The following is a 54584-nucleotide window of genomic DNA, read 5'->3' on the forward strand; positions in this document are numbered from 1 at the left end:
CCTTCTGGGTCTGGGTTATTTCATGAGCAGACTATCCCCCAGGTTCGTCCATGTTGTAATGCGCGTCGGAACTTCCTGCAGAGAGCACAGCCATCCCGCCACTGGCTTGCTTGCTCCAAATGAAGGGCAGCTCACCACTTTATTATTGATTCAAGAATAGATTAACGAGACAATTTTAGAGGAAACAAAACAGGGTGGGAAGAGCTGCCCTATCTCCCCAAAATGCTCAGAGAATGTCTTTGGGAGAAACAAACGCCAGCCAGGCACACGAGGATCTTCCCACGCAGAGCAAGCAGCAGGGCAGAAGCCCTAAGGAGGGAGCTCTGTGTGTTCACTGGGCTGGGATGGAAAGCCCCGGGGAGGGCAGGTTTTGAACAGGGATAATGTGACACTTTCCCCCCCTCCCCTCAAGGAACTATGGACTTGAGCCCTCTCTGTGCCTCTGTTTCCTATCCATATCCAAGGACAGACCCCAGGGAGCTCAAAGGTTCCCAGAGCCCTCCCTCTACACTTCCCACTTCTGGGGACCAGGGTGTCCCTTGCCTCGTTTGCACTTGGGGGAGGGGGTTCTGGGACAACCTGGGCCTTTGGAGGGAGGGTTTCAGTGGTTCTGAGCTGAGAAAGTGGCTATAAATGCTCTAGTTTCCTCGCCCATCCGGCTGCAAATCCTACTGCTTCTCTCTAATGTTTCCTGGGCCCATGGAGGACGCTTTTGGCTCCTGCCAGACACAGTGAGCCCAGCCCCTGGTCTGAGGGGCTGGAAAGAGGGTGTCAGGCTGGGTAGCCGTCAGCCACTCTCCACTAAGTGCCTGGCTCAGGGCCTAATGTGCGCCTGGGGCCTTGCACACAACCTCTGTAGGGGAGGGGGATCTGGACAAGCTCTGAGACCAGGGGCCCTGGGTTCAAATCCCGGTTCTGGATGAAAACGTGCAAAGAGCCTGGAGCCTAAAGTGTACACTGTAGGAGCTTAATCAGTGCTCCTTTAGTTATTATTTCACTGGGCGCCCCTCCCCTGCTTAAGGGGTGACCTCCTGTTGCCCTATTTTGCTTCTGACACTGGGTTCCCTACTGAACCTTGGCTCCCCCCTCCATGTGACAAGGACAGACACCAGAGAGCTCATAGGTGCCTCCGTTCATTCGTTCATTCATTCATTCATCTGTTCAACAGGTCTGCTGAGTGTCTACTGTGTGCCAGGCCCTGTCCTAGCCCTCAGGGACCCAGCGGAGACCAAGGCAGACTCCAGCCCTTCCCTGGCACAGCTAACTGGCAGGGAGTGTGGGTAGGATTGGAAGAGAGTCAAATAAATGATTAAAAAAAAATGCCACCGGTAAAAAGTACAGCAAAGCTATCACAACAGAGAAAAGGGTGGTGATTTTTATCATTATTAATTTTATGGTCGCCCCCTGTCAGTGGGATTTCCATTTTATTTTATTGATTTATTTTTTCAGTATTGTCTACATCCAACATAGGGCTCAAACTCACAAACCCCCGATCAAGAGTCGCATGCTCTACCAGCTGAGCCAGCCAGACCCCCCAAGAGTGGTGGTTATTTAGATGGGGACATGTTGGGGCAAACATTTAAGATGAGACCTAAGAGGGCACCTGGGTGGCCCAGTGGCTCAGTGGGTTAAAGCCTCTGCCTTCAGCTCGGGTCATGATCCCAGGGTCCCGGGATCAAGCCCCACATCGGGCTCTCTGCTCAGCGGGGAGCCTGCTTCCCCCTCTCTCTCTGCCTGCCTCTCTGCCTACTTGTGATCTCATTCTGTCAAATAAATAAATAAAATCTTAAAAAAAAAAAAAGATGAGACCTAAGGAGGCAAGGGATGAGGTGAGGGACGGACCCGCTCAGAGACCTAGGGGAAGAGTATCTCCACCAGCCAGCAGACACAGCCTGTGCAAAGGTCCTGAGGCAGGAAGGACTTTTGGAGGAACAGGGAGGAGGGAGGAGGTTGGTGTGGGGAAAGGCAGAAGGAGGTGGGGTCTGGGAGGGCACTTTTGGATGAAGTACCAGGGTCACGGTCCAGGCTCTTGTATACACACCAAGACAGAACTACCATATGCGCCTTCCCCATGGCTGCCCTCTGCCCTCCAGCCCTCTATTCACGCCCATATCCCTGAGATTTCTGAATAGCAAGCATTTATGGAGTGCCTACGGGTGCCAGGCACTGTTCTAGGCAATGGAGATTCATCAGGGAACAAAACAGTGCTGTGGGGGAAACAATGTGCCATATTTGGTTGTGACAAATAAAATGAAGCAGACCAAAGCAGGGTAAGAGGACAGACAGGAATGGCACAGCTGTCACTGTGGAGGTGACATTTGCACTGAGACCCAAAGGGTGGAGGGTAGGTCATATTGGAGACAATATTCCAGATGGGGAGAACGGCAAGTGCAAAGGCCCAGAGGCAGAACTACACATTCGAAGCACCTTCAAGCCCTTGATAGCTACACCCCCAACATTTCAGAGTGGAGCCACTTCCTCTTCCTCCAGGAAGACCCCCCTGGATCCTCAGTACTTCCAGATGAGAGTGGCACCCAACAGGGCCGAAGAAGCAAAGGCGGGAGGGTCTGCGCCAGGCTCAGAGGGGCCCAAACACAGGGCAGGGGGTGACTGCAAGTCACGTGCCTTATGAGCCTTCCAAAAGCTGAGGGGTCCCTGAGCCCCTGGAAATTATTAAAAGCATGGGGTTCAAATTCCAGCTCCATTCCTTGACTATGTGAGCCAGCAAGCCATTTCTCTCCGGGTCCGTTTCCACCCCTGAAAACGGAATAGTACCCGCGCTTTAGAATCCTGTACCCGCACACAGTAGGCGCCGGATAACGGTAGTTCATCGTTGTCATTATGAATGCATGCACGGCATGGGGCATTTTCTGGACCGAAGGCCCAGGGGTGCTGTGCCCAGGAGTGCTCTGGAAAGGGCCACACCCTCTCTGGTCACCAGGTCTCCCAAATCCTTCAAGAGCTGCAGGAGGGTATGCGAACTTAGGGAAGGGTCCACAAGCGGAGCCCCACCCCACCCCGCCCTGTGAAGAGGCAGGGGTCAAAGTGTAAGGGGCAGGGCGGGGGCAGAGCTATGCCCCCCCCAGGCGCTCGCGCGCGCGTGTACACACACACACACACACACACACACACACACACACACACACACACACCCCTACCCACCCACAATGGGTTCTAGGCGGTTAGCTCTGCGGAGGGACCAGCTGGGCGGATTTAGCCGGCGCATCTGCCGCCTGAGCAGCTGCCGTTCTGGGGGGGTTGGAGGGGGATATGGGACTAGGGAAAAATCTGTCCGAGGAGAATCGCGTCTGCGCTGCCCAGCTGCCGCCTCAGGCTGGGGGGACACCCCGAATCAACCCGGACCCCGGGCCCCTCCCCTGCCGCGGCCACCCCCACGTGCCTCTGGGGGGAGCGGGTGTTGGGGGAGGCCCTGACGTCACACGCAGCCTCAGCCAATCGCAGCTGCCCTTTCTGAGCCCCCAGGGGATTCCCAGGCCTGAGTCCGGGCTAGGGGCGCGACCCGGCTGCGACGACCCCCTAACCTGGGCTTAGCAGAGGGCCCGCACGTTAGGGAAAACCAGGCTGGGACCCGCCAGAGGGGCTACGGGACGCAGGCGACCTCTCTGAGACGCTGCCCTTCGGCCCCGCTCCAGGGCGGCTCAGAGAGGGGCAGAAACCCGCTGGAGTCACACAGCAGGGCGCCGAGGCGGGGAGGGCTCAGAGGGGGCTCGCAGGCAGCCGGGCGGGATTTCCTTTCCCCGCAGGCACCAGGCCAGGCTCAGCCTCAGCCCATCCCGCGGCCCCCAAGGCCTCCTGGGCCCCTCCGGGTCTCCCCTGGCCCCCTCGGACCCGGGGCCGCAGCCCGGCCGCGCTGGGAAGGTGTCGGCGGACGCGGGCGCCCACAAAACCCGCACTGGATTCCGCCAGGGTCGGAACAGGAGGAGAGCGCCGCGCTGCTCAACCAGGCCGCTCAGGAGGGGAAACTGAGGCCTAGAGGGGCAGGCTTTGCTCAGACTAATACAATCAGGAGGGTGTTGCTGGCCCTGGTGACCTCGGGCGAGGCTCTTCCCCTCCCTGGGCCTCCCCAGCTCCCCCCGAGGGCAAACTGTGAACTTCCTGCCACCCTCCTCCAGGTCAGAGCTCAGACAGTCAGGAGCCCAGGGCTTGGGGGAAGGGAGCAGCCGGGCCTGACCTTGCCGTGGTCCAGGGCATGAAAGACCCATTCATGTCCTCCCAAGCCTGGGTGGCAGCTGAGGCAGCCTGTGGGGGTGGGGACTCCCTCAGGGCCTTTGTCCCAAGCAGGCCCCTCTGCCTAGTAGAACCTTCCCACCCCACCGCCCCGCACCCCATGTGCTTTGCCAGATCTATGTGGTCCTTCTATGGGCCCCAGGACACCTCCCCGTGGTCCTCACTCATCCCGGGGCCCCCATCTAGCTCAGCCTGTACCTGGACCTTGCATTCTCCAGCCCTAGTTCTTCTCTAGGCAGAGAGTCAGTTCGACTGTTTGACTCCTCAGCCCAAGACCTGGCATCCAGTGTGTGTCCAATACATGTTGAAGGCATAGATCGCCAAGGAGTCCAGTCTGGCCAAGGCCACGGGCAAGGGAGGGCTTGCCAGGGGGGTGGGCACAGCATGAGAACCGGTGTGGAGGTGAGAAGAGGGCTCAGAGCCTGGGCGCCCACCTGAGGGCCTGGACCCCCTCCCTGGTCAGGCAGGCGTCCGTCTTCCCAGCTGGGCAGCACACGGGGGTAAGGGCTGGTAGAGAGCAAGTGCGGGCTGATTTGCCTGGGACGGTGGTGCAGCCGGAAAGCCGGTCGGGGACAAACCACTGGCAGGAAGGCCCGGCTGCCTGCGGATGTCTGTGGTCTCGTGCCGGCCCTTGGCTGATGCCTGGGGCCTGGAAGAACTGGGTTGTCTCCACGGAAGCTGGGGAGGCTGCAGGTTGCCCAGGAGCCTGTGTATCCTTAGGAGGAGGGTTCAAAGTCTGACCCCCACTTTCTCGCGGCAAGTATGGCCAGTGGGAAGCTGCGTGCCCTGTCTGAGCCCCCCAGACTGCTGTATACATGCATGGGACATAGTGGGTAAGGCCTGCCTAAAAGGTGCTCAGTAACCAGCAGTAAGAGGGCTCATGCTTTCTTCCCCATCCCTCTGCGATCAAGGCAGGCTCCTCGACCTCTCTGTGCCTCAGTGTCCCAGCTGGGGGGGGGGGGCTTCCATGAGGAATGGATGAAAGGATTTATTGAGAAGACGCCCGGCATGCAGTTTGTGTGCAAGAAAGGTCGCCAGATAAATACATAATAGTAAAACATTTGTTAAGCACCTACTGTATACTGAAGATGCCAGAGGGACCGGGACAGCCCACAGTCCAGAGGGAATACATACACATCCACATCACACACACGCTGGGAGGTGCTTTGGAAAGAGAATGTTACTGAGGCTCTGAGACGTTGTCTTGCCTAAGGTGTCTTGTCCTAAGGTCACAGAGGGCCAGGGGGATACGGGGAGGTCTCCCAAACCTGAAGACCGGGTTGTCTTGGAGCCCCAAAGGGAGGTGACAGGAGTGCTCCCCACTGGCTCAGGGAGGCCTGCAGTCCTCTGGGAGCCCCCTTCTGGACTAGGCCATATGGGCACCGGACAGAGGACAGCCGGTGGGGATGATCTCTGCAGCCTTTTCCCCTAGGTTCAAATCCGACCATTTCTAACTGAGTGACCTTGGACAAGGCGCTTTCCTGTGCTCAATTTTCTCACGTGTCCATTGAGTGTTGTTAAACATAATGATCGTGGATTGAATCAATGACCTCATAGATGAAAGGGGCCATGTGGACCAAGGGGTTCATGACACCGCATCATCTCCATCACCCCTTGGGTCCGCTTGGGGATGGATCCTGGGGATGCGAGTCTGGTCAGCGTACACGAGACCAGAAAGTCGGGGGGGCGGCCCAATTAGGCCCCCACCTAGACAAAAGCAGGGTGCCTCCTCATGGGTCGCTCCGCCACCCCCACCTCCGCCTCCAGCGCCTCCTGCCGCCCACCCAGCTCCTCCTTCCGTTCCGCGCCGCCGTAGCTCCGGGCCGGGTTTTGCGTGGCTCCGGCCCGGCTTCGGTGGGGTTGCGGCGGGGGGGGCCGGTGCCCGAGGGGGGGCGGAGGTGGCGGAGCCGCGAGTCGCAGCGGCGGCCGCGGCGGGCGGAGGAGATGCGGCCGCGGCGCGCCCCGGGTCCGGCCGCCGCGCAGCGCCCCCCCCGGAGCCAACGCCAGCGCGCGGGGGGCCGGGGCTGAGCCCCCTCCCCCAGCGAGGCGCCGCGGGCCGGGGGCGGGGAGAGCGCGCGCCCCCAGCCCCCTCCCCGCGCGGGATGCCCGGCTGAGCCGGCCGGGCCGGGACAGGTGCGCGCACGGAGCGCCCCCCCCGCCCGCGCCCTCCCGCCCTCGCGCTCCCTCCCGCGCACTCGCGGTGCGGCGGCTCCGAGGTAAGCGCCCCGGGGCGTCTGCGGGAGGGGGCTGGGGGCGGCGCAGTCCCGGGGTGTCTGTCGGCACGCAGCTGGGGGGCTGAATCGTCCGCTGGGGCGGCCCGGTTGGGCGCTAGGATGGGGGCCTGAGGGCCCCGCCGCCGGGAGGGGGATGGATTTGGCCCGCGAGGGGGGTTGTGGGGGGCTGGTGGGGGGGGGACTGTCAGGGGCGGAGGGGGGGGGGGGGGCGGGATTGGGGGGGGGCACTGTGTGGAACGGTGTAGTGGGGGGTCCAGAAACAGCGCTTTGAAGGGGCTGGATTTGGGCCTGGGGCGCTGAATGAAGCACCATAATGGGGGAGTCTAATGGCACCGCAGCTGGGGGGGCCTGGATTGTTGCCTGGGGGCCTGTATGTGGAGCTATAATGGGGGTTCTGTCGGCACCGCAGCGGGTGGAGACTTTGTCCGGGGGGGCCGTGGGAGGCACAATAACGGGGCTCGCGGCTGCGCCGCTGGGGAGCTGGATTTGGGCCCAGGTGGGGGGTTCAGGGCCCGCAGGGGCCTGCTGGCCGGGGGTGGGGAGTGGTGCTGGGGGGCGGAGCCCTGAGAGCTAAGTCGAGGCGGACCCGGGACCTGTGCGGTGGTCCTGGCCCGGTGAGGCCCCTCCACCCCACTCCGCGGTCCAGCCGCCGCACCTTGGGCGCCCCTGAGCCCTCTCCTGTCGCACGCCCGGCCCAGAAAGAGTCCAGGGCCCGGGGCCGCGGGGGAGGGGCCGCGGTGGGGGGAGAGAGCCAGTCGCTCCGGATCCCTCAGTTGCAGTGGGGGCCTGGGGGTTCGGGGCCCCCCAAGTGCTGACAAAGGGACAAAGAAAGCGTCTTTCTCCGAGCGCGCCGGGAGAGGTGGGGGGCGCCCAGTGTGGCCCCCCTCCTGCGGGCGCTGATTGGTCCCTGGGGCGGGGGTCACGTGCCCCCCCCCCTCCGCCCTGCTCTCCGCCTGCGGGCGCCCTCAGAGTTTAGGGCACCTCCCAGAGGGGGGCGCTGCTGTAGGAACCACCCCCCAGCCCCTGCCCTGGACGTGTAGATGCTGGAGCTGGGAGTATTTGCAAGAGTCCTGGGGCTGGAGGCGGTTCCCAGACCCTCAGCCCCTGCTTGGCCCTCTCTGGCTGAGGTCTTTGGCATCGTACCCTCCCCGCCCCTTCGTGCCCCCCTCCCCACCGAGGTTGTCATCTTTCACCCGAAGACTGGAGAGGAATTGAGGCTTGGAGTTAGAGGAAGAAGCCTTCAAGCTTTGGGGAACTGCGTTTGGGCTTAAGGAGGAAAGTGGGAGTGTGGCCAAGGGCTGGACCGACAGAAGAGACCCTCCCCAACCCCCACTACCGCATTTACAAAATTGCATTTCTTCATGTTTCTCTGGGTTCCCTCAGCTTCTCAAGGAGTCCGCTGGCTGAAGCATCCCCTCCTTCATGGGGTTCCCCCACCCAGCTTCTTTCCCATATCCTAGTAGACGCTGTTGGTTTTCTTCAGGGGTGAACTTGGGGATGTGTCTGGGCAATTGTTCTAAACTCTGTTTAGAATGAGTACAGCGTGTGGGGAGCTGGCTGGGGCCCCCGGGTGGGGTAAGGGCCCTACTGGAGGGGGTCTTAAGCTCTCTGGGAAGTTGGCTGGGAGGTCACTGTGGCCCACAGGAGATCCCTTGAATACGGGTTAGGTGACTGCCTGGCAAAAGCTTCATTCAGGGCGCCCGGGCGGCTCAGTCGGTTAAGCACCTGCCTTTGGCTCAGGTCATGATCCTGGAGTCCAGGCATCGAGTCCCGCATTGGGCTCCCAGCTCCGTGGGGAGTCTGCTTCTCCCTCTGACCTTCTCCCCTCTCATGCTCTCTCTCACGCTCTCAAATAAATAAATAAAATCTTAAAAAAAAAAAAAGCTTCATTCAAATGCCACATGAACTGGCCTGTTCCCAAAAGTAGATGGGGAAATTGTGTCTCAAGAAATAGGCAGAGGGGCAAAGAGGGAAGCCAGGCCTCTCCTCTCCTGGGGTTGCTACACAGGGTTAAGGGAGAACGGACTTGCCACATCAGCTGAAACCCAGGAGCCCCCCCCCCCGCAAAGGTTTCCTGAGACTCCCACGCCCTGTCCACTCTGAGCTACGTGACAGTTTAGACCTGGAGTTTCCAGTGCCTCCAGCCCTCTCCAAAAGAAAAAGTTCAGTGTAGAGGAAAAAGCTGGGGCTAAGAGGAGGAGCACAGCTGTGTGACCTCAGACAGGTGTCTAGCCCTCTCTGGGCTGCCATCTCCCCAGGAGGTGCTCTTTGGGTTTCGGGCCTGAGTGAAGGGAGATGAGGCAAAGGGAGGGGACACAAGAATGCCCCGGACTTGTACCTCTCCACTCTGCCTCCAGTTCCTGCCTACCTTCTGTCGGGGCTGAGCCCCCGTGTGTCCTCAGGGTCCCCTTGCCTCCTCTGCTTTGAGGTGAGACGGTGTCTCCTCCAGTGGGGGTATGGCTTATGCGGGAGGGGCCCCTCCTCCTGTAGGTTTGGGGTCTGCATTTGTCCACCCGGCAAGGAAGGTGCTGGAGTCATCTGCAGGGGCTGCCCGGGGCTTGAGACAGTAGTTGCTGGGGTTACCTGGGGCTGGACCTAGATAGAAATCAAACTGTCCTTGGAAAGGTGACCCTGACGTCAGCCCACAGGACAGGTGAGCTGGGTCCCTGGAGGCTGAAGGACATGCCGGTCGCTCCCGTCTCCTGGGAAGGTGGTATCCCTAGCTGACCCTGGTGTGTGGCCTGTCCTGCCTTCCGGGCCCTTTGTCAGAAGATGATGGGGGTCCTGGGAGGCCTCAGCCAGGGTCAGGACAGAAAAACTGTCTGGAGGAGGGGGTGCTGGCATTGGACTTGAGGGATGGGAAGGATGATGCCAGAAGAGGGGGGACAGGGATTCGAGGTAGAGGGATGGCAAGAATAGCCAGGGCAGGGTGTGTTGAGGGGGCCCTGAGTGGCTGGACTATTTTAAAGGTGGGAGATAATAAGCAGTTAGGCCTGAGAACTGGATAGGGGCCAGGAATGTCAAGTTGAGCTTGGACTTTATCCCAAGGGCAGTTAGGAGCCACAGAAGGTTTTAGAGCAGGGGAGGGAATGGACAACATTTTAGACCTTGAGCAGCCCAAAGGAAGGATAGTTACCAGGAGACAGGCCCCTGGACACCCGGTGAGCTACTTGGAGTGGTAGTGAGTTACCTGTCCCAGGAGGCAGGCAAGTGAGGTCAATAACCATCTTTCCAGAATCCTGGAAAAATAATCCTGATGCTGGTCCGGGCCCAGGCGATCCTCTAAATTTCCAGGTACTGTGGGGTTTTTTGAACTATAATGTATAAGATACTGTGATTCCGAAACTCTAAGCCATTTGAGGGGCCGGGGATTCTCAGACTGATTCCTGCAAGACCCAGCAGTGACGAGGGCTGACCGTGAGTGTGGCCTTATTTAGCAGAAGTAGGGAAATTGAGGCTCCAGGCAGCCCCAGACTCAGGCCCCAGCCACCTGCCCCACATCCTGTGGGTGAATTACCCAGGAGCGGCTGCAGACCCCACCCCCCCAGACATGGCAGGTTTGGCCGGCCAGAGCCAGGGCTCAGCGTGTGGCCTGATAGGTCTGGACCTGAGCCACGTGATCTCATTATCACGGTTGTTCATCTGGCCTTTGGGGATGTCCATGTAAAGTGGCAGGCATTGGAATGTGCCACAGACGTAGCTTGGGAGGCCGGAGACCCCTCTTCCATTCCTCTGGGCAGGGATACAGTGACCCACCAGCCCCTCTCCATGACCCTTCACTGGTGGCTGCCCCAGGGCCTGCTGGGAGGGAGGCCCAGGCCAGTATGGACTACATTTCCCAGGATGCATGCTGGCCCCGGGCTGAGCCTGCCTTGCAAGAGCGGACCTAGGGGAGAACTTCCCAACTGCAGGAGCCCAGAAGAGGAATATGGGTTCCCAGGGGGGCCCTGGGGGAGATCTGGTCCGGGGCAGCTGAGGACATCAGTCACTCAACAAAAGCTCCTAGTGGCCCCCCATGTGCCATCCCCATGCTGGGTGATACTGAGATCCCAGAGAAAAGGCTTTAGTTCTGGTCCCTAGTTGGCCCTCAGGGTGCTTCCAGGCTGGAGAAGGGGAAACAAGCGGATGGTGGCCCCCTCTGCTGCATGGAGTCAGAGCCCATGTGCAAGGAGCAAATGGGACTGGGGAAAGTTGGTCTCCGCCCAGCGGATCAGAGAAGATGAACAGAGGAGGGGCATCGAAGCTGGGGCAATGATGGATGAGTAGGAGTTCGCAGTGGGGGTGGCTACATGTTTTGATAGTTTTAGAACCTTCTCCCTTTCCCGGAGGCCAAGGAGTCAGAGCCCCTGGGCAGTTGAGATAGCCTCGCTCAATTATTGCCCTTAGAGGTCACCCAGTTGGATCAGACTTACTTGAGTTTGAGTCCCTGTCTTTGCTCATTCACTCACATAGTCGTGCCCCACTTTGAGACTCAGTTTATCCATTTGTAAAGCACAGATGCCATTCTCTCTCCCATAGGTTTAAAGAAGAGGATACAGTTAACATGTTGGGCATAGTCCTGCTTTTTTCTTACTCTGGAAAAAGGAGTAACTTTGAGAAGCAGAAACTTCGTGGCTTCTGGACCTGATCTCATTTGGAGCTATGTGGTCTTTGCTCTCAGATGACAGATAACTTAATAAGTGTCTCTCTACTAGGTGCGAGATGCTGGGTACCCAGCAATGACCAAGGCAGACTGGGCCCTGCCTTTGTTGAACTCACAGCCAGGTGGGGACACAGATATCAACTAGAGAAATAAAGTAACTCAAGTATAATAAGGTTTCCGGGGTTGTGTAGCTGAGGAGGGTAGGGCTGTTTTAGCTGATGGTGTCAAAGAGCGTGTCTCTGAGGAGGTGGCATCTGAGCTGAGACCTGGGAAATGGGATGAAGCTAGTCATGCGGAGATCTGGAGGAAGAGCATTCTAGGAAAAGGGTATAGGCAGTGCAAAGGCCCTGGGGCAGTACCCTGCTGGGTGCATTGGGTGCTTTGGAGGCCTGCATGCCTGGAGCAGAGTGAGTGAGGGAGAGAGAGGAAAGGAGGGGCCGGTCTTGCAGGGCCTTGGGGGCCTGAGGGGAAGACCTGGGTTTTTACCCCCAGTGAGGCTTGAACCCCAGAGGGCTGTGGTGGGCCAAGGCAGCAGCACCTGACCCCGGGCTCACAGCCCTCTTATGGCTGCTGTAGGGAGGACAGCCTGCAGGCAGCAAGGGCCAGAGCTGGGAGACCAGGGCAGAGGCCTCCATGCTGGTCTGGATGAGCGATGATGGGGGCCAACCTAGCTGAGGCGGGAAAGGGGGAAAGAAGTTGGGGATGGAGTAGATTTGGGACTTGCTCACAGAATGATGTGGAGAGAAACAGGGCTCCTTTCTCTAAGGCATAGGGAGGACTGTGGTTATGAGTGTAGTGTCTAGACCATATGGCCTGGGTACAAGTTCCAGCTTGGCCATTTCCTAGCTGTGAAAATTTGGGCCTGTCACTCACCCACTCTGGGCCTATTTCTTCAACCATTAAATATTAAGAAGAACCCCTCCCATCTACCCCACTAGTCCTTTCGGTAAGGCCCATAGCACAGGGCTTGGAATGCAATAAATGCCCCCTGAGTGTTTGCTGTCATTTTCCCTTTGAAGGTCTGAGCCTCAGGCTCTGGGGAGAAATGAGGCACAGATTGGGGTAGCAAATTCCCTGAGGTCACCCAGAAAACAAGGTCCTCTGGCCCTCACTATCTTTTCTCCATTAATGCACAGTTCTCACGCCCCATCCCCCAGGGCCCACGTCACTCTGCCAGCATCTCTGCCATTCCTGAGCCCTGACTCACCAGGACTTGTGGTCCACTCTGACCCCAGGGCCGTCCCCCAGGACCTATATCCCGCCTTTGTCTTCTTTAAGTTCACTTGCAGGTCTTCCGTTCCCAGCAACACTTAGCACAGCCCTGCCTGCTTCCCGCCCAGCATCTCTTAGTGGTGTCCTCTTGCAGATCTGCCCTTCTGGTCCTGTCCCACTTGGGGATCCCTGTGGCTTCCCACACAGGGCCTCTGGGGGAGGGGTAGAGTGACTGGAGGAATCTGGGTGGAGGGATCAACCTGCCAGAGAGGAGGGCTCCCAGGATCCCAAGAAAGGAGGACCTGGGTCACCACCTTTTTGGACCCCAGGGGGAAGAACCAGATCTCTTTGTTCTCCTTAAAGTGGAATCCACTAGAACCAAGCCTTACTCCCCTCTGTCCCCCAAAACTGGGCCCCAAGAGCAGGGCCCAGCTCCTCTTCATTTCCTTCAACTTGGGGCTGAGGACAGGGTCTGTCTGCCCCCCAGGCCTAGGCAGAATTCCCCACTTGGGAATCCGTGGGTGTCCATCCCCCAGACCCAGGCCCACTCTGGATTCCCCAGGAGCCCCCAGCCCCCTTGGCGGCCCCCTCCCAGGCCCTCTAATTACCCGCTGGGTATAAATGACACTTTAATTTTCTCAGAATGGTCTCTGCATCATGGAGAAAGCAGCCCCCCCTTCCCCGTGCCTAATTACAAGTTGCTGCTTCCGACTTGCCTCCTGGCGGCCCAATTTCCAAACAGTGATTAAAATTAATTACCCAGGAGCCCCCCCCCCAACCTCCGTCTGGGCCTGGAGCCCTAGGGGCTGCTGTGGCCCCCACCTGAGGTCCTGTCTCTTCCACCTGTTCCCCACCCTGGCTGGCTCCCCCAGTGGCCTGGGGACAGGAGAGCCTCTCTCTGGCTCTCCACTTGCTTATCCACGAACATGCATTTCGGGCTGTGCAGCCTTGTGGACAGATGGCGCCTCGCGGGCACTCGCGAGAGGCAGTGGAACCCAGCGGCCCGGGTTCCGACTCAGCCGCACACTCCCATGCTGTGTGATCTAGGGCAGAACATGAACGTCTCTGGGCCTCTTTTTCCACAGCGATGCAGAGATGCTGGTGCTGGTCTCCACCGCGCTGGGCTGGGGTGGGCAGGAAATGAGTTCAGACATGTGAATCCTGGGGCCCTGCACAGGGGCTTCTTGACGTCTTAGCTTAAATCCCTGCTCTGCTGGGCCGGCGTGGGCTGCGCGGAGGGAGGGAGGCTCGGGAACTCTTGAGCACCGTGGAGGCGCCTTCGAAAGAGACGATCAGCGCGAACTGAGGGTTTGCAGGACGCCCAGCTCTGGCAGCCGACCCTCTTGCCGTCCTGGAGCACAGTAGGTCCCCAGAATGTCTGGCCCAAACACATCCTTGCGCTCTTTTGCAAGTAGGGGCTGTTCGGGTCTGGGGGGACACTCTCGGGCTGGGATTCTTGGAGCACCTACTGTGCACCCCGGAGGTAACTTTGTGGCCCCGATGGGCAGAGGGGGGCTGCTGCACCCCCCCACCCCACCCCGGGCTGGCCAGGGACGAGTTAACCAGTGTCTGGCGGCCTTTGCAGGGAGAGGGGGCCCCTCTCCCCAGCCCCTCCACGGCCCGGGCCCCAGGGACTCCCTCTGGCTGCTCTGCCAAGTTCCTAGACAGCCCCGAAGCCCGACGGGGCGGCCACAGGGGGCGACTGAGGCAGCTGGAGGAGGCAGCTGTAAGCAGAGCTGGTAACTAGACCTGGAAGGCGCAGGGGCCCGGCTGCCGGGCTGGGTTACTCGATCCCCCCGGGGACACCGGGCCCCGGAGCTGGAATCCTGGGGCCGGCAGGCGGACAGCAGCTCCTTCTATGGAACTGGAAACGCACTCCTGCCCCCCTCCAGGCTGCAGCAGATGGAGAAACAGGGGCTCCGAGCCTAACCCAGAGTCACTGAGTCCCCTGCAGCGTCCCAGAGGGACCCAGAGAGGGCAAGCTGCCGGCCCAAGGCCACCCAGCGAGGCCATCGTGTGTCAAGCAAACCCCTGCGTACGGGGTCCTGGTGTGGTGCCTTAATTTACAGAGGAGAAAATGGAGGTGCCTTATCTGGTCTGGAGAGAGGGCGCGAATCCCAGGAGTCCCCTCTCAAAATAGGGCCTGCACCTCCCTCTACCCACTGGGACCTTCCCGCTGCTCCTGGAACAGTTCCAGCCCCCAGGCCTTTATCCCTGCCGAGCACCCTTCCCCACACCTTCACCGCTGTTCCCCCCCCAACCCCCAGGCCGCAGCTGGACTGTCCCACCCCAAGGGGTCCCCCAACCCCAGACCTGAGCAGCCCCTTTGCCAACCCCTGCCATTCTTACCATCCTTTGGTAACATGTGTACCCCCTGTCTCCCCCGTGGAGTGGGGACCCCTCAAGGACAGGGCTTTGCCACTGTCTTGGTCACTGCTGCGTCCCTGTGCCTGGAACAGTGCACACAGCAGGCACACAATAATTGCTCATCTAAGGAGTGAATGCGTAGCTCACCTGTAGGGTAGAGGGAGCGCAAGCTGGACCCAGAGGCTCCCAGGTTGGTGGGGTTGGTGGCTGTGGGAGCCCTGGGACACTGAGGTTCAGCCAGGGCAGTCAAGGAGGACTTCTTGGAGTAGGGGACATCCACACACGGAGCTGATATAGACGGCGAGCAGGAGTTGGCTGGGGGGCTTCAAGGAGCAAAAGCAAGGTGACTATGTCTGGGTGATTGGGGGGGGTTCTGGGGAGCAGCTGGGCCTTGAGAAAGCTGAAGGTGTCCCCCTGGCAGAGGGGACAGTCTGAGCAAAGACCTGACTGGTAAATTCAGGGCATGCCTGGCAGGAGATGAGGGCAAGTGAAGGTTAAGGTCATTCCCAGGGTGGGGATCCTTAAATGTCAGCACACAGAAATGGGCTCTTTCTTCTGTGGGGTACTAGGGAGCCATCGCAGGGCTTTGACCGTGGTGTGGGCTGAGCTTGTGAAGATTTGCTTGGGGGGAGGGGGATCAGAGGGGAGGGTAGCATTGCCCTTCAAGCCCAAATTCTCAAAAGTCTGAGCAGGAAATGCCCAGGCCCCAGGAGGGACCAAAACTGCAGCCCCTAGGCTTTTAGCTTCTGGGAGCCTCTGGAAGCAAGAGGAATTTAAGGTTGATCGAAAGTAGAACTTCCTTGCTGAGGCAGAGAGGGTGGGCGAATCCTCCCTAGCTGCAGGCTTATTTCTGGAGCTGGGCTGTCACCAACAGCAGCCACTGGCCACGTGTGACAGTCGCACCATGTGTGGCTGGCCTGAGTCGACCTGTGCTCTAAATGCAAAACCTATACCAGATTCCAAAGATTAAATGCGGAAAACGGCACGTCAAGATGTCTCGTTAATCATTTTAACATTGATTACTGGGGGAAATAACGGTATTTTGGATCTATTGGGTTAAATAAAACACGTTATTAAAATGAATTTCCCCTTCTGAGTGTGGCCGCCCGGAAATGGAAGAGGACACGTGTGGTCACGGTTTTCTGTCGGATGGCGCTGGTCCACACCATGTCCTCCCATCGCATGGTCGGCTAGGATGGGTCCTAACCTGCTACTTACAGGTGGGACAGCCAAGGCCCACACAGGGGAGGGGACCGTCGGAGGGCAGAGCCCGGATTTGAACCTGGGCGGGCACTGCTGGAGCCAACAGTGTTGTCCATCCAGCCCGCATTCTGGGCCTTCGCTTCCCCAACCCACCAACAAGATTAGACCCGGGGTTGGCCAGCCTGGTGCCCACCGTGGGTTGAGGTCCTCGGAAACTGTGTGATGGCCAGAAAGCCATCAGGGATGGGGGTGGCAGGCAGCCGCTTCACAGGGGGATGGGTGTGTGAACTCTGACACACGGGCGTGTGCACACATGTGCCGGCGGCCCACCATGGCTGGGGCACATGCATGCATGGTGGTTGCAACTATGGGCACGTGTGACTGCGCAGAGGCTGTTACACGCGGTGGATGTCGGGGCCTGTGGATACGCGTGGGGGACCCACACACCATGGACGTGGGCCAAGGGGAACCAGGGAGGAGAGCAGATCCGGACTCGGCTCCTGATGCCGACACTTGGTTCATTCACTCACAACAAGCCATCACCGAGCACCAGGGCTGTACCAAAATGCCTCGCAGACCGCAGACCTCTGCCACAGGGCTCGCCGTCTGTGGGGGGCGGCGGATGGGCTCTGAACAGGCTGATTTGTGGGCGATAATTTTATTTGGGGGTACCCATGCACAAAGTTTATTGTGCACGCCGATCCCTGCGAGATCTTACTACCGGCAGGCTCTGGTTTGGTGGGTCTGGGGCGGGGCTTGGGGCTCTGCATTTCTTTTTCTTTATTTCTTTTTTAAGATTTTATTTATGCATTTGAGAGAGTGAGAGAGCACAAAGCAGGAGGAGAGGCGGAAGGAGAGGAAGAAGCAGACCCCTCGCCTAGCTGGCTGGACGTGGGTCTGGATCCCAGGACCTGGAGACCATGACCTGAGCCAAGGCCTCTGCTCAACCATCTGAGCACCCCCCCCCCCGTCCCCCGCCCCTGGGCGCCCCACGGGGTCTGCATTTCTAAGGGTTGCAAGTGAGGCGGATGCTTCTGGTCTGAGAACCACATTCAGAGGAGCAAAGGGTCTAAGTTGGACCCTTTGAGAGTGTGATACAGGGTGGGGAGGGGCCTAGGGGTGCATGGCATACAGGGGGGTCGGCCTGGAGGGGCTGTCTCTGAGGACGTGGCATGGCAGCAGGGGCCTGAAGGAAGGACAGATGCGGTTATCCTTCCCTGGGGACCCGGGGCAGGACCGCACCTGCCCTGTTGGAGGGCGCCCGTGTGGCTGGAGCAGGGCGAGGGGACGATGGGGAGGAGGGGAGGGTGGGGAGGGGGTTGTGACGGGTCGTGCAGGGTCTTGCGGGGCGGCAGGGAGGTGGGAGCCCTGGAGGGCTGTGGGCAGAGGAGAGCCGACCTGACGCAACTGCTCACGGGCGCCCTCTGCTGGCCACTGTGGGGAAGACAGACGGTGGGATTGGCGGCGGGGATGAAGGCAGGAGCCTGGGACCAGGGTGGAGGGGACTGTGCGGGTCCGAGCGGGAGACGATGGGGGCTGATCAGGAATGGACTGGACAGGAGTGAGAATTCTGGGTGAACTTAAAGTCAGAGCCCACGGGACTTGCTGGCGTTGGGCGCGAGGGCGAGGGAATGAGGCTGGGGGGTCAGGTGCTGGGGGGAGCTGGGGAGGACTCCCAGGTGGGACCTGAGCCATCGGCTGAGGCAGGGGTGACTGAGGAGGCACTGCTGGGGGTGGGAGCCTCAGCTGCGAGTCAGGCCTGACTTGCCTGGTCCATAAGTTCGCACCGATCCAGTGAAAACCCCGACAAGATTTATGTTTTGTCTGTTGTTTGGAACTTACCAGCTGGTCCTAAAATGTTCACTGAAGTCCCCGGCCCAACGGTAGCCCAACACCCTGGCTTGGCGAAGTGCCGGGTGGGAGAAGTCTTCCAGAAGGAAGCTGGAACGTATGTCAAGGCTACAGTAGCTAAGGGGTGGGGAAGCCGGTCCGGTCCGGGGGCTCCCTGAGGACCCGAGAGGGTCAAATAGGGTGGCTTTGAGGGTTTCCTGCCTCTGCCTCAGTCTTCTCATCTGTACAATGGGACCATGTGTTGCACGTTGGAGTGATGGTCGGGGTTCCTGCGGGGAGGTCCTGCCACAGCCTGAGGCTCCTGAATGGGGGCTGGCGCTCTGTGGCCTTATGACCGTCCCCCCCCGTGGGTCCCCAGGGCCGCAGGCAGGAGGCACGCCCCTTCCACGGGCAGGCAAACATGTGGGTGAAGGGATGCCCCCCCACTCCGCAGGGTGCACAGGCTGGCCACGGTGCTGGTGCTGGCCCTGGTGGGGGCTCTCGGTGGCCAGGTGCTCGGGCAGGTGGTGGGGCTTCATCTGGGTGGGCAGGCGCTGGGTGGCGGCTGGCAGAGGCGCCTTGAGTCTCATGAAGAGAAACATGGTCTTGAGGGGGTTGGGGGAGGGGCCGAGGCCTCCAGGAACTTCAGGTCAGGGGGCAAACCGAGGCCAGGTACAGTGAGTTGGCCCCAACGTGGCCCGGACTCCCCAGAAAGAGCACGTGGGGTTCCGTTCTGCAGCAGGTTTCAGCTCAGCTCCCCTCGTCCATGACGTCGATGTCTGAGCCTCAGTTTCCCCATCTGTATAAGGGACGTATAAACAGCACCCACCTCTTGGGTATGTGGTATGGGTTAAATGAGTTAATTTAAGTTTTTACTGTGCCTGGCACATAGTAAGTGCTTGGTGTTTGATACCTTTAGTATTTATTGAGCTCCTACTGTATGTAGGGCCCTGTGCTGGGTGTTGGGGACACAGTGGTGGCCAGGACCCTATCCTGCCCACTCAGGAGGCTTACAGTCCAGCGGGGAAGACAGACAGCCAGGCAGTTAGTAGGTAGGATGATCAGGGCACTAATGGAGGACACACAGGCACCTGGGAGCCTTGAGGAAGCCCAGCTGGGCTGATCTGGGAAGGCTTCTTAGAGGAGGTGTCCAAGAAGAATGAGTTTACCAGGTTACTGGGAGCAGGAGGAAGGTGGGCCAGGCTGGGGGAACAGCATGCGCAGATATCCAGAGGTGGTGATAGAATGGAGGAGAGGAGCTGGGACTACATTTTGAGGACAGTAGGGAGCCATAGAAGGGTTCAGAGCGGAGCTGGAGCTGGTTTTGCCCCCCAGGGGACACGGAATAAATGTCTGCGGAAATCTGTGGTTATCACACTGGGGTTCTCCTGGCATCAGGTGAGGGGGGCAGGGATGTTGCTCAACACCCCCCAGTACCCAGGACGGCCCCCCAGAGAATAGTCACCCTGAATGTCAACAGTGTCAAGGGGAAGACACCCTGGTTTAGAGCAGGAAAAGCAGGTGAGATTTGAGTTCTAGAAAGACTCCTTTGCTCCTTTGAAGAGGACACTGAAGGGGCAGGACTGAAGGCCAGGAGACTAGGTAGGAGGTGGGGGCTGGGCTACAGGGCACTGAGGGGACAGGGAGGGGACAGGGAGGTCAACACCCCATAATTTGGTTAGGGGACACCGGGGCTGTCCTTCAGTTGAGGAACAGATAGGAGAAACATGTCTTGGCAAGAACAGCCCAGTGTAGGTCAGCCCAGGGGTCCTTGGATGGATCTGTGGGGCAGGTGGACACAGGGCGCAAATGAACCCCTTCTTAGCCTCCAGCTGCTGCATCACAAAGTTAAGAAAAACAGGAGAAAACGTTAGCTGTGAGGTTGCATCCTGACCTGGGGCCTCAGTCTGCCCGTCCTTGAACTTTGGTATTAAGTTACTATTAGCCTGTCGGGGTTGAGGGTCAAGGGCAGCGGCTGGGTGATTATTGATCTTGTTGTGGTCATTAGGGTGTTGAGGTCGTTAGGGTGCCCAACGCCTAGGAGCAAACTCCTGGAGCCCGAGAGCTCTGGGTTTGACCCAGCTGCCGCATCCTCTCCGGTGGGAACGCAGACCCCAAATCAGACCCTCAGTTTTCACATCTGTAAAATGGGCTGACTGTTACACCACTCCTAGAGCTAGAGCCAGTGGGGGACTCTACAAAGTAATTCCTGGAAGACACGCAGCCCCCACTTCTGGAACTTACCATGGCAGCAGCAGCCACAGGGAGCATAATAATCAGCACTCACGGAGCACCTGTGCTGTGCCAGGTTCTGTGCTAACAACCCGCCCCAGGCTGTGAAATCAGGACTGCTCCTGTACCCATTTTACAGATGAGGAAACTGAGGCCAAGAGGCAGACCCTGTCCAGGGTCACACAGCATGTAAATGCTGGATCTGGGATTGGAACTCTTGCAGCCTGTCTCGGGAGCCCTGTGTGCCAGAGAATGGAAGTTTTGGAAGGTTCTTACGTTAAACATTAATGGGATCCAGGCTTAGAAAGGAAGGGACCCTGACACTTGCCATGACACGGAGGGACCCTGAGGACACTGGGCTCAGGGAGAGGAGTCAGACCCAGAAGGACCCATCCCGCAGGACCCCACTCCCAGGAGGGCCCCAGAGGAGTCCCATCCACACAGACAGAGAGGAGACGGTGGGAGCCAGGGGATGGGGATTCTGTGCTTCTTGAGGACAGAGTCTCAGTTTGGGGAGATGGAAAGTTCTGGAGACAGAGGGTGGGGAATGTTTGCATGATGTTATGAGTGTGCTCAGCTGAGCTGTGCGCTTAAAAATGGTTAAGATGGTAAATTTATGGTATATATATTTAACACAATATAAAAAGAAAATGTTTATTAAAGAAAAAAGGGCAGAGCACCTGAGAGGCTGTGCTGACCCAGGCAGGTGTTGTGAGGGAGGAGGCTGGGGGCGGGGCGGCTTGAGGGTGGAGTTGGCAGCAGTGGGCGGAAGGCCTCACGGGGCGTGGGGGGGGGCGGAGGCCTTGACTGCTATGTAGTGACTGGGACCCAGACCGGGGTCACTGGGAGCCATGGGAGGCTGCGGAGCAGGGGAGGAGTCAGGGAAGGAAGCTTTTAAGGAAGTAGAGGCCTGTCCCATGGACACGTGGGATCCGGGCATCGGCTGAGTCACAAATCCTGGAAGTTCAGGGTCATAAAAAGGAAGTTCTGCTGGTCCACGCAAGGCCTTCCTGTTTTTTGGCCCTGAATCCTCAGAGGCAGGCTCTCCAGGGCCAAAGTTCCCACATCACCTTCACCTCCTGGGGTTCGGAATCTTGGAGCTCTGAGGCCAAGACAGGGCATAACGATGTCCCTGCTGCTCAGACGGGGAAACTGAGGCACAGGGCTTGCGTGAGGCTCCCCGGAAGGACGAAGCTGCAGGTTTCTCACTCAGGACCTCCAGACTGCACCCCCGCTGGTAGGGGTGTGGAGGGCTGGGTTCCAGAGGGTGAGTTCTGCTCACACTTCCACCAACCGATCATCACCCGGAGGGAGTCTCCACGCTGCACAGCCGGGCTGGGTCTTCAAATACCTTGAACGGGAGCGGAAAGCATGCTCGCTTGAGAGGTAGTGAGGTGCCTGTCACAGAGGTAATCTAGCAGAGGTCAGAAAGGCTGGACTTGGGAAGGAAGTCAGACTCACCCGGGCCCCTCTGAGGTCCCCGGCCAGTTGGAACATTCTATGATTTGAAACTACGGCAATTCCCAGATTGTGGTTTATAAAATTCTGAGAGACTGAAATTTTTTTTGGAGCCTTTCATTTTAAGATTGTTGTGGGTTTTTTTAAAGATTTTATGTATTTATTAATTTATTTGATAGAGCAGCAAGCGGTGGTGGGGAGGAGCAGAGGGAGGGGGGACAAGCGAACTCCAGCGCTGAGCAGGGAAGCCTCCGGCAGGCTAGAACGCACCACCCTGGTATCACGACCTGAGCAGAAATCAAGAGTCAGTCGCTTAATCGACCGAGTCACCCAGACGCCCCAGGATTGTTGTGACTTAATTGTAAGGATTCTTGAATATCTGTTTTGGGATTGAATTATTTAAGTACATGTGGTTAAGCGCTGTGTCTCTCATTATCGTGATTTTTTTTGGTGTTTTTTAAAAAAATTATTTAATATCATTTCATTTCAGTCATTTAAATATTGTACTTATTAGCTTTTGGTTAGAAACCGTTTCCGGAGCTCTCACTGCTATGTGGTCAGAAAGTCCTTCATTTTTTTTTTTTTAAGATTTTATTTATTTATTTGACAGAGACAGCGAGAGAGGGAGCACAAGCAGGGGGAGTGGAAGAGGGAGAAGCAGGCTTCCCGCAGCACAGGGGGCCGGATGCGGGGCTCCATCCCAGGACCCTGGGATCAGGATCTGAGCCGAAGGCAGACGTTCAACGACTGAGCCACCCAGGCGCCCCTAGAAAGTCCTTCTGATCATTAAACAAGGGCTGGCGTTACTGTTACTGCCCCGGCTGGCGTTCGGTTTTATTATTACCCGGATGGGGAGTGTTTTGGCACTGGAAGGTCCTGACCACTGCGGCTCGCGTGCGCCATCTCGCGGCGGAGGGCGGGAGTGCAGGCCGCGCCGCTCACCGCCCGGCCTTCGCCCGCAGGTCTCATTTCTCGTCGCCCCGACCTCGCCATGCGGACCCCGCGAGCGCCCCCTCCTCGCCCGGCCCCACTGCTCCTACTGCTGCTACTGGGGGGAGCCAACGGCCTCTTCCCCGAGGAGCCGCCGCCAATTAGCGTGGCCCCCAGAGACTGTGAGTGGGGGTCCCGGGGGAGCCGGAGACCTGAGGGAGGGTCTCACTTCTCAGCTGGGTCTGCTGCTCACTTCCCCCAGGGGCTCACCAGACCAGGCTCACCCCTGCCCTGGGTCACAGCCATCCTTCACCCCTCCCCCAGACCTGAACCACTACCCCGTGTTCGTGGGCAGCGGGCCGGGGCGCCTGACCCCCGCAGAGGGTCCTGACGACCTCCACATCCAGCGAGTCCTGCGTGTCAACAGGACCCTGTTCATTGGGGACAGGTATGAGGGATCGTTGGGCAGAGTGTGCAGGGGGAGGTGTGGGGGGGCCGGCGGCAGCATTTTGGGGAGGTTTGCGTGTTGGGTCATATTGTTTGGCTGGAGTTCAGATCAGCATCTTTGGGGTGGGATTTTATAAAGGATGTTGACCGAACTCCACCTGTTACAGCCCGGAGACCGCTATGGTGTGTCTGGAGGTGGAGACAGTTCCTTGGTCAGGATTCCTTGGGTCTCTATAGAGGGTGCTGATGTGGGGCTCCAGGGCTTCTCCAAGAAGGTGACATTTCAGTTGAGACCTGAATGATGAGGAGCCAGCCACGGGGACCTCTCGGGGAGAGGGAGAAATGGGGGCAGAGAACACAATCTGTGCAAAGGTTCTGGGGCAGGATCTGGCCTGGCGTGTTGGGAGAACATTGACAAGGCCCAATTGGCTAGGGCAGAGTGGGTGAGGGGGAGATGGGGAGGAGGGAGAGATGGGGAGGTGGGGAGGGTGGGGAGGGGACCGGGCAGGTTGTGCAGGGTCTTGTGGGCTTCAGGGAGGCCTTGGGCTTTTACCCCAGTGAGGGGGGAGCCGTGGAAAGCTGTGGGCAGAGGAGGGGGTTCTGACTCAGGTGCTCATGGGTACCTCCTGATGGCTGCTGTGGGAAAGACAGACCAAGGGATGGGGGGGGGGACCCAGGCGATGGTGACTGCCCTCGTTCCGGCTGGACGAGGGTGGTGCCCGGGGAGTGTATGAGAAGTCGGTAAATTCGTGGTAGACACTAAAGGCGGAACTGACAGTACGGGCTGATTTGTGGGAGGTGAAGAGAAGCGGCAAATTGAGTGTGTCTCCCAAGTTGTGACCTTCACCCCTGGAAGGACAGGGCAGCCTCAGCAGAGATGAGCGACAAGGCAGGAGCGGGTGTGGGGGACAGTTGGGTGCAGCGTGGCTGAGCTGAGTGTGAGGCGCCCGGGAGCCCCCTGCAAAGAGACCTCCAAGATCAGCTGGACCCCTGAGTCTGGAGCTCAGGGGAGGGCCAGGCTGGAGTCAGAACTGTGGGTGTTGTCCTGCCATAGACGCAGGGGTGGGGGCAGGAGAGTAGACGAGGCTGCACAGGAGGGGAGTGGGTGGAGCTCTAAGGAGCTCCTAGGAGGAGGGGGGCTGGGCCAGGGAGACAGTGCATGAGGGGCAGGAGGACGTTGAAGTGACTGCTGGACTTCACCTTGACCAAGGCAGTTTCTGGGGCAGGGGGAGAGTGGAGGGAAGAGCCTGGGGGAGGCTGAGAGGTGGTGGGAGGGGCACCCGATGGGACCTGATGAAGGGCATCGGACAGTCCATCATGTTGGCAATAGGACCCCAAGGCCGCGGGGCGTGTAAGCGTGATGGGGCGTGTCAAGGAGTATGGGGTGTGCTAGGGCCTGTGGGTCCTTTAAGGCCTGGGGAGGCGCGTGATGGCACCCACAAGCACGCGCGGGCGTGATCAGCGTCAGAGTCGCCTGTGGCTGAGGCTCTGGCACACCCCTGCGTGTTACGTGTGGGACACACCTGTCGCCAGGAGAATGCAGAGTGGGGGCGGGGGCTGGAGGCGCCCATCCTCACTAGAGGCTCCTCTGCCCCAGGGACAACCTGTACCGGGTGGAGCTGGAGCCCCCCACGGCCACGGAGCTGCGGTACCAGCGGGTGAGGCGGGCGCCCAGGTGGGAGGGGTGGGGGCGGCACTCGAGGCTCCTGCTAGGGGGCCCCGACCCGGTGCCGGGGAGCAAGAATTGGGCGGCAGGGATCCCGCTCCCCTCACCACTTCTTCTGCTCTAGAAACTGACCTGGCGCTCCAACCCCAGTGACATCAACGTGTGTCGGATGAAAGGCAAGCAGGAGGTGAGTGGCCCTGGCCACGCCCCAGCCACGCCTCCAGCCACGCCCCAGCCCGGCTAGCGAATGCGCAGTGGTCCTGGTCATCGTCCGCGGCCAGAACCCTCGCGTGGACATGGCTATGCCCGGAGCCTGGCCACGCCCCCAAGCGGTACTCACGCATGGCCACGCCCACAGCCTTGCTGTGGCCGGAACTCCATCCCTTCAGTGGCCGCCGATGCACAGTATTTCGGCGCCTTGGCGGGTTCCTCAGTCACTTGGAAGATCCAGTCCCATTTCAGACCCTGATGTGCTTCCGGTCCTCGCCACGCCCATATCCCCGGCCCCGCCCCGCAGGCTCCCCACCAGCCCTCTACGCCGGGCACGCCCACACCCGGGGCCACGCCCACCATGGCTTCTGTTTTCCCCATCCCCAATCAACCCCAGGGCGAGTGTCGAAATTTTGTAAAGGTGCTGCTTCTTCGGGACGAATCCACGCTCTTTGTGTGCGGTTCCAATGCCTTCAACCCCGTCTGTGCCAACTACAGTGTGAGTGAGTCCCCGCCCTTCGGAGCCCTGGTGCCCCAGGTCCAACCTCCTGGTCTTGGCTCACTGGCCCTCCGCTGGCCCAGCCCTTTCCCCAGACCGCGTCACCTCCTACGGGAAGCCTTACTGGATATGCCCTCCTCGGCCCCTCACCGGGAGCTGGAGAGGAAGCTTCCAAAAGAGATCAGGAAGCCGTAGCTACTTAAGCTACAAGCCAGTTATAGGATTAACTGAACTTGATTCTTAGACCTGTTCACAGAGTAGTAAACTAAGCCCTAGATTACATGGCTGACCAACTCACACAGCATCCAAGGTGGAGGCAGGACTCCTCACGGGTTGGGGGGGCTGCTGGGGTGGCCAGGAGCTCTGTCACTCAGGCCCCATCCCCCCCACAGATGGACACACTGCAGCCCCTGGGGGACAACATCAGCGGCATGGCCCGTTGCCCTTACGACCCCAAACATGCCAACGTTGCCCTCTTCTCTGGTGAGTGCCCCCAGCTCTGACGATTTGATGGGGCCCCAGCCCTGACCAGTGTCCCGCTCTTGGAATTGGGTTATGATGAAGGTGACTCTGTGAAACAGAATCTTGGCCACCGTCAGCACTCAGCCAAGGTCAGGGCTCAGCGGGGGGAGCTAGAGATGAGCCTGGGCTCGGGCTTAGATGGGGTCAGGGCTCAACCAAGGGACAGGAGCTTCCTTGGGCTCTGGGCTCAGTCTTCGAAGATCAAGTTTGGACCCACCCTGCCCCTGGCGTCTGTGATGTAACTTCTCACCTGCTTCCCCTAACTCACGGCCATCCAGAAGGGATGCTCTTCACGGCCACAGTTACCGACTTCCTAGCCATCGATGCTGTCATCTACCGCAGCCTGGGGGACCGGCCCACTCTGCGAACCGTGAAACATGACTCCAAGTGGTTCAAAGGTGGGGCAGGCGTTCATCAAATCCCCCCACCAGAATAAAAGTCCCAGAGGAGACAGGGAGGGGACCCCCATCTCATCTTGGGCACCTACTGACCTCTTTGAAGAGAAAGCTAGAGGAGAGCTTTCAGTTGGATCTAAAGTAAAACTTGCTGGAAATGGGTGGTTTGGAAGCCCGAAATGGAACTACTAGCGGGCACTTAGCTCTTCAACACATGAGGGAGGAAGGTGACCAAAATAGTAGATGTTGCTGTTTATGGACGGTAGACACAGTGATTTTAGGATTCTGACACCCAACACCCCCCCCATCCTTGAGTATTTTATTTTGTCTGGGTAATCGACCAGTGTCCCCCCTTCACTGTAAAAGCATTCACCCGAGCTGATGTGTTCACAGCCCCAGAAACTCCATTTCTCATGTCAGGGGCTGGGTTCTGACCCCTCCTCTCCTACAGAGCCCTACTTTGTCCACGCGGTGGAGTGGGCCAGCCACATCTACTTCTTCTTCCGGGAGATCGCAATGGAGTTTAACTACCTGGAGAAGGTGAGGGTGTCTCTCTCCCCCCCCAAAAAGGCCCTAGTGGGGGGGGGGGCATGCAGCTGAGAGGCTCTAGTGGTGGGAACTGGGGAGCAGAAGCGGATCCATGAATCCCCACCTGGGGCAAGAGTTTCCACCCTCCCCCTCTGGTCCTCAAGACCCTCCACACCAGCCAGGACCAGGCCACCAAGGGTGGAAGACATTTATGGAGCGGACTTGTTACACATGGCCCTGGGTGAGGCTCATGGGTTTGAAGGCAGGTAACGCCTCTGGGTTCGAGTCCTGGTTGCTGTTCGCCTGTCCACCCACCCACGTCTCAACCGCTTACCTGTCCTTCTCCTGCTGTCCATCCATCGGCCTGTGAACCCTCCTTCTCAGACACCTTCTACTCACCCACCCCCCTGTGTGTTCCTGAGCGCCCCCAAGTTCCATCAACTCGTGTCCATTCTGCCCACCCATCTACTCGGCCGTCATCCATCCACCCATCCATCCATCCATCCATCCATCCACCCGTCTGTCCGTCTGTCCATCCATCCACCAACCCACCCATCCATCCATCCGTCCATCCATCCATACACACATTATCTCCTACATTATTTTTCTTACTATCCAGCATTATCTCCTTCAAATTCATTCATCTACCCATCTGTCCGTCTACTCGTCCATCCATCCATCCATCCTGCCATCCGTCCACCTACCCATCTATCCTATCCCTCACTCCGCGCAGGCGGCCAGACAGTTAAGTGCAAATGCTTCCATTTGCTACTAGTGTGATGCTGGGCCAGTCGCTTCTCTTTCTCTGGTCCTCAGTTTCCCCATCTATACAATGGGGATATCAGTCTTCTCCTTTGTAGAGTTTGGGAGGGATGTAGGAGATGATGAAGATTATGTCCCTGGTGCACAGTGAGCGATCCGTAAACACGTGAGATGCGTATGGGGATAGCCACGCTTGCCATGGCCATCACTGACATCCCCATGATTCCGCTGGGGAGTATGGTGCTCAGAGGAGTATGGTGACTGTCTGGGGTCACACAGCGAGTCAACAGACTTCTCCATCCCGGACTGGGTGATGGCAAGTGCGGCCTGAGGACACGGGGCTCATGCCCCCATTTTGTCTGCTGTCACACCAGGTGGTGGTGTCCCGCGTGGCCCGGGTATGCAAGAATGACCTGGGAGGCTCCCCTCGGGTGCTGGAGAAGCAGTGGACATCCTTCCTGAAGGCGCGGCTCAACTGCTCTGTGCCCGGGGACTCCCACTTCTACTTCAACGTGCTGCAGGCCGTCACCGGTGTCGTCAGCCTGGGGGGCCGGCCCGTGGTCCTCGCTGTTTTCTCCACCCCCAGCAACAGGTCAGAGGACCCCGAGGGGAGCAGACTGGGGCACTGTGGAGACAGGAGCAGAGAGCTCCCACATTCATCATATATTCCCTGGGTCCTGGGCTGGGCCAGATTGGGACTCCCGAGCAGCGTCAGCCCCAGGCTGGGGTGGGACAGAGCCAGCTACTGACCCTCTATGGCCCCTTGGTCAGAAGAGTCCAGATGGGGGATGTCCTCATCCTCTGCCTTTAGAGGAGGGGGTCAGAGAGGGCTTCCTGGAGGAGGGAGTATTAGAACGAGCCACCAACGGTGTGAGATGGCAGGAGAGGGAAGAACATTCCAAGTTGTAGGAGTAGCATGTGCAAAGGTCCTCAGGCTGCAGTGAGTTTGGTATGTTTAAACAATAGGATGGAGGCCCCATGGCTGGAGAGGAGGGAGGAAGGGGGAGCATAGGGGATATGAGGGCAGAGAGGTGGCGAGCCACCGGGAGGAGTCTGGACTATATTCTGAGAGCTCTAGGGAGCCATGGAAGAGTGAGGAGCAGAAGAGAGACAAGGTCAGACATGCATTTTTGAAAAGCCCCCTGGGGCATGGGTTGCGAGGGAACAAGAGTGGCATCTGGGAAACTGGGCGTCCAGGCAAGTGATGATGGGTGGCCCTGGAGGGACACGGGTGGCTGTGGAAAGGCCAGCCTGTGGTCCAGTCTGAGCCCTGTTGAGGAAGCAGGGTGACGGTATTGGTGGGGGAGGCATCTCTGGCCCTGGGGATGGAACATCTGACAGCTTCATGGGGACAAAGGCTTTTGGGCACGCTTGTCCAAGGCAGCGCCCTCCACCAGCCTCACCGCCATCTCTCACCTAACTCCCCAGCATCCCCGGCTCAGCTGTCTGCGCCTTTGACATGACTCAGGTGGCCGCTGTGTTTGAAGGCCGCTTCCGTGAGCAGAAGTCCCCCGAGTCCATCTGGACACCCGTGCCGGAGGATCAGGTGCCACGGCCCCGGTGAGAGCCCCCTTGATCCTGAGCCAGGTGCCCGGGTGGGGTCCTGACCCTAGGGTGAAGGGCTGGGACTTCCAGGTGGTTCTGTGTGACTGAGTTCGGCTGTACCCATTATCCAGATGCAGAAAACTGAGGCCCTTTGGGCAGGGCAGCCAGTCCCCCCAGCAAGTGAGAGCCCCTGTGTAGGGATGGGCGAGTCTGCCCTGATCTCCACTTCCTCCCCACCTAGACCCGGGTGCTGTGCGGCCCCCGGCATGCAGTACAACGCCTCCAGCGCCTTCCCCGATGAGATCCTCAACTTCGTCAAGACCCATCCCCTGATGGACGAAGCGGTGCCCTCTCTGGGCCACGCGCCCTGGATCGTGCGGACTCTGATGCGGTCAGTCCCCAGGCGTGGCTGGGGTTCCGGGGCGGGGGGGCGGGCAGTGAGTGGTGACGAGAGCCCAGGCTGGGATGACAGGTACAGAGGAAGAACGGGGCCACCTGTGGGCACGAGGGCAAGGGGGAGAGCAATCCTGCTGCAGCCAGGCCCTCCAGACAGCTAACTAGGCAGGGACCGGGGGCCGCGTGGTAGGGACAGGGGGGAGGGAGGGAGGGAGGTGAAGGGGAAGACAGGCACAGGCTGGGGCCCAGTTTGGGGGTCTGTCCCTCTGTGATGGGCACCCATGTTCCCACGCCCACCTTGCCTGGCATGGGTGGTGTCTCTCCAAGTGCCCAGGGCACCTCAGGGGCTCTAGGACCAGCCTCACCCCTGCCCACCCTTGCCCCAGGCACCAGCTGACGCGAGTGGCTGTGGACGTGGGCGCTGGTCCCTGGGGCAACCACACCGTTGTCTTCCTGGGCTCCGAGGTGGGCACCGTCCTCAAGTTCCTCATCTGGCCCAATGCCAGCACCTCGGGCACCACTGGGCCCAGTGTCTTCCTGGAGGAGTTTGAGACCTACCGGCCAGACAGGTGCAGGGGGCAGAGGTCGGGAGGTGGGACCGGCGGGTGGGGAGATGGGGCTCGCCCTCCAGTCTCACCAGTCTGCTCACCTGCAGGTGTGGACGGTCGGGCGACGGCGAGGCAGGGCGGCGGCTCTTGAGCCTGGAGCTGGACACAGCCTCGGGTGGCCTGCTGGCGGCCTTCCCCCGCTGCGTGGTCCGCGTTCCCGTGGCCCGCTGCCAGCAGTACTCAGGTTGCATGAAGTGAGTGCCCCCTGGGGCAGGCTGCAGAGGTGAGGGGGAGGCGAGGGGATATGAGCACAGGAGGCCCTGAGAGCCAAGGTCAAGTCCAGGGCCCAGCAGCCTCCCAGCTCACTGAACAGTGAGCCGAGCGGATGAGCCAGGCAGAGGACACAGCCCGTGCAAAGGCCCCGCAAGGAGGCCCGATTGGCTGGAGCAGAGCGAGGGGGAGAGAGGGAAGAGAGGAGGAGAGGGAGGGGGTGGGGCAGTCATGCAGGGGCAGGGTCCCGTGGGGCAGGGCAGAGACTTGGGCTTTCAGAGGTGGGAGCCCTGGAGGGCTGTGAGCAGAGGAAGGTATAAGATCTGACCGACGTCTTTAAGAGCAGCAGAAGCAGGTGCCGGGGGCCAGGAAGACCACCGTCTCCCTGTCTTTAAAAGGGGGGGCACGATCAGATGTAAAGTTCTGGTAGGCTCCTAGGCTCAGCGTGCGCCCTCACCATGGAGAAGTCCTTCCCTGAGCCTGCCATCGTGGCAGTGACCATGCCCGGGCTCCCTTCGCGGGTCCGCCACTTGGGCAACCGTGAACTGTCCCGAGACTTATCTACAAGGTGGGGAAGAATTAGCCCCTGGCGCACATTTGTCACGTGGGCTCCTGGAAGTGACAGCGCTGCCCCGTGAGGGACTGCGGTTGACGGGCCGCCGGGTCAATTGTCTGCTTCAGGAACTGTATCGGCAGTCAGGACCCCTACTGCGGCTGGGCCCCCGATGGTTCCTGTGTCTTCCTCAGCCCCGGCACCAGGTACTAGGGGGAGAGGGCGTAGGGGAGGGTGACCCACCCACCCGGTGATCAGGCTGGGAGAGAGGTTTCTGCTGACCACCTTTCTTACCCCGCCAGAGGCACCTTTGAGCAGGACGTGTCAGGGGCTAGCACCTCAAGCTTAGGGGACTGCACAGGTATGTGGAGTGGGGAAGGGGAGGGGAGCGGGGGACTCCCAGGGTTCTCCTAGTGCCCTTTGCAGCCCAGGCCCAGATAGGGGGCTGGGGGTGGTGGCCGGGGTCAGGGCCCTGGAAGGGCAGGGGTCCCACTTCCAGGAGGGGTGGCAGGGGAGGGACAGGCCACGGAGCTGACACACAGCCTGGGGAGAGGACGCACAGACCCCAGGAGACAGGGAGACCCCAAGAGACAGGCAGACGAGCTCTGAAAGAGACACAGAGACCCCCAAGAAGCCAACGGACAGACGGACAGACCACCCCTGGAGAGGCCCCCCCGGACAGCCAGAGCGGGGAGGGGCCCAGGCGGCGGGAGGCGGGCACCGGGCCGGTCCCCCAGGCCCCTCTCACGCGGGCGCTCCCGGCCAGGACTCCTGCGGGCCAGCCTGGCAGAGGAGCGCGCCGGGCTGGTGTCGGTGAACCTGCTGGTGACGTCGTCGGTGGCGGCCTTCGTGGTGGGCGCCGTGGTGTCCGGCTTCAGCGTGGGCTGGTACGTGGGCCTCCGCGAGCGGCGCGAGCTGGCGCGCCGCAAGGACAAGGAGGCCATCCTGGCGCACGGCGGCGGCGAGGCGGTGCTGAGCGTCAGCCGGCTGGGCGAGCGCCGGGCGGCGGGCCCCGGGGGCCGGGGGGGCGGCGTCGGCGGCGTGGTCGTCGGCGGCGTCGGCGGCGCCGGGGGGCCCCCCGAGGCCCTGCTGGCCCCCCTGATGCAGAACGGCTGGGCCAAGGCCACGCTGCTGCAGGGCGGCCCCCACGACCTGGACTCGGGGCTGCTGCCCACGCCCGAGCAGACGCCGCTGCCGCAGAAGCGCCTGCCCGCGCCGCATCCACACGCCCTGGGCGCGCGCGCCTGGGAGCACGGCCACCCTCTGCTCCCGGCCTCCGCCTCCTCCTCCCTGCTGCTGCTGGCGCCCGCCCGCGCCCCCGAGCCGCCGCCCGCGACCCCCGCACCCGGCGAGCCGGCCCCCGACGCGCGCCTCTACGCCCGGCCCGGCCGCGCCTCGCACGGCGACTTCCCGCTCACCCCGCACGCCAGCCCGGACCGCCGGCGCGTCGTGTCGGCGCCCACGGGCCCCTCGGACCCAGTCCCCGCCGCCGCCGCCGCCGACGGCCTCCCGCGGCCCTGGAGCCCGCCGCCCACGGGCAGCCTGCGGAGGCCCGGCCCGCACGGCCCGCCGGCCGCAGCCCTGCGCCGCACGCACACGTTCAACAGCGGCGAGGCCCGGCCCGGTGGCGACCGCCACCGCGGCCGCCACGTGCGGCCCGGCACGGACTTGGCCCACCTCCTCGCCTACGGGGGCACGGACAGGACTGCGCCCCCCGTGCCCTAGGCCGGGGCCCGACGCCTCGGCGGTGCCAGCCACGGGAACCAGGAGCGAGAGAGCCGGCCCAGCTCCAGTGGGTGCTCAAGACCCCCGCCCCCGCCCGCGTGGGGGGCCCCTCGGCCACACGGAAGCACAAGGAGCTCGGCCCCCGCCCCGCCCCCGCCCCGCCCCGCCCGGGGCCGCGGGACACTGAGGCGGTTTGGGGCTGGGGGAGGGCGGGAGGAATGTGCTATGGATTTGAGGTTGACCTTCTGCGCGTGGATTTGGGTTTGTTTTCCAATTGGCGTTTCTTTTGCAGATTTCTATCCAATTGCACAACTCCGTTCTCGGGGTGTCAGCCGGGGTGGGGTGGGGGGGCGCGGCTTGGAGGCGGTGAGACGGGGAGGGGCCGCATCTGCAGACCCCACCTCCCCGCCCCGCCCCTTTCCAGGCCCCTCCTCAACCCAGGCTCCTGGCGTGTGTGGGTGTGTGTGTGTGTGTGTGTGTGTGCATGCCGTGTTCGTGTGCAAGGGGCCAGGAAGGGGAGGAAGGTGCGTGTGTGTGCCCACGAGGGCTGCTGCCGGCGTGTGTGTGTGTGTCGCGGTGGGCCACGCGTGCAGTGTACCTGTCTGTGTGCGAGGTGGTGGCCCCAGCGGCCTGGGCGTTGGCTGACCCGGCGCCGGGGCTTCCAAAAGGCCCGGGGGCCTCCAAGGTGCCGGTTAGGAATTTGAGGGGGAGACAAGAAGGGGTTCCGGGCAGGGGGGCCGGGAGGGCCTGCCCAGAAGTCATACTGGCAGCAGATGTCTAAAGGGCTTGGTGGTCTGGGGGGGGCGGGGAAGGCGGGCGGGCCCCACTGTAAATACGGCCCCAGGGTGGTCAGAGGGTCCCATGCCACCCGTCCCCTTGTGACCTCTCCCTTGACCTCCAGCTGACCATGCATGCCAGTTGAGTGGCCAGCTGAGTCCTGGACCCTCTCTGGAGTTTGCCTCCCCCAACCCCCCTCCCCATCAATAAAACTGTTTACAACCACCGGCCCCCAAGGCTCTGGGTCCGCTCTGTCTCCGGGGAGTGAGGCGGTTGGGGGTCCCTCCCTGAGACTCACGGTGACCAGCAGAATTTTGGGGAACTAGGAAATGGCAGGAGGAGGGTTTTTGCATCCGGATGGGACCGGTGTTCTGATCATCTTTGAGCAAATATTTGTCACGCACCCGCTACATGCGAGACACTGCTGGGGATTAAGATCCCTGTCCTCACGGAGTCCACAGCCTGGAGGGGGAGACCGGCCCCAGACACGCAAATCGGGACTGGATCTGAACCAGCGATTCGTGCTGTGAAAATAGGACCAGAGGACTGTGTAGGGTGGAGGAGGGGGTGGTCCAAGAGGGCCTGGAGAGACGGTGACACATGAGCTGAGAGGTGACAAGCTGTGGGGAGGTGCGCAGGCAGAGGGGACAGCTAGCGCAAGCCTCTGGGTGGGAAAGGGCTTGGAGGAGGGGCAAGGTGGTGGTCACAGTGGCCCCCAGCAGCAAAAGGAGGATCTGGCAGAAGCAGGTGCTGATGAGGAGGGAGAGGAGGGCCAGGACTCCAGGCAGAAACGGCCTCAGGGGTGCACAGTGTAAAGTTTTGTTATTGTGGTAAAATCCACATAAATTCGAATGCACCATTGGAACTGTTCCTAAGCACGTAGTTGGGTGGCATGAAGTACACTCCCGCGGTTGGGCCCCCACCCCCACCAGCCATGCCCAGAACTTTTGCGTCTCTCTGTCCCCGTTAAACATTAACTCCCCATCTTACCCCCCTCCCAGCCTAATGGATTTTAAGTGGGACAGGGAACCATCCGAAGCCTTTAAGCAGGGGGCGGGGGGGGGGGGGGGGGGGGGGGGGGGGGGGGGGGGGATCTGATTTCACTTTAAGAGATTTCTTTGAAGGGTGCCTGGGGGGCTCAGTGGGTTAAAGCCTCTGCCTTTGGCTCAGGTCATGATCCCAGGGTCCTGGGATCGAGCCCCACATCGGGCTCTCCGCTCAGCGGTGCTTCCCCCCCACCCCCACCCCCCAGCCTGCCTCTCTGCCTGCTTGTGATCTCTGTCGGTCAAATAAATAAATAAAATCTTAAAAAAAAAAAAAAGATTTCTTTGGCGTTATGCCTTTCCCGTTCCCACTCCCTCCTTCCCACCGGTGTCCATGAAGGACCTGCTGTGTGCTGGGCTCTGGGGTCTGAGAAGTGGACAAAACAGATCCAGATCCCCCTTGTCGCGGGGGAGATTGTTAGTATAGTAAACCAAGAAACAAAGTTCCGTGATGACATCCCTTAGCTTCTCCTGAACCTGTGCGTGTGCCTTTCTTCAGGCTTCCTGAGAGAGGTCTGACGATCAGCACTGTGTGAGTTTCAGGGGTGCAACTCAGTGATTTGACGTGTGCACAAGGATTGCACAAGGATTGCCACATGAATACGTTAACTCCCTAGTTCCTGTGCAAGTGATGAGAACATTTAAGAGCTGCTCTTGTAGCCATTTTCAGGTATATCACATTACTATGCATAGTAAGGATAACTATAAGCACCGGGTTGTACATTACACCTCCGGGATGTCTTGTCTTAGAAGGGCAAGTTTGTGCCCTTAGACCAATACCTCCCCATTTCCGGTGTCCCCCAGCCCCTGGCAGCCACCATCCTGCTCTCAGTTTTGGATTTTTTAAAATTCCACAGACAGTGAGAATACACAGTGTGTGTCTCTCTCTGACTGACTCGTCACACTTAGGGTAACGCTCTCGAGATGCAATAGCACGGTGACAAATGGCAGCATGGTCTTCTTTTTTACTTTTGAATAATATTACAGGGTGTGTCTCTCACATTCTTTCTTTTTAAGATCTTATTTATTTGAGAAAGAGAAAGAGAGTGAATGAGAGAGCAAACGAGAGAGAAAGAGAGTGAGTATGAGCAGGGGGAGGGGCAGAGGGAGAAGCAGACTCCCCACTGAGCAGGGAGCCGGACGTGGGGCTTGGTCCTGGGACTCCAGGATCAGGACCTGAGCCGAAGGCAGACGCTTAACCGACTGAGCCACCCAGGCGCCTGCTTGCTTGCTTGCTTGTTCCCTTCCTTCCTTCCTTTTTCTTCCTTCCTTCCTTTCTTTCTTTCTCTCTTCCTTCCTTCTTTCCTTCCTTCCTCCTCCTTCCTTCCTTCCTGTCTTTCTTTCTCTCTTTCTTTTTCTTTCCTTCCTTCTTTCTTTTCTTCTTTCCTTCTTTCTTTCTGTTCTTTTATCACATCTTTTTATCCATCCATTTGTCAGTGACACTAGGATGTTCCATGTCTTGGCTACTGTGAATAATATTGCAACGAACAAAGGAACACATGTATCTTTTCTAATTACTGTTTTGTTTTCTCTGGCTAAATACGCAGAAGTGGGATTGTTCGATCACATATCCCTATTTTTTTTTCATATATCCCTATTTTTTATGTTTTGAGGGACCTCCATACCGTTTTCCATGGTGGTTGAACCAATTGGCTTTCCCACCGACAGTGCACAGGGCTCCTTTCCACGCCCCTGCCAACACGTGTTACTTCTTGTCTTTTTGATTCTATTATTCTGACGAGTGAGGCATTATCTCATTGGGGTTTGATTTGCATCTTCCTAATGACAAGTGATGATAAGTGATGTTGAACACCTTCCCTGTATCTGTTGGCCATCTAGATGTCTTCTTTGGGAAACTGTCTATTCAGGTCCTTTGCCTATTTTGTCGGTATCCGTTTCTGTGTGTCCAACTCTATGGGTCTGTTATTCTGTCTGACTGTGTCTCTGTGTGGTTCTTTGTGTTTTCACCTGTCTCTGGGTTGTATCTCTATCTGTGGTTCATGAGGATATCCATTTATCTTTCTTTATGCCTGTCATGGTCAGCCTGCATGTGCGTCTCTGAACTTATGTGTCCACAAGACAGAACTCCTATTCATTCTCACAGCTCAAAAGAGAGAAAACTCTTCAGAGATCATGCAAGGGAGAAGAGGCCATGGCCAGCCGTGACAGAAGTCCTGGGTGCAGGTGAAGATGATGCATCACACCTGAATGTTTAGAATGCAAAAAAAAAAAGAAAGAAAGAAAGAAAGCAAGCAAGCAAGCACTGACTAGCCAAACCCTCGGGATGCAGCCAAAGCAGTTTTCAGAGGGAAATTTGTAGCCTCCAAATGCATTTATTAGGCAATGAGAAAGATCCAAAACAAAGAGCACCTAAGAGTCAGATGAAGAAAGAAAGAGCAGAAGGGGCCCTTGGAGACTGAGTTCAACTTCATGGATATGGAAACCGAAGCCAAAAAAGGTTAAGCCACTTGCCCAAGATCACAAAATAATGCCATTCCTAGTGAAGCTGGGAGCCAGGGCCAGGTTTTATCCCACCCAGGCCATTGTTCAAAGCCCATGAAGACTTCGAGTGTCGTTTACTTTTGAAATCTATTTTGTAGAAATGATTTCATAAAAAAAAAAAAGCCAGCAACAATATGTCATGAATTGAAGATAAATGCTTTTCATTTATTCACTGAACTTCCTGGTTGCTCAAATTTATTGCAAAGAGTACCTCTTGCTTAAAGAGCTGTCCCTATTCCTCAGGCATGGTGGCCTTGCAAACCTGACCCTAGATTTCTGGGTTGGGGGAAGTGGGTTTTTGGCCCCAGAGATTCTCAGGTGCCCACCCCACCCCCAAAAGCAGGAATCAGAGGAATGAAGAACTGGGTAGAAGCAGGTAGAAAAGGGTGCAGGCATCCCGGCCTCCTGCTCTCTCCCTGCCAGGAAGCAATTTTGCAATTCTGACCAGCTCCTTTCCCCTGCTTGGCTCAAGCCCAGCCACTAACGGGAACAGGATGTGGGTGAGGACTTCCCTAGGAGGGGAGGTGGCCCTGCGGGCAGTCCAGGCAGGTATAAGGCTACTTCACCAGGCTAAGGGAACACAGATGGAAAAGAGAGAGGCCAGCATGTCTTCTTGGAGCCCACAGCGAAACCAGAGGTAAGCCCCCACCCCACCCATGGTGGGCAGAACTAGATAGCAGACCATTCTGTCTGATGTACCAAAGTCACAGGGCTAGACATGGGTCTGCAGGCTGGAATAGACCGACAGCTGTAACTATAGACAGACGTGCTCTCATACACACACTCACTACAGAAGTCCCAGGTGTTCCCCGGGCCAGACAGAGATTTGGAGGCTCACCAACACCTTCTGACCAACACCCCATCAGAGGCCTGCTGGAGGGACCAGGAAGAGCAGAAGTCCAGCCTTCCAAGGACTGTGGTGCCAACTGTAAACCACCCCATCCTAAGGCCAAATTCCTGTCCCAGATCTGCACAAAGCAGGATGCACTTTTCACGTTCGGAGTTCCCTCTGGAGTGCTGGGTTGCACCCAAGCACTTTGGAGTGAGATGGAGCTGGGGCTCCATCAGAGAAAGAAACAGAACCTTGTTTGGATAGAAAGAGCAGGAGGCCAGAGGAGAAACCATGGGAAAATCAAAGAAAGCTTCATGGAAAGGGGGGCACTGGAGCTGGGACTTTGCAGGATAAGTAGGAGTTCACTGGCCCTACCTTCAAAATTTGGAGCCAGGGAGCTAAAAAATGACCCGGAAGAGGCACCTGGGTGACTCAGTGGGTTAAGCCTCTGCCTTCGGCTCGGGTCATGATCTTGGGGTCCTGGGATCGAGCTCTGCTTCGGGCTCTCTGCTCCACAGGGAGCCTGTTCCTCCTGTCTGCCTGCCTCTCTGCCTGCTTGTGATCGCTCTCTGTCTGTCAAATAAATAAATAAAATCTTAAAAAAAAAAAAAAGAAATGACCCAGAAAACAAGCCAGAGCAGAAGAAATTAGCAAGAAATTAGCAAATTTGACTGTAAATCATTAACAGCCTGTTGGGGCTGGGCTGGCCCCGGAGAAGGGTAGCATTTATGGGTCAGACTGAGAAACTCAGTTTTCGGAGAGTTAGACCGCTCTCCGGATCTGCAGCAGCTTCTGGCAGCTCTTGGTGGGTGTGGGTGGAAGCCAGGAGAGGAGCAGGGGGCGACTGCCCGAATCCAGGGGAGCCATGAGGGGGCATGGTCCCGGGTGTGGAGATGAGAGACAGGAAATAGTTGGCAGAGTCTGGGGACCCTTTCATGAATCAGGGTCTATCTTCTGTCATTGCCTGCAGCCCAGGAGGCCTGAGTTCCCATCTTTCTAGAACACTGTTCCTGCTGCTGCTCTCTGTGGTCTCAGCCCAGGATGTCACCCCAAGCCGGGACACCTGCTTGGTGTTCCATTCGATCAACGGCAGCTCCGTCTCCTGCCACCCACCTGCCAAACTCCCTCACCGCTTCCCCGCTGACACAGTTTACCTGGTGGTGGAGTTCTTCAACCTCACCCAGCTGCGGGCCGACACCCTCCAGGGCGCCTCTAACCTCCAGGAGCTGCACCTCTCCACCAACCAGCTGGAGAGCCTCTCCCCCAAGTTCCTGCTGCCGGTGCCTCTGCTGAAGGTGCTTGACTTAACCCGCAATGCCCTGACCCGGCTGCCCCCCGGCCTCTTCCGGGTCTCTGCCGCTCTCCACACCCTGGTGCTGAAAGAGAACCGGCTGGAAATCCTGGAGCCCTCGTGGCTGGAGGGGCTCCAAGCCTTGGGGCATCTGGACCTATCCGGGAACCGCCTCCAGACGCTGCCCCCTGGGCTGTTGGCCAACTTCACCTCCCTGCGCATCCTTGACCTCAGCAATAACCAGTTGAAGACTTTGCCCCCTGACCTTCTGCGGGGCCCCCTGCAGTTGGAGAGGCTGCACCTGGAGGGCAACAGATTGCAGGTGCTCGGAGAGGGGCTCTTGTCACCCCAGCCAGACCTGCGCTACCTTTTCCTGAACGACAATAGGCTGGCCACCATGGCCGCCGGCGCCTTCCAAGGCCTGCGGCAGCTGGATATGCTCGATCTCTCCAACAACTTGCTCACCGGCGTCCCCAAAGGGCTCTGGACATCCCTGGGGCAGCCCACCCGAGACATGAAGGATGGCTTTGACATCTCTGGGAACCCCTGGATCTGTGATGAGAAACTGGACGACCTCTATGGGTGGCTTGTGGCCAACAGAGACAAGATGTTCTCCCAGAATGCCACACGCTGCGCTGGGCCTGAAGCCTCGAAGGGCCAGAAGCTCCTGGAAGCAGCCAAATCCCACTGAGGCCTGGGGCCGAGGTGGTGAGACAGGCCGGGCAGCTCAGCGCACGCCACTCAGCAAATAATTCACCTTCAGCTTCCCAGAGCTGCCAGGACCCGCTCGGCCCAAAATGTATGTGAGGCTTTCCAGCCGCCTGTACCCTCTTCCAAGAATGTCTTTCCCTGGGGGCACCTGGCAGGCTCAGTCGGTAGAGCACTCGACTCTTAATCTCAGGGTCGTGAGTTCAACCCCCACGGTGGCCATGGAGCCTACTTAAAAGAAAAGAAAAAGAGAAAAGAATGTTTTCCCCATTTTCCAGATCTCTTGGTCTCCAGGCTCCCTCAGCCTGCTCGGGTCCCTCTGGCCCAGCCCTGGCTATGCAAGGGTTGTCTCTATCTGGTTCTGCCTCCCCACTTTGTGGGCGGGGGGCGGGGTCTCCGAATGCAGGGCCTGGGTCTGTCTTCCCTCATAGCCAGCATCATTCAGTTTGGGGTCAGACCTGAGGGCTTAAGAAATAACCGTGGAATGGAATTGGAATTCAAGCAGAATTCACTGTGTTCCAAGCACCTCCCAGGTTGACTTCCTAGTCTTCCCCAAAAGGAAGGAGAAGGAGGGCACTTGGGTGGCTCAGTGGGTTAAGCCTCTGCCTTCAGCTCAGGTCATGATCTCAGGGTCTTGGGATCGAGCCCCGCATTGGGCTCTCCACTCCGTGGGGAGCCTGCTTCTCTCTCTCTCTCTGCCTGCCTCTCTGCCTACTTGTGACCTCTCTCTATGTCAAATGGATGAATAAAATCTTAAAAAAAAAAAAAGAAGAAGAAGAAGGAAGGAGAAGGAAAGAAGAGGCCTGACCCAGGACCTGGGGTGCAAGATATAAGCTTCCAGAGGAATGGCAGTGGTTATCTGATGGCCCGTGACTCCTCCTCCCCTCCCCCCATCCAGGACTTAACTGGAAATAAAACACTGACCATTGCCCAGAGTGTCATTTTACCGGTGGATTCCTGCCAGAGCTTGTGTCCTGGGGAAGGTTTAAATTAAACCAGATTGCTTCAGGTCTCTGAACAATTTGTCATGCTGGCCCATGACAAGCTGGGGGGATAGGCACCCACCCAGGGTGGGCTTGGGCGGGCTGGGTGGAGCTGAAGGCATAGGAGCCTGTGTTCCTCCCACTCAGAACCTTGGGCCACCTGCTGACACAGTGCTGGGCATGCTGGGAGCCAGAGTCAGATTTGGGAGGACCCCTGGGCGTTTGGGGGAGGGGTCCCTGGAAGAATGGTCATGGCCACATTGGTGGTCATTCCAGGCATGATGATGAACGCCAGGGAGGAGCCTGGAGTCTGGCCGAGTGGGGTTTGAATTGGATCCTTCACTTTGCTCATCTGTAAAGTGGGGATCCAAGGGAATGGGCCGGCCCGGATTCCTGGCCAAGTTAAATGGCAGATTTTTTAAAATAACCAGAAGGACCTTGAGGACTTGTCCAAGGTCACTCCTCTGGGAGGCGGTGGGAGCTGCAGGATCGTCCTCCCGCTGTCTCCGCGGCAACAGCAGGGTGACAGGTGGCCAAAACTGGCCGAGGAAAGTAGCTCAATCCTGGGGCATCCAGCGTCCTCAAGTTACTATGACAACTGCAGAGCTCCCTCCTCTTCCCCCCATCCCCTCCCCGACCCCGACTCCGACCGCGACCGGGACAGAACCCCAGGGAAGCGCGCAGGGTGTGGAGGGTAGGCTGGAGCCCCGCCCCCGAGACACGCCTCCGCCCGGCCCCTCCCCATTGGTCAGTCCCAGAAGCCCGCCCCCCCCCCCCCCCCCGAGCCGCTATAAGGCGGGAGGGGCCAGCGGTGGGCGGAGACTGGAGCCAGAGTCTGGGGTCTGCAGGGGCACTTGGAGGCTGTGGCTGCACGCGCCCAGGTGAGTGCCACGCGGAGGGCGTCCAGGAGAGCCCCGCAGATTTGGGGGCTCCAGATCGGGTGGGAGGGAGAGGATCGAGCGGCGTGAGAAGGGAGGGGGACGACGGGCAGAGCAGGTGGCCGAGACCCTTGGCCCAGTTGGCTGAAGCTCAGGACCCAGTTGGGCGGGGACCAGAGCTCTGAGGGCACAGGGTGGAGATAAAGGAAGAACTGCGAGCAGGAGCCTCAGGTCGAACTCCCCACTCTGAGTCCGCTTAGATGAGTGGCTTTGGAAACACCACGGACCTGCTGGCCGCCTCAGTTTCCCTGTCTGTGGACTCACTGGGATTCTGCAGCTGCCTCCTCCACCCCTGCAGGGGGCTGCATATGCAGTTCTGTCGGGGAAGGGTGAGTTGGGGGTGGGGAGGGACGGCAGGCACCTCCTCTCCTTTGCAGAAGGGGAAACAGCTCAGAGAGGTGAAGGCACTTGCCCCAAGTCACACAGCAGGTAATGGCAAGATTTGAATCCAGGTCTTTCTCTCTCCAGAGCCCATGCTTTGAATCACTACAGTGTCCCCACCTTGCCAGAGCTCTCTAGTGTGCACCTGCTGTGTGCAGAGCCCTGTGCACACATTGTCGCATCGTCCATGTCCCTCATGACACTCTGAGGTAGGTACTACCATTACCTTCATTTTTTTTTTACAGATTTACTTATTTATTTGGGAGAGAGAGAGTGTGGGTGTGCAAGCCCGGGAGGGGTAGACGGAGAGGGAGAAAAATCTCAAGCAGACCCGCTGCTGAGCGCAGAGCCCAACACAGGCCTCACAACCCTGAGATCATGACCTGAGCTGAAACCAGGAGTCGGGTGCTCGACGGACTGAGCCATGCGGGTGCCCCATCATTACCCTATTTTGAGGAAACTGAGGTCGCAGGAGAGAACAATACTTGCCCAAGTCACCAAGCCCAGCGGGACAGAATCCAAGGCCTGGGCAGGACCCGGGGGGCTGGTGTGTAGAGGCCCCTCTCACCCTGTCCTGCCCCGTAGGGTGTTCGCAGCAGGCATGTCAGAAGATGAGGCTGCCCGGTCCCCCCGAACCGGCTTGTGGGAACAGAACCAGCAGGTGCGGGGCTGCCCTTCCCACGGAGGAGGGGCACAGGCCAGAGTGGGGGGATATATCCCTTCTGGGACAGTTTCAGGCCAGGTACCCCCTCTGGACCATGGAGGAGGTGGCACAGCCTACTCATTTCCCAAAGGGGCACAGTGGTGCCGGGAGCGGGGAGTGTCTCTCCCTCCCCCACCCCCGGGTCTCTGCCCAAGACTGCATCAACCCCGCTCCCGGCACTTGACGCCTATGACTCTCCCAGCCCTAGAAACCCATTTTACAGATGGGGAGGCTGAAGCCCCAGGTTACCTGCGCAGTCCCCCCAACCCTCTCGCCTACGTGGTCATCCTGGCCCAGAGAGGGGACGTGTGGACTGAGGTGTGGCTGAGCTCCCCACACACCCCCACCCCCGCCCCACCCCATCAGGGGCCCCTCTGACGCCACCTCTTCCCGCAGAACGTGGTGCAGCGCGTGGTGGCCCTGCCGCTGGTCAGGACCACGTGCACCGCAGTCTTCGATGCTTACAGCGCGGCCAAGGACAGGCACCCGCTGCTGGGCTCTGCCTGCCGTCTGGCCGAGCACTGCGTATGTGGCCTGACCACCCGCGCCCTGGACCACGCCCAGCCGCTGCTCAGCCACCTGCAGCCCCAGCGTGAGTCCCACCCCGCCCCCCTAACCCCCTACGACCCTGGGTCCCACCCCCCAAGACCCTGGGTCCTGCAGTATGTCCCAGCCGCCCCGTCCCCTCCTGCTCCATCCCCATGACAGGCTCTGGAGGGCACCTGCTGAGTTGGGACCTCCTTGAGAGTGCCGTTTAGTCCGTCCACCTCTCTGTCCCCCCATCCACATGTCTCACCCTCCCCCAGTCCTGCCAGCGCCATCTCCCGCACCCCGCCTGCCCCCACCCCCACCCCTGATTCTACCTGCATCGCCCTGTAGGTTGTCCCTCTGTGGTTTGATTGCCTGAACCTCCGTTCTTGGCTATTTATCTGGGCCGCCCTCTTTCTGTCCCCTTCCTGTGTGTCTTGATGTCCTCCCTGGTTGAGTGGCCTGACACACCTCAGGTCCCTTTGCCTGTCCACCTCCCTCCCCGTCTTCCTCTCTGTCGTTGCCCCTGCATGTCCCGAGCCCCACATATCCCTGGACTCCTGGGACCAGCTGAGGGGTCCAGCCTGGCACAGGGGTGGGGGTGGATCGAAGACCTTGACTTCACATCTGACCGAGGAAGGGGGTCACCGGAGGGTCCCAGCTCAGGGCCTTCCCCGCCTCCTCCTCGGCCAGTTTGGGTGACCTTGAACCTGCTCTCTGGGGCATCTGAGCCGGGCATGAACGGGGAGTCACCTTGGCACCGGTGGCAGCCTGGTGGCAGGGCTGAGGCTGGGAGGACAGTAGAAGTGGTGGGGTCCAGCCTGGTGCCCCCCCCACCCTCAGGGTCCCCAGCCCCTTGAGGGGTGGCCCTGGCCTCCCTCTACCTCTCCCTACTCCCCTTGCCCTCACTCCCTGCCTCTCCCCTCCAGTGGCCACAGTGAACCACCTCGCCTGCCGGGGTCTGGATAAGCTGGAAGAGAAGCTGCCTTTTCTCCAGCAACCTTCTGAGATGGTCGGTGGGGACCCAGGGAGGGGTGGAGGTGGGAGGGAGCAGCGCAGCCTCCCCAGGACCAGCCTGGACAGGGGGGCTGAGTCAGGTTTGGGTCCAACTCAAAAAACACCAGCCAGATGAAAATAATCAGCACCTGAGTCTAGCAGGTTGGGGCCCGTCATCCCCTCAACAACCCCGTGCGGGAGAACTTTTCTTTGCCTCCATCTTATAGAAGGGAAATCGAGGCCCAGAGCCAGGAGGGGCCAGGGACCCCTTGATACCGAGCCCCAGGGAGCTGGGCTGAGAGAAGGAAGTCAAAATCTGGAAGGAGCCCCCTCCCACCAGGTGGTGACCTCGGCCAAGGATACGGTGGCCAGTGGTGTGACGGGCATGGTGGGCCTGGCCCGGCAGAGCCGCCGCTGGAGCGTGGACCTAAAGCGCTCCATGAGCCACGCCGTGGACGTCGTGCTGGGCAAGTCAGAGGAGCTGGTGGACCACTTCCTGCCCATGACTGAGGACGAGCTCGGTGAGGCCGCCACCCTCCCGCCCTGCCCTGCCCCTAATCCTTCTGCTCAGTCCGCATCCCAGGTGGGGACGGATCAGAGAAGTCTGGGAATTGGGCAGGGCCACACAGCAGTTCAGCAGGAAACACTGAGCTGAGCCTGGGCCTGACATCTGCATCCCCATCCATGGCTCCCCAACCCACATTCTGCTAGAAATCAGACCACACAGGCCCTAAGAGTCTAAGGGGCTCAGAGACTTGAGGGTTGTGAGTTTGAGTCCCAAATTGGGGGTAAAGAGGACTCAAAAAATAAAATCTTACAAAACAAAACAAAAAGCACCATTCTCCAACTTTCTACCTCCTGTCTCTGACCCCAGAGACGATCTGACCTCCCAGCCCCTGCTTTAGGGCCTGGGAAAAGTGTGTCAAGGCACTCCCTCATCTGCAGAAAGGCTGCGAGTCATTTATGAGGCACCTACTGTATGCGAAGGGCCTGCAGGATATCCTTCACAGACCGTTTAGTCGAGGGGTTAAGAGTGCCTGGGTTGGAATCCCAGATCTGCCTCTTGCATGCCGTGGGACGTCATTTCCCTTTGCCTCAGTGTTCCTCATCTGTAAATGGGGCTAATAGTAGTGCCTACGTCCTAGGGTCTGGGGAAGGTTAAGTGAGTTGATACTGGTAAAGGAAATGATAAATTAGGAAGTTCGTGGGCTTGTCCACCCAGAAGGAGAGTGAGCAGATGTGGCGGCGTGGCCATGCTGACCCCCTCCCTTGTCCCATCCCCCAGCGGCCCTGGCAGCCGAGGCTGAGGGCCCGGAAGTGGGCTCTGTGGAGGAGCAGAGGAAACACCAGGGCTACTTCGTACGTCTGGGCTCCCTGTCCGCGCGGCTCCGCCACCTGGCATATGAACACTCCCTGGGGAAACTGAGGCAGAAGAAACACCACGCCCAGGACACGCTGGCCGAGCTGCAGGAGACGCTGGAGCTGGTGAGAGCCTCTGTCCACGCCCCCGCCACGATGCAGGCCAGTAGGCATGGACCGAGTGCCGACTGAGGACCTGGTCCTGAGCTGGTCTGAAGGGGGAGGCACAGCCGAGCTCGGCTGCCTCCAGCTGTGTGTGTTTGGGGCTGAGGCAGCTCAGGGAGGAGTCAAGGCTCAGCCTGGGGAGACGGGAAGGGGTTTCGTCCGGTGGGGGGAGAAGCAAGAGCTGGAATTTATAGGCAGTTAGGGTAGTTCAGGAGAGAGAAAAAGTTCCCCTTCCCTTGCTTTCCTGCCACCAATCCCAACCCTCCCCAACCTATAGGTTCTTGCCTCTTCCCTCACTGGCCATCCCTCCCTGCTCCAAAGGACCATGGCAGCTCCTGTTTAACTGAGCTGGATAAGTTCAGACGCCCCTAACCTCTTCCTCCTGCTGCCTCTCAACCTCCATGCTTCCAGGGACTCAGGTCAACACCGGAGCAAGCCCCGACTCCCCTCTTCTCCTCTGATCCCACATCCCGCACATCAGCCAGTACCCCAGCTCTGCCCATAGCTCCCCCTCCTCTTCTCGAACCCAGAGCCAGCCCACCCCCAGCCCCACCAAGGACTCCACTCTGTCCTCCCCACAGCACCCACCAGAGGGCGCCTATGAGCCCTGAGACGGTTTATCTCTAAGCACAACGTCGTCAAAGTCCATCCGCGTTGTAGCAGGGGTGAAAATGCCCTTCCTTTTCAAGGCTGAATCATATTCCAGAGTGCAGATGGACCACACTTTATTTCTATTTATTTCCTAATGCCTGCCCTGTCCCGGGCACCGAAGACACAGTGGGGGTGCAGTAGGGGGATCAGGGCCCTGGATGGAGACATGTGAGGGGTTGTGGAATCTGCCCGGCCTCCTGGACAGGAGGGAAGACTTCCTGGAAGGGGAGTCGTCTACACTGAAACTTAAACTGGAGCGAACCAGGCAGGGGCATAGAGTGGAGGGAAGTGTGTCGCCAGCAGAGGGAGCAGCACAGGCAAAGTGAGCCTGAGTTTTAGGGGACCCACAGGTCTCGGTCTGGCCAAGAGCAGAGGACAGAGCGGGCAGGTGGGCCAGGCTGGATCAGCAGGCGGGGGAAGATTGCAGGGAAGAAGATGTTCTCTAGATGTTTATCAAGACCAGATCCAGGCTAGGATGCTGGCTCCCCCGAGCCCCCAAATGGTCCAGCTCTGACCACCACTATCCCCGTCCCCTCAGATTAACCTCATGCAGTGCGGGGTGACACCCACTGCCCCTGCCCGCCCTGGGAAGGTGCATGAGCTTTGGGAGGACTGGAGCCAGCGCTCCCCAAAGAATGGCCGCCGCCGCAGCCAGGTAGGGTGGGAGGGAGAGGGTGAGCAGGGGGAGTATGTGGGGGGGTGTTCTGGATCTGCCCGGGTCGCCAGGGGCCTGACTCCAGCTCTCTCAAACCAAGTGCTGAGCTCTGCTGTTTGGAGGATGCATGGAGAAACTGAGGCAGGGGCTGGTCTGGGTGGGAGGCCATCTGGTACCCTGAGGCCCCTCCTTCCCCCCACAGGCAGAGCTGGAGACGCTGGTGCTGTCCCGAAGTCTGATGCGGGAGCTGCAGGGCACAGTGGACGCGCTGGAGAGCAGCGTGCGGGGCCTGCCCCCGGGCGCCCAGGAGAAGGTGGCCGAGGTGCGGCGCAGTGTGGACGCCCTGCAGTCCGCCTTCGCCGACGCCCGCCGCTTCGGGGACGTTCCCGCCGCTGCCCTGGCCGAGGGCCGGGGCAGTGTGGCCCGGGCCCACGCCTGTGTGGATGAGCTGCTGGAGCTGGTGGTGCAGGCCGTGCCGCTCCCCTGGCTGGTGGGGCCTTTTGCGCCCATCCTCGTGGAGCGGTCTGCGCCGCCACCCGACCTGGAGGTTCTGGTGGACGAGGTCGTGGGGGGCCCCGACCCCTCCTGGGCTCACCTGGACTGGCCGGCCCAGCAGAGAGCCTGGGAGGCCGAGCACGGGGACGGGCCAGCCCTCCCAGAGGACATTCCCAAGGAGGAACCCGTGCCCCCCAGTACGCCCAAGCACACCCTGATGCCAGAGCTGGACTTCTGACCAGAGGCCCGCTTCTATCCGAGATCCCTGCTGCCCCCTAGTGGCCGCGTGTGCGCACTAACAGCCCATGCGGTGGCCTCGGCCTGGGTGCAGGGTGGGAGTGCGGGGGGCTGAAGTCGCCATCTTAGACCAGCTTCACTGACCCCAGGCCCTCTCCAGTCCTTCCCTTGGGCATATGGGGACTGGAACCCAATTCAGGTCCCATTAGCCTCTGGCTGGGTTCATCTGTCGGTGGCCCCCCTCCCTGAACCCCAAGAAACGGATCAAAACTCCCCATAGAAGCACACGTTTTGCCCAATGGCTTCTACTCGGGGTTTTGAAAAGGGAGCACCCTCCTCCCCTACCACCTTGTACACCCTGGACTGGGGGGTCCCCGAAGATAGCCAGCTGTATCCTCTGGGCCTGCACACCCACTTGCTTTGCCCTTTGGGGTTTTGTGCTCCGGAATAAAGGTGCTTTGTGTTGTTCAAAGGCCTATGGCCCCTGTTCAGGCCTGGGTGGGTCTTAGTTGCAGAGTGCCGGGGACCTCAGGTGTGTGACTGCATGGCACAAGCCAAGGTTCGAGATTTGAGAGCGTGAGAATGCCTCTCTGACCAGCTTGACAACTTGTCGAGTCCCACCTCTAGTGCCCGGCCCACAAGGGTTAGGCACCCAGATGCAGCTTCCTGGAATGGAAGCTATTCACACTTTAGTATAAATGAATTTCTTAACAACTGCAGAGAACGGGATCAGAGGGAGAAAGAAGTCAGACAGGGCAGCCTGTCCTATGCCAACCTCCCTAGACCCAGGGGTGTTGAACTTGCTGTGATTTCTCCAGCTGCACGGGAGAAATGGGGCAGACAGGGGAAGGGCCACGGGCCAGTCTCTTGGGGGCCTTCCCATCCTTTGACCGAATTCTTGGCTGCCCCTCAGACTCCCCTGTGGCTGGGTGGGGTGTTAGGAAACCACAGTGTAATGTGGTGAGGTCAGGGTGGCCTCTGGCTTCCCTAGGACCTGGCCCAGGGGCAGCTCTGGGAGGCTGAACTACCTCCCACTAGCCAGATTAACTTCCCCATCCCTGGTCAGGAACGTCCATGGCTCCCACTCACCCTCAAACCAATTATCCAAACTCCTTACCCTGGCATGCCGCATTCCCACCGAACTCTGCAATTCCCCCACCTCCAGGCCTGTGCACAGGCTGTGCCTGGAGTCCTCTCCCACCCCACCACCCATCTCTTACACATCCCATCCATCTTCAAGCCCTAGCCCCAATGCCACCTCCTCCAGGAAGCTTTCCCTCACTCCACCCCAGTGGGATAGCTCCAACAATCTACAGCTCACCTTCTTGAGACTCTAAACCCCCTTCTACTCGGACTTAGAGCCACAGGCAACCTTGTCTTCTCTTCCCTCACAAGGCTGGGGGCTCCTGGAGGGCCAGGCGTGGTGAGGATGGGCAGGGTGGCACACGGAAAGGGTGTTTTGCAGAGGGAGTGACTCGGGCAAACGCATGGCACTGGGGGACAGTGGGGGAGTCAGTGTGGCAGGACCAGTGGGAAGGGAAAGCTAATGGACTGAGGAGAAACCTTGGAATGGGGTGGGTCAGTAGATACGGCCCTGCGCTTGCATCTCAGCCTGGCCTGCCCCTGGGCGGGCAAGTTGCTTGCCTTCTCTGAGCCTGGATTCTTCTCTGTGGGGTGGGTATGAAAGTAGTGAGGTGACCATACTCAGTCCTAGGACACGCTTCATGTTTGGAGGCTGCTGTTCACTCATTCATCTGTGCGGCCAGCAAGCAAATACTGTTGAGAACCTGCTGTGTGCCAGGCAGGCAGCAAACTAGGTAAAAATCCTGCTCTCTGGGACCTTACAGTGCAGCTGGAGAGACAACAAACTATGTGCAAATTATGTCTTAGTTGTATAGATGATGAAAAATATAAAAGGGTTGGAGGATGGGGGGGGCGTGTGAGGGTAGAAGGAAGGGTGTATATTTTTAAATAGGAGAAGGGGGTCCAAGAAGACCTCTCAGAGCAAAGACTGACGAGCATTCTGGGCAGGAGGCACTGCCTGTGCAAAGGCCCTGGGGCAGCACTGGCCCTGGTGTGTTGGAGGAACAGTGTGTCTGGAGCAGAATGAGTCGAGGGGAGAGATGGAGAAGGGGAGGACAGGGAGGTGATAGGGGCCAGGGCCGTGAGGAAAACTAGGGTTTGCTCCAGGGAGGTGGGATCCCTGGGGGGCTTTGGGCAGAGGAGGGCGGGACGTGACTCAGATGTTTGTGATCACTTTTATTACCTTGGCTGGGTTTCTCTGCCCTCACGGTGCTGTGGCAGCCTGTGAGAAGGGGAGGAGCACACCCAAGGTTTCCCTCCTCTCCCCTGCCACCTTTGGGAAGGATTGGCTGGGAGGTTAGAGTTTGGGGGACATCCCTATTTTGTTCCGCAACTGTTTGGCAAACACAGCGATAGCTCCAAGGAGATGACTTGGGGGTCATCAGGCTGTGTCTGAGCCCTCCCTCCTCCCAGCTCAGTGCCCAGAGCCACCAATGGGGTCTGTCCCCTACCCTACCAGCACACAACTGGGATCCCTGTCCCAGGAGCAGTCAGGGGGAAACTTAGCTCAGGGAGGGCGTCATTTGTCTGCCGGCCTCTGTACCAACCCACAGACAGCCCACTCTGTGCATAGACTCTGGGCTGCATTCGAATCCTGTCTCTGCCGCTTTCTGGCTCTGTGGCCTCAGGCAGAGGATGCCTCCAAGAAGTCACCCTGGGTTGTCCCAAGCCCACCAGGCCTCGATCTCACTCCCAAGATCCCCCGGCTCTCTTGGCACCCTGGACCTATCTGCATTTTGGCCCTAATTTATCGAGGGAAATCCCTCCTGGAGATTGACACATCCCCTCCCTGCCCAGGAGAGACCCTGTTCCTCTCTTTCTGCCTGGACAATGCTAAGCTAATGTTTGTTGAGTACCTGCTGGGTACCAGGCACTGGGGTAAACAGGTCACATGCTTGACACACTTTGCACTCAGAACTGTCCTATGAGTTGGCCCATTTAGCCAAATGTTTATTAAATGCTGTGTGTGTGCCAGGTATAAAGTGATTGCAGGAGACCTTGCTGGGAACAAAACAGGCCTGAGGGAGGAGAGAGAGGGAGTGTGTGCTGTGCAAAAGGGCCCTCGGGTAGAAGGAAAGCATGTGCAAAGGTCCTGGGGAAGCCCCATGCCTGGTGCGCTGGAGGGACAGCAAGGAGTCTGGTGCGCTGGAGCAGAATGTGCAGGGGTCAGAGAGCTGGAGAAGGTGAGGACCAGGAGACAACAGGACCTTGTGGGCCATGGTGAGGAGGCTGGAAGGGTAAACTGAGGCCCCAGGGTGTTCACCGGCCAAGGCATCCCAGCAGAGCCTCAATGAGCGTGCAGGCAGTGCCTCGGGGGCATGGGATGGCCCTAAAATCCATCAATCCAGTGGGGGTGGGGGCCGTGGGCAGAGGCCGCCTGGTGCTGATAGCAGGGGAAAGGTGCTGGGCCCAGAGCCCACGCTGGGCAGGGCAGGCTGCACGTGACTGCCCAGGGCCCTCCCCCAGCTGGCTGCCTGCCTCTGCGGGCCGGGCCGTGCCTGCCCCAGACCCTATAAGGCCTGGTAGCCGAGAGCAGAGCCGGCTGCCAGCCGTGCCTCCTGTGGCTCCGAGGGGCCCTCACTCACTCCAGGTGGGCAATGCCAGGGTGGGGCTGGGGCTGGGGGTGTGGTCGGGGGCTGCCTGGGGGCCTCTCTTCACACACCCTCTCTGCCCCCTTCCAGCTGCTTAGGGTATCATCACCATGTCTGCCCCAGACAAAGGAGGCCGGGATCCTCCCAAACCCAAGGGCAAGGTAAGGGGAGGCGTGGGAGGGGGAGATCCCTGCCAGGGCCCGGGACCCCCCCAGAGCCTTGAGAAGGTGACCTCCCCGTACTGGGGTCCAGAGGGGCTTCCCAGGTGGGGCGGGAAGGCTCCGAGAGCCATGGAACCCACACTTCTCTGCTGTCCCAAGCTGGAGGGCGAGGGCAGGAGTGGGGGACCCAAGCAACCCTCAGCTCCTTCTTCACTGTGTGATCTTGAGCCAGCCATGGCCCCTCTCTGGGCCTCGGTTTCCCCATCTGTGAAATGGGGGCCGTGAAAGGAAAAGGTCTTTAGAGACCCGAAGGATGACCTTCTCCTCTGTATGGGAGGCAGGCTGACCCTGCCCATTCGCCAGACAAGGAAACTGAGCCTCAGAGAGGCTAAGACTCCTTCCTGGGGCCACCCAGGAGCAAAAGTGAGGTGACCCAGGAACCCCAGGCTGTCTGATGCTTTCCTTGCCCTGCCCCTAAGGTCTGGCCCTGCCCTTTTGCCCCTTATAGACCCTGGGGAGCTTCTTCGGGTCTCTGCCTGGCTTCAGTTCTGCACGGAACCTGATGGCCGGCGCCCACAGTTCAGCAAAAGAGGCCCGGCCCGTCGCAGATCCCACAGGTGCCTCTGCCCAGCCCCAGACTGAGGGTGAGTGGACAGCTCCATGGAGGCAGGGGCTCTGGGGGTGGGCCCCAGGAAGAAACCTCCTAACGGGGCTTTTGGCTATTTGGGGGGTGGTTCACATGTGTCAGCATCATCTCAATAGACACGCCGGGCCAGCATGCTCATTTAGCACCAGATGGGGAAACTGAGGCATCAAGACGGCAGGTGAGTGGCCCACAGTAGCATGTGAACACAGCCTGTCTCCCTGCCATGTCCCTTACTTTCTCGACCCCTCACCTGCCTCCCACCCCATTTCTGATGCACCATGGACCAGAGACTGGGTGTTCCCCATGTCTGAGCTCACTGAAGATTTCCCCTCCCCGTTCCCAGAAAGGGGCACTGGCTTCCAGGGGGTCACACAGTCTGGGGGGGCCCTCCACCCTTTGGGCAGCCCCAGGGCACACAGAGGGGCTGATGCAGGGGAGCCTGGGGTTGGGGCGGCTTCCTGGACCGGGCCTCACTCTGGGCCAGAGCCCCGAGCAGCTGACTTCTGCTCCACATACCTGGGCCCAATGGGCAGCTGCCAGCTGCGGCAGGGTTGGGGGGGGCGGGGCCCTGAATCCTCTTCCTGAGGTCCCCCTCCGGGGAGTGTCCAGGCAGGGAAAACTCCAGAGAGGAGCCTGAGACCCCGGAGGTCAGGGGAGCCTCTGGCAGGGCCAGTGACAACACCAGACCAATGGCCACGGATGTCATCTCCTGCTGTCCCTGGCAGGGCAGCTGGGACATTCCTGACCTTTCAGCTGTGCCCACCAATTGCGCAACGGGCACTGGGGTGGCTGATGCCAGCCCACGTCCCTCGCCCTTCCTGGTTGCCTGACCAGCTCCTGTCCTCCCAGCAGCCACCAACCTGGACCCGACGGAGCGTGGGGAGAAGCTGCCGCCGCCTTCGGATAAGGTGAGAGGCACTGGCAGAGCCTGATGGCCTCCGCTCCTTCTGGGGCCCCTCCCAGGCTGTTTCGGTTCCTGCCTTCTGAGGGGCTGTCATAGGCCAAGCCGAGGGCAGACCCTTGTGTGTGTCCTGCTGTGGGATTCCAGGCACTGGTTCCCTTCCAAGCTTCTGTTGGCACGTCGGTGACATGGCACGGTCCTGCCCTCTTGCCGGGCATGGCAAGGCTCCACGTGATCAACAGAGAGCCCCCGACCCTGTCCCAGCTCTGTCTCGCATCACGGGACTAAAAACACGGGGAACTCATCATGTGTCGTGCTTTGGGCTGAAGGCTTTCCACATGCTGCTTCAGAGTTGACCAGCCCCAGGAGAAAGGGAGCCAGAGTAACCCACACGGCAGGTGAAGCACAGAGAAGGCGAGCAACCTGCCAAAGATCACACAGCAAGGCGTGGTATGGTAGTACCTGAACTTTGGGCAGGTGGAGGCTGTCCCGATGACGGGGAGGGGGTGCACTCGATGCCAGGAGCACCCTCTCCCCCGAGTCTCGGCAAGCCCAGACGTCCGCAGACACTGCCCGGTGTCCCATGGAGGGTGGAAACACCCCAGTGCAGGAGCCCTAGATTACAAACAGCACACTCGTGCTTGAAACTGCGTGCTGGCACTCAGACCGTCACCACCCTTTGCTAGTTTAACTAACTGGAGAAACCGCCCTTTGGGAGGTCAAAAGTGATGAAAATCACTGACGGGGTCCCATGACTCAACTCCAACACTTGTCCCTGTCCTTTAGCAAGTATTACTCTTCTAAATGTTGATTCTCCTTTCTCACTTGAAGACGTTCCGTTTAATGAGCGACTTGGTCTCCAGACTCATGGGGAAACCAGGCTTGAAATCTGCCAAAAGTAAAGAGTAGGCAGGGTGAACACACGGTGTCACTCGGTCAGTGGCACTGAGCCCAAGTTCAGGGGACTTTGGCAAGGGCTCCAGAGCTGTAGGGACCTGCCATCAACAATGGGGATGATCTGGCACTGGGACAGGGCTGGTTGAGGCTGGATACCAGCACGAGAGGAAAGTATGTCAGGGTGGGAGGTGAGTGGCAGGCTTTCTGGGGGACAGTCCCCCTCCTGAAGGCACACAAAGGATCAGCTTGGCTGAAGTCTGGGGTATAGTGTCTCCAGCTCTCCTTTTGACCACATGTGTCCTTTCTTACCAGATGATCTCTGGGGCAAAGGACCTGGTGTGCTCTAAGATGACCAAGACCAAGGGTGCCATCTCCTCCGGGATGGCCAACATGGTGGACACAGCTAAAGGTGTGGTGCAGGGAGGCCTAGACATGACCCGGTCTGCACTCATGGGCACCAAGGAGACTGTGGCCACTGGGGTCACAGGTGCAGTGGATGTGGCCAAGGGTACTGTCCAGACTGGCCTGGATACCACCAAGACTGTCCTAACAGGCACTAAGGACACCATATGCAGTGGCATGACTGGTGCCGTGAATGTGGCCAAAGGAGCTGTCCAGACTGGCATGGACACCACGAAG

At 59.3% G+C, this 54584-nt stretch overlaps 4 protein-coding genes across 6 annotated transcripts in view; all 4 read left to right on the top strand.

The window, feature by feature from the left end:
• Window positions 1–6418: 6418 nt before the first annotated feature.
• LOC111161788 (semaphorin 6B) lies at window positions 6419–32553 on the top strand. Of its 2 annotated transcripts, none has more exons than XM_022525746.1 (17): window positions 6419–6464; window positions 22389–22538; window positions 22681–22804; window positions 24401–24461; window positions 24594–24656; window positions 25077–25178; window positions 25571–25661; window positions 25979–26098; window positions 26547–26635; window positions 27760–27977; window positions 28814–28945; window positions 29172–29321; window positions 29713–29895; window positions 29982–30128; window positions 30826–30903; window positions 31000–31058; window positions 31464–32553. In XM_022525746.1, exons 2-17 carry the CDS (start codon window positions 22418–22420, stop codon window positions 32420–32422), a joined length of 2697 nt encoding a protein of 898 aa, XP_022381454.1. In that variant the 5' UTR covers window positions 6419–6464; window positions 22389–22417; the 3' UTR covers window positions 32423–32553. The 2 variants fall into 2 exon arrangements, with proteins under 2 accessions (XP_022381454.1, XP_022381453.1); XM_022525745.1 differs by lacking the exon at window positions 6419–6464 and adding an exon at window positions 21099–21235.
• A 4682-nt stretch (window positions 32554–37235) lies between these two features.
• On the top strand, window positions 37236–39775 carry LOC111161816 (leucine rich alpha-2-glycoprotein 1). The gene is made up of 2 exons (XM_022525800.1): window positions 37236–37381; window positions 38547–39775. The coding sequence occupies exons 1-2, from the start codon at window positions 37239–37241 to the stop codon at window positions 39556–39558; spliced, it is 1155 nt and encodes a 384-aa protein (XP_022381508.1). The 5' UTR covers window positions 37236–37238; the 3' UTR covers window positions 39559–39775.
• A 2703-nt stretch (window positions 39776–42478) lies between these two features.
• On the top strand, window positions 42479–47686 carry LOC111161859 (perilipin 5). The gene is made up of 7 exons (XM_022525876.1): window positions 42479–42538; window positions 42977–43172; window positions 44038–44120; window positions 44445–44625; window positions 45390–45589; window positions 46818–46934; window positions 47137–47686. The coding sequence occupies exons 1-7, from the start codon at window positions 42479–42481 to the stop codon at window positions 47665–47667; spliced, it is 1368 nt and encodes a 455-aa protein (XP_022381584.1). The 3' UTR covers window positions 47668–47686.
• A 3745-nt stretch (window positions 47687–51431) lies between these two features.
• The window catches only part of LOC111161700 (perilipin 4), a 13372-nt gene continuing 10219 nt past the window's right edge, over window positions 51432–54584 (top strand). Inside the window, exons 1-4 of one of the 2 annotated variants that reach the window (XM_022525531.1) lie at window positions 51432–51501; window positions 52010–52145; window positions 52997–53055; window positions 54258–54572. In XM_022525531.1, coding sequence (XP_022381239.1) covers window positions 51451–51501; window positions 52010–52145; window positions 52997–53055; window positions 54258–54572 — 561 coding nt within the window. In that variant the 5' untranslated portion in view covers window positions 51432–51450. The remainder of the gene's footprint in view (window positions 51502–52009; window positions 52146–52996; window positions 53056–54257; window positions 54573–54584) is intronic. The other variant, XM_022525532.1, reaches the window with a different exon arrangement.

This window comes from Enhydra lutris, unplaced genomic scaffold, assembly GCF_002288905.1.
Source record: "Enhydra lutris kenyoni isolate GAN:26980312 unplaced genomic scaffold, ASM228890v2 scaffoldscaffold86, whole genome shotgun sequence".
NCBI classification, from domain to species: Eukaryota; Metazoa; Chordata; class Mammalia; order Carnivora; family Mustelidae; genus Enhydra; species Enhydra lutris.

Bases quoted from the DNA above. Each gene is read 5' to 3' on its own strand.
- LOC111161788 (XM_022525746.1), top strand. From the start codon at position 22,418: ATGCGGACCCCGCGAGCGCCCCCTCCTCGCCCGGCCCCACTGCTCCTA. The intron at 22,805-24,400 runs GTATGAGGGATC...CCTCTGCCCCAG, and splicing joins ACCCTGTTCATTGGGGACAG to GGACAACCTGTACCGGGTGG. The intron at 31,059-31,463 runs GTATGTGGAGTG...GCTCCCGGCCAG, and splicing joins AAGCTTAGGGGACTGCACAG to GACTCCTGCGGGCCAGCCTG.
- LOC111161816 (XM_022525800.1), top strand. From the start codon at position 37,239: ATGTGGGTGAGGACTTCCCTAGGAGGGGAGGTGGCCCTGCGGGCAGTC. The intron at 37,382-38,546 runs GTAAGCCCCCAC...CATTGCCTGCAG, and splicing joins AGCCCACAGCGAAACCAGAG to CCCAGGAGGCCTGAGTTCCC.
- LOC111161859 (XM_022525876.1), top strand. From the start codon at position 42,479: ATGTCAGAAGATGAGGCTGCCCGGTCCCCCCGAACCGGCTTGTGGGAA. The intron at 42,539-42,976 runs GTGCGGGGCTGC...CTCTTCCCGCAG, and splicing joins TGTGGGAACAGAACCAGCAG to AACGTGGTGCAGCGCGTGGT. The intron at 45,590-46,817 runs GTGAGAGCCTCT...CCGTCCCCTCAG, and splicing joins TGCAGGAGACGCTGGAGCTG to ATTAACCTCATGCAGTGCGG.